The sequence below is a fragment of the Pongo pygmaeus genome, chromosome 17 (assembly GCF_028885625.2).
Source record: "Pongo pygmaeus isolate AG05252 chromosome 17, NHGRI_mPonPyg2-v2.0_pri, whole genome shotgun sequence".
NCBI classification, from domain to species: domain Eukaryota; kingdom Metazoa; phylum Chordata; class Mammalia; order Primates; family Hominidae; genus Pongo; species Pongo pygmaeus.
In genome coordinates, this window is record NC_072390.2 from 19,933,396 (window position 1) to 20,005,484 (window position 72,089).

Below are 72,089 nucleotides of genomic sequence, written 5' to 3' on the forward strand. Positions count from 1 at the left end.
ATTCTGATTTTTAAAGGGGTATTAGGGATCCAAATTTTAACGCAGAAAATTATCATTTTAAAATCTTGACGACTAATTTTAAAAATTAACAGCTGGTAGCAAACACTGACTAGTCCAAATAATGTATTCCGTAGCTGAGAGCTGGCCAGAGGCCCACTAGCTTATAATGGTTTGGGCTTGAAGAAAATTTGTAATATCATGGAGTTTCCAATGCTCTTCTTTCAGTATCCTTACCAGCATCATGATTAATAATAATGGCTACCCATCATTACATGCCACGCGTTATATTAAGATTTTTGAACATGCTATTTCAACAGCATTCATACTTCCCAATGCTTTTTGTTTGTTTTCATCCATGGGAAAGCTTAGGAGCTCAACCATCCACTTTCACTTGTCCAGTCTCTTTTATAATAATTTGTAACAAGAAATCTGTTTATCCTTTTGCTCAGGAAGTACAGTAAGGATAAAGTATATGGTCATGGATTAGAACATTTACCTGGTCTGTGAAGAGATTAAACATTGGTGTGAATTGTAATTGAGTTAATCTGCTTCCCATATTGATTCCAAGTCTGTAATTCAATAATAGGTTCTGGGCAAGTGAAACTTGAACCTTCTAAGCAATATGGGCATTGGGTATAAAACTCTCCTGCTTCTGTGTTAGTAAAGTGTCATCTCTCGATTACAACTTCTTTTATAGCTTTTCCATAACTCCTTCAAATGGCCTTCTAGATGGGCTATAAAGTAATCAGAGTAAATTAAAATTTGTACTTAGTACTAAAATGTAAATTAATTATATGCTTTCCCCCAAATCTAACCATTGGAAACATCTGGTATGGATATTTTAGTGCTTCATTCACTCTAATGGTGATAATTTTAGCAAGTTATTAAAACTACGTCTCACTTCCCCAACATAGTAGTCCAAAGGATGCAGTTAATGTTTCAGCATCTCTTACAAACTCATTAGAGAAACAACTGGTCCTCTTTGGTTCGTCATAAAGCAAAATAGAACAGAATGTTATCATCTGTCCACTGCCCACCAAACAATGAAACCACTGTCCTTACTGTGAAAAAAGTTTAAAGTTTTCAAGAATCAAGGGCATTAAGTACAAACAATTAATCTTTTCACTGCCAAGTTTTATACTTTTGCATATCAATTTCCCCTAGCTGTGATAGTTTCTTTTATAACATCTGCTGGAGAGGAGGGAAGCAATGTGATTGTATTTAAGTACAGCAATAGTTTTTTGATGATTAAGGCCAACAGAATTATGGGAATTTTGTGACATGTAAATGGTATACATTATATAAAAACTAAAAATGCTCATTACTTTTAAATAAGTCAGGAAAGATTTTTCTGATGTTCTGAATAATGTGCATTACAAGTGACAGATAATAATTCATGCAAAGAGGATCACATATTGCATTCAGAATGTTCATATTTCACTTTTACTACAAAGCTATTTCTATTCAGTTTTCTTTCTCTTACTACTTCACTATCTCTATTTAGTATTATGTAGCTAAAATGACTAATTTTTCTCCCCAGAATTATTCAGTGTTCTACTCAATTATCTTTCTGGTTTGGTTTCTTAGACAGGGGAGACTTAAATGTTAATCCCTGTAATCCTGAAGATGGGGAGACGTAGTCTAGACAGATCCAGATAGGTCTACATTCAAACCACTAAATGTTCCATTTTCATAAATTCTTTTCTCTGGACTTTATTGAACTTGCCATTTGTTTCAGTTTCATATAGTCATGGTCTAGTCAATGACATAAAAACCAGCATTTTAAAAAAGTGGACAAATACACAGAATTAGAAATTCAGTAGTCAACAAATAGCCCCAATCTCTTTTGACCACAGCAATACATTAAAAGGACTGAATCAAACTTTTCCCCTTTTACTCTCTTTCACAGGGCTCGATGCTGCCTGTCTGGTTTCTAGCTCTGACTGATGTAGAGGGTAATGCAAACACCATAAAGAAGCCATAGGGAAGTTCATATGAGGCTGAAAATAAAGTATCTAAATACACATGCTAACTATTCTCCAGTGACTCAATTTACTCAGAGAAAAGAATGTAATACTGTCACTGTGTCAAAAGTTCTACCCCCCCCCACCCATCACACACAAATCTATTTGCCCCTAAAGCTTTTATTTTTTCTTTTTTTTTTTGTTTGGAGGCACACGGACTTTCACTCATGTGGTTGCAAGTGCTCAGCCCTTGGAGACTCATGATGGCAATAGAAGATAAGACACATGCCTTCTGGCATCTTCAAGTTTAGAGGACAAACCAGGAGAGACACATGCAAAATGGTAGACCATTAGCAAATAACTAGATGGGGATGTACTTATTAAACCAAGCTTTAAGTGTTTGATGTCTCATTGCCTTGCACTTGCTAAGATTCTACCCTCACCTATTCTGAATGTATCATCCCTCTGGGGCTTTTTAAACATTTTATAGCAACTGTATATCTAAATCTAAACATACAAATCTCCTTAAATGACAACTTTCACTGGGATTTATAGAATTAGAATTTTGTCTGAGTTGTCCTTTTCTTTATCTGGAAAACTTCTAAATCGGTTGGTGACCCCTAGCAACTAAGACATATGTTGAATGAATTCTAACTCCCTTACAACTGCAAGAGCATAGGCTCTGCTTTGTAACCCAGAACTCTGGGTTGTTTTCAGACCACTTTCTAAAAGAAATGCACCCCATTACAAACTGTAAAAGCAGGTGGGGTGCAGTGGCTCATGCCTATAATCCCATCACTTTGGGAGGCCAAAGTGGGTAGATGATTTGAAGTGGGAGTTTGAGACCAGCCTGGCCAACATGGTGAAACCCTCTCTGTATTTTTTTTTTATTATTATACTTTAAGTTTTAGGGTACATGTGCACAATGTGCAGGTTAGTTACATATGTATACATGTGCCATGCTGGTGTGCTGCACCCATTAACTCGACATTTAGTATTAGGTATATCTCCTAATGCTATCCCTCCTCCCTCCTCCCACCCCACAACAGTCCCCAGAGTGTGATGTTCCCCTTCCTGTGTCCGTGTGTTCTCATTGTTCAATTTCCATCTATGAGTGAGAACATGCGGTGTTTGTTTTTTTGTCCTTGGGATAGTTTACTGAGAATGATGATTTCCAATTTCATCCATGTCCCTACAAAGGATATGAACTCATCATTTTTTATGGCTGCATAATTAACCAGGTGTGGTGTCACACACCTGTAATCCCAGGTATTTGGGATGCTGAGGCAGGAGAATCACTTGAATTCAGGAGGCAGAGGTTGTAGTGAGCCGAGATGGTGCCATTGCACTCCAGCCTGGGCAACAAGCTCAAAACTTCGTCTCAAAAAAAAAAAAAAAAAAAAAAAAAAAAAAAAAAAGAAAGCATAAGGAGTTGTTGAACTTTAATTTAGACCATTAGTTATTAAAATACATCTTTTCATTTTACATTCAGAGACTCAAAGTCAGTGAAGGAAGGTGACCTATGTAGTGGAAATAGCATTAGACTGAGAATCAGGGAACCAATGTTTAGTCATTAATAACAGTACAACCCAAGAAAGATACATTCAAGTCCTCAGTTTCTCATATGTAAGATGAAGGGTGTATGATTCATGCATTTGGAGCATGAAATGGGAAATCAAAACTTAATAAGGGTTAAATTATGGTGGCTAATCCTTTCTTACATATATAAGACATCTTATTGCAAATGGAAGTCCTTTAACAGTAAAATTTTATTTCCTTTTTTCTTAAATTATACTTAAAATATGTAAACAGAATATATATAATTAGTCTGTGTGGTGACTCCTAGAATAATTAAGGCAATGTTCTTGCCCTGTTTTGAAATTATTATATGTTAAATATATCTGCTGCTTACTACAAAATGGGCAAGAAGATCAAAGCCTTTTGTTTTTAGCATGAGTGTTAATCTATAGGCTTTTTTTCCTTAAAAACAGCTGTTAGTCTAATGGAGTCAGAATTGAGTTGCATATCTTTCAACACAGCAATCTACCAACACAATGCTTTTTAGTGCCTTTTTGTTTGAAGAAAAATGTATACCTACTTGTTAGAAATCTTGGCACCAACTCTTCCCTGTATGTAGAAGTTATAATAGCTTGACATTGAAAGAACCTAGCTTTGATGAAATATACCCATTATGTGTCACAGTTAAATTCTTGTTGGCAAAGGAAAAAGGCATAAAAAAGAAAAGTGTGATTTCATAAGAAGAACTCAAATTAAGCCTTTTAAAATTCCTTTGGTCTTACTACCTATGTTTCATCAACCGTTCAGTAACAGACATTCATTATACCTTTTTATGATTCATTGCTACACATTTTTTAAATTTTAAATGTGTGTCAATTTTATCCTCCTAACTTGCACATGGAATGCTTTAGACCATTACAATATTTTAAGAGAAAACATCACCTTGTATGTTTTGAAGATGTACTTCAAAATTTGTGCTTAAAATATACTATGACAAAAAATTAAAATGTCTGCCACTTCTGCAGCTTGTGAAAAGTTTAGTATAAACCTCAATATAAAAATAAATATATTTTATCTTGAAAGGGTAGAAAGATAATTTTCTGAGCAAAAATAAATATTTTTTATTTTGAAAATGAAGGAAACATTTTGTTAATTTTTTGGGTAACTACATGGTGGATCTGTTCAGGTTCTGGTGTAGCATTTCACTTCGACCTTACAGAGGCATAATGAGTAGAGTTAGGGGCTACAGTAAGCTTGTTGGAGATGATAGGTATTTAGTTTCTGCTTTAGGGCATGCAGATGGACTCCCCAGAGCCCTGCGACACTGAGTCTTGTTCTACCTGCAGGCATTAAAGCAGGTGTGTGCGGCTGATGGGGCTGCTCCAAATGGAACAAACCACAGGTGATGCTAATTAAGGAAGCTCAGGGACTCTAACGAAGCACACAGTTTATTGCTGATGGTAGCGTGCCAAAGGTTAGTGAAAAGCAGGATTGTCTGCTGGCCTGGGGAAGATAAGAACACAAAGGGCACGGAAAAGGATTTGAATATAGGCACTTATCAGTGTGCCTTTTAAACTACATAATGGTGCATACATTGCTGTGCTTTTAGCAGTAAAATTGGGAGTTCTTTTATGAATGTACTAATTTATTAACATCAATTTGTGTTACCATTTAAGTAGTTACACTCTCATTTTTATTTTGTCTTAAAAAAGGAGCATCAAGAAAACATTAGGCCAACCTCAAATAAGCTATGATTAAAATAAATACCAGATGTACCATGCCATTACAAATAGTTTTATACAGTGCAATTTCACTTCCACATTAAGAATAAAAAAATTTTAATTTTAACAGTATACGAATTACTTTTTCATCTTTCCCTAATGTACTTGCTATTTTAAAAAATATTTATTTAGAGAAGTGAACACTACATTCCACAGAACAACAGAATTGAATTTTTATTGGCATTACAATCACATGGCTAATTCTAATAATTATAAACCAGAATTAATTTATGTTAAATTTATTGGAGATTTAAAATTTTTATATATGCTACTTCATTATTAATTGTATTTTACTTTGAATAAATTAGATTAATCCACAAGAAAGATGATCTAAAGAACAATGAATGTGAAAAACAAGGAAGGCATATAGTGTGAACATTACAGATTTCAGCATGGTTTACCACAGAGCAGCTAGTTGATGATATGCCATGCGTAGATCACCTAAAGTACATGTGGTATAATTGATCATTCTGAATTTAATTAGTGTCGTGTTTGTTTTTGTTATCTATTGTGGCTCAACAGACTAACCCACCATTTGATGGCTTTAAACCAGAACCATTTCATTTGCTTAAGATTCTGCGGGTCAGGAGTTTAGGGGGTGGGTGTGCTTGCCTGAGCATTTCCTCCATTCCTTGTCGTATTTCCTTACTCATTTGGCTGCATTCAGCTGGGTTATGAGCTGGAGGACAAGTTCAGTTGGAACACAGGGCTGGCTGGTGAATGAATTCAGCCACCTCTATGATATCTCAGCTTGAATGGCTAGAACAGCTCAGGGCTAGGTGGGCCCCTTACTCTCTATGCCTCTCCAGTAGAAGATGGATGAGAACTCCAAAAAACTGAATTGCAAGCTGCAGATAAGACTTGGCCTCGGGGGTTACACGCTGTCATCTCTACTGCGTTCTACTGGTCAAAGCCAGTCACTAGTAAGCCCAGATTCAAGAGGAATGGGATAATACATTCCAAAGCTTGATGTTGGAGTGGAATGGGAGATATTATTGTAGCCATCTTTAGAAACACAATCTAAATAAGTTGAATATTTTTTGTTTGCTACCAGAAAATGCCATATATTTCCTAGAATTAGCATTAATAATTATATTAGACCTTACAAATATTAAATCTTGAAACACAGGAAATATCCTGGAATACTTCCTTATTAAATATATAAATTTGAAACCATACTAAAAAATATTTAATAGGAAGTCAGAGTCTACACCCCCATTGCCCTGAAGCAGTGCAGCAAGGGCTGTTTCAACAGGGAACACATGTTCACCATTACAAAGCCAAACCTCAGTGCGCCTGGCCTCTCAAAGAAGTCTAAACTAGAATGAATGAGAAAAACTGTTACGGGTAAGAATTTTCGCCCACAATTTAGGAATGGCTGTCACTTAGAAACAAACTACTGGCATCTTGCCAGGCCATATTGCGACCTTACCTCATTGCACTTGAGCGCAGTCATTTCAGGGACTTTCTGGGACAGTATCACTGAAATCACAGTGGCACCAATTTCCCAAAGGGCCTAAAATAAGTAACTTCAACACCCACAGGGTGAAACATATTTTTGTCTAAGATTATTATAAATAATTGAACTAAAACAGTAACACTAATAAAGTAACTAAAAGTGACTGTAAGAAGAGAATTTGATGTTTATTTATTTTAACATTCTCACTTCATTGGTTAAAACAGTGAAGCTTTGAGAAATGGAAGAACCCACCAGTTGTCAAGCCAAGATACTTGACCTGATTCCTTTCTACCATCATATTGACTCATGCGACTTGTCTGTGTCTCTACATCTGGGATTGGCAAACTGTGGCCTGTTTTGTAGAGTTGTCATCTTAGGATGTTTATTTCTCTCATTTTTCAATAGCTAAAAAAAGGGAAAAGAAGAAAAATATTTTGTGACATGTTTTGTGACATACAAAACTTAAATATTAATGTTTATGAATAAAGTTTTATGGGAACGTTGTCACACTAATTTATGTATTTCTTGTGGCTGCTTTCAGACTACAAAGGCAGAGTTGAGCAGTTTGACAGGGCTCCCTTTTGGTTCAGAAAGCCTAAAATATTTACTATCTGGTCATTTGGAGAAAAGTTTCCCTATCCCTGCTCCAGGCTCTTCTTTCTTTTGATCTATTAATCTATTTGTTCTCTCCTTCCCTGCCCTTTCTTTCTTTTCTCTCTTTTGCAATTTCTCTTTCTCTCTCTCTCCCTTTTTTCCTTTCTTCATTTCTTCCTTTTGTTTCTCTCAGGCTTTACCTTTTTTATGGTAACAAGCTGCTCCCCAACTTTTCCCCTGACTTTTGCATATGCTTTTGTCCTATGCAGTGTTCTTTACATCTATTATACCCAAATGAAGACTTTGTCTGTGATTTTTCAAAATGGCACTCAACCTCTGAAGCAGACATTTGTTGCCATATTATATATATATGGAGCAATGCAATCAGCAGTCTCTTCCACATTGGAAAATTCACCTGAATCAGAAACATGTTAGGCTATGTCATGTTAACCAAAACAGAACAGTACTCACTCTTGGGCTTTAAGAACGTGTATGGCACAGTTCTTCACCTTCCCCAGCTCTTTGCTGAATGTATCCCTTTCAGCAACATCTTTCTTCACTACTTTATTGAAAGGTGCACAGGCCCCATTCTCTTTCTCCTTCCTTGTTTAAATTTCCTCCACTGTGCATATATCTGAAACATGAAACTAATTTACTTATTTATTTTCTTTCTTCCCCGCTAGAATGTGAGAGCTTCACAAGGTTAGGTATTTGGATCCGTTTTGCTAAATGTTATGACCCATTGCCTGGAACCAAACAAGCCCTCAATCAGTGTTTCCTTAATGAATAAAATAATTAATCTTCAGCTTATATGCAAATATAACAGTCTTAATAAATTTAAAAAATACATTACTTACTTGACTTGTCAAAACTAATAATTTTTAAATTTTAGAATAAAGCCCTTTCTAAAACTGAAAAATAAAATTACAAGAGTTAAGCCCAAAAAGCCTCTATATCTTCTAACTACACTTACATTTCCATTTCCTCAAGTAAAATAAAATAATACTGTATTATTTTGCTATATATTAAAATACTTAATGTGTTCAGGTGACAAGACAATCAATGCTTTCACATTTGCTCACTCATTTTAAATGTCAAGAAATAGCAAGAGAGGCCAGGCACGGTGGCTCAAGCTTGAAATGTCAGCACTTTGGGAGGCTGAGACGGGCAGATAGCTTGGGCCCAGGTGTTCAAGACCAGCCTGGGCAACATGGAGAAACTCTGTCTCTATAAAAAATATGTGTATTAGCTAGGCATGGTAGCGCACGCCTGTAGTCCCAGCTATTCAGGAGGCTGAGGTGGGAAGATCACCGAAGCCCAGGGAGGTCGAGGCTGCAGTGAGCCATAATTGTGCTACTTACTGCACTCCAGCCTGGGCAACAGAGCAAGACCCTGTCAGAAAGAAAGAGAGAAAGAGAGAAAGGAAGGAAGGAAGGGAGGGAAGGAGGAAAGGAAGGAAGGAAGGAAGGAAAGGAAGGAAGGAAGGAAAGAAAGAAAGAGAAAGAAAGGAGAAAGAAAGAAAGAGAAAAGAAAAGAAAGTTAATGGATGAGAAGAGACTTGTATGATCTCAAACTTATAGAAAAACTAAAAGTACAGTGAAAATCAGTTTTTTTTTCTGATCTACGGCCCTAAAAATGTCTTTACAGCCAACATCAATTTCAGAGTCAGACATTGCATTTTGTTGTCTTACTTTGCTTCCTGGAACAACCTATCCATTTTTATTTAATTTCTTACCTTGATAACTTTGAAGTTTACAGACCAGTTATTTTGCACAATGTTCCTCTTTTGGATGTGTCTAATGTATTTTTTTCATTTTCAAAATCATGTTATGTGCAGAAATGTCATATAAATGATGTTATTTTCTTTTCATTGCGTTCCATCAGGTGTCACCTGATTTCAATTTTCCCCCTTGTTGCGAAAGATAAATTTTGTTCACTTGTTTAAGGTGACATCTGCCAGCTTCTCCATTGTAAAACTGCACATACATTTTTTCTGATAGGTAAGAGTTTGGGGAGGGGGTTACTGTGAAAGCTATGCAAATATCTCATATTCATATTCCTTATCAAAGTTTTTAATTAGCTCATTTATTTAATCTATCAGTATGGATTTGTAGATTACTAATATAGTCATTGGGCTATAATCTATTAGTAACATTATTTGTTTTGATACCTAATGTGTTGCGTATTTGTGCAGTGAGAGCCCTTCAGGTTGGCTTTTGTACAGTTTTGATGTTTCCATCATCCTTTGAGCATGTCATTGCCTTCTGGCATAATAGACTACAGCAGGCTCATCTTGAATGTTCCCTATCCAAACCCTGGTATAATTTCTATCATTTCCATTGGGTTATCACTGTTTCCAGTTTCTCTCAGCAGACAGATCTAGGTAACATGTGTGTAGGTGGATATATACAAAATCCATGTTACCGTGGCTTTTCTTTCCACATGAGACTCTGCGTGTCCAACAAATGTGTGTTACTCCATAATTTGGTAACTATTTGTTCTTTTAGAGCTCTCAGAAATGCGATTAGTCACTATCACTTGCTCTTTCAGTAAAAGAAGTGAGTGGCCAATTTCACCTTCAATTAACAAATTACTGCATGGTTTCATTTGCCATGCTTGAGCCCATGTATTTTTAAACATTATTTGTACTGCATTCAAAACATCTAGAGGAATGTCAGGGACAATTTTTAGACCATAAATTAATGAATGTGAGGCAGCATATATCTTCTTGTAGAAAAGAAACTGAAAATTTAGAAATAAAAATAACAGCATATATACACATATATATTCTATATATTCTATATATATGTATATATATGTGTATATATAGTCTATATATGTGTGTGTGTTTGTATGTGTGTGTATATATATATGTATATATGCAGAATTGCAGAGTGGAGTATCAATGTCAACGCCTATAAAGCTCATTGGCTTCTGCAAGGGCTCTCATTTCATGGACCATTTATTGCAGTGTCTCCACTAAGTCAGCAGATTTTAAGAAATGAATATCAGTGCCCCATTTTCTTTTCTTTTTTATTTTTAAATATAGGTATACATGACCATTAGATAGATGATAGATAGATAGATAGATAGATAGATAGATAGATAGAAAAAGATGATCGCTAGGTTTTTAAAAATATTTTTTCCTGATAAATTTAACCCACAATTACAGTATTTCATTTTCAGTGAAAATCCCACCTCACCTGTACAATTGAAACAACTTATTTTATATTTAATATAGAAAGAAAGAATAATTGTTTTGCGGTTCCTCTTTGTTCTCATCCCTGTGTCCACCATGACCAAACCTAATTTCTAGCCTACAGGGTAGCCCATCTCAGTTATAAGATTTAGATTCTCTCATTCCAGTAACTTCTATAACGAAAGTGAGGGCATGATGCTATAAATGGTTAATTGTGCAAGGTAATGCTTGGACATTGCTGCCTTACAGTTTAAAGAGCAGCTTTGCTCATTTGCCATGTGATGAAATTTCCTTCATATGAGAAAAATGGGATTTGATCCACTGTTCCAGGAAAGTATGTGACGGCATGTCTTGGGATTGTCCATTCATTTCTCAAAGGGAAATTTTAAACATTACAGCAAAGGAGAGACGAAAGCACGAGATATTCTTCAAAGTCTTCATATTTAGCTCTATTTAACAAGAATTAGGGAACATTAAGACTTTGGCTGAAAGTATTCAAAAGCATTAAATTATTTTTTAAAAACGTATTTTTATCTTACATTTTATAAAATTACCAGCAATTCACTTTTTAACCGCAAAGGGTAGAAGAGTCTTTAGAATTTGCCTGATGAAGTCATGTTTGTTTGTTTGTTTGTTTGTTTTGAGACTGAGTCTCACTCTGTCACCCAGGCTGGAGTGCCCGGCGCCATCTCGGCTCACTGCAAGCTCTGCCTCCCGGGTTCATGCCATTCTCCTGCCTCAGCCTCCCAAGTAGCTGGGACCACAGGCGCCTGCCACGACACCCGGCTAATTTTTTGTATTTTTAGTAGAGACGACATTTCACTATGTTAGCCGGGATGGTCTTGATCTCGTGACCTCGTGATCCTCCCGCTCGGCCTCCCAAAGTGCTGGGATTACAGGCGTGAGCCACCGAGCCTGGCCAGAATCCATTTTTCCTCCCACACCAAAGCACCTGCCCTATGGGTGAAGCAGCCTGGAGCCCGGCTGCATAAGCTTGCACAGCAGGAGGGTCGAGGTGCCACTGCCTGGGTCCAGCTGAGAGGCTGCCAGGGAGGCCCGGGTCTGGCTCCCTGGTGCTGGTAGTGTCCTGTTCCCAAGATCTGCACATGGGGGTGCCTTTCTGCATCTCCCCATCAGTGGTAGGTGCTCCTCCAAGCCCCCTCTTGCCGGCCTGGAGACAGTGGCATGCACCTCCACGCTATTGCATGCCAGTGAAGTGGAGCCCCCTGGGCCAAAAGCTCCACAGATGTTGACCCTGGCTTGACACCAGGCAGGGGGCACCGGGGCAGGAGCTGGCCGCCCAGCCCTGATTCTGTGGACCCGAGTGGCCCGTCGCTGATGGCCGCGTGCTCTGAGTGCCGACCAAGGAGGAGCAGGTGTAATGAAGGTGGGCGTCTTGTGCTCCGCGATTTTGAGGCCATTTGCATCCAGCTCCGCCGACCGGAGCTCCGAGCTGCAGCGCGACCACCCGCAACAGCACCACCACGAGTGTCTTGGGAGCTTTCTTCAGAGGAGGCTGTCAGCATCCTCAAGTTCCAGGCGTTCTAGCCCCAGTCCTGCTTCAAGAGGCTTTTTCCCACTGGAGGCCTCTCCTCAATGGCCCGAAGTCTTGGCCAACTCCCATGAAGTTTGCCGGGAACGCAAGGCTGTCACTGACATTTGTGGTGCCAAGACTTGCGCAGGCGGGTTGCACACATCGGCCACTGTCTGTGCCACGTGCAATGACACCGTGCACGCTGCCCTCCACCCGCGCCTGCCCGCCGCACGCGCATAACGGCTTGGCTTGCCTGTAACCGCTAGGCTTGGCTTGGCGTTCCTCGCTTGGCTTGGCGTTAGTCGCTTTGCCTGGTGTTTCTCGCTTGGATTGGCGTTTCTTCCCTCGCATTCTTTTACTGGACTTGACCTTTTCTCTGCTGGGTTTGGCATTCCCTTGGGTGGTCTGGGTGTTTCCTTGCGGGGGGGGGGGGGGGCTTGGCCTTTCCTGGGGTGGGAGTGGGGTCGCCCCGGGTGGGCGTGGGCTTTCCCCAGCTGGGTGTGGGTTTTTCCTGGGTGGGGTGGGCTGGGCTCCCCTGCTGGGGTTGGCAGGTTTTGGCTGGGATTGACCTTTCTCTTCAAACAGGTTGGAAACCCAGAGTTTCCTGCTAGTTGGTAAGACCGGTTGGTAGACGCGATCTGCTCGCTACTACCGGCCTCCCCTGGCTGTTAAAAGCAGATGGCGGCTGAGGTTTGTTCAAGGTCGGCTGCCTCCACTGTGAAGAAGCCATTTGGTCTCAGAAGCAAAATGGGCAAGTGTTGCCACCACTGCTTCCCCTGCTGCAGGGGGAGTGGCAAGAGCAACGTGGGCGCTTGGGGAGACTACGACGGCTCTGCTGTGAAGACACTCAGGAGCAAGATAGGCAAGTGGTGCCGCCGCTGCTTCCCCTGCTGCGGGGGGAGCGGCAAGAGCAACGTGGGCGCTTGGGGAGACTACGACGACAGCGCCTTCATGGAGCCGAGGTACCACGTCCGTCGAAAAGATCTGGACAAGCTCCACAGAGCTGCCTGGTGGGGTAAAGTCCCCAGAAAGGATCTCATCGTCATGCTCAGGGACACTGACGTGAACAAGAGGGACAAGCAAAAGAGGTAACCGGGCCTGGCTGGGAGGAGGTGGGACGTGGGGGGATGATGGGGACATGCCCTCATGGCGCGGGGAGGGAGGAGCCTGGCTTTCTTGCCTCCGCAGGTGCCACACCACCCTGGATGTGGAAACCTCAGAGAGGTCAGGGCACAGGCCCTTTATGAACAGCAACACAAAAACAAAACTTTAGCTGATTTCCAATCCAATTATAATTTCCCTTATAGAAAACTAATCGACTGTTTTAAAGTGATTAAGTCGAAGCAGCAGATTATTTTTAATGTACACATTTTAAAACAATGTTCTATACATTATAGAATGGCGTATATTGAGAACTAAGTCCTATAATATATCAACTTCTGGGATAAATAGTCTTCAAATAAAATCCAGTATGGATTTTATATCAATGTACCCTATGTAAATATGTTCTTTACTGAGGAACCTTAGAAGGAAACTGAAATGGGAATGCAGTTCATGTCCTTGAATAGGAAGATTCATTTTTCTTAAGATGTGAGCTTTTTCTGTGTTTATCACTTTTATGTAAGCCAAATAAAAATAGCAAAGTTTTACCGATTGCACATGCTGTATTTTATTATTGTGATAAATTAATTTTTTAACCAAATGGAAAAAGACTTGCTTTTCCAGATATCAAAATGTGCATGTGCTATTTCCACAAATTGTTTACTAATAGCTGAAAAGACATCAATTAATAGAACAGAATAGGAAATCCAGAAATACCCAAATATATGTAAGAATTTAGCACTTGAAAATGGTGATGTTTCATATTGGTAAAACAAGATGAATTATTCATAAATGAAATGCATGCTGTTTGGAGAAAACTAGCCAGATTTTTATGTCACAAAAATAAGTTCCTGGAGTATATATTAAAATTTTTAAATATACAAAGGAAGAAAAGTACCAAAGGAAACACAAATGCCTATTTATATGCGCAGATATATATATATATGTATATATATATATTTTTTTTTGAGACAGAGTCTCACTCTGTTGCCCAGGCGGGAGTGCAGTGGCGGGATCTCGGCTCACTGCAACCTCTGTCGCCTCCTAGGTTCAAGCAATTCTCTGCCTTAGCCTACCAATAGCTGGGATTACAAGTGCCTGCCACCAGGCCCAGCTAATTTTTTTGTACTTTTAGTAGAGATGGGGTTTCACCATCTTGGCTAGACTGGTCTTGAACTCCCGTCTTCGTGATCCACCCACCTCAGCCTCCCAAAGTGCTGGGTTTATGGGCGTGAGCCACTGCACCCGGTCTATATATGCAGATATAATAAAATAAGCTCAATTTAAAATTGGGCAAAGTACTTTTTTGCATATCTACCAGTGACCTATGCACATAGGAAAACAGAGTGTTCCTGGTAAGAGAAGGAATTTAAGTTAGAAGAGGAATGAAATAGTGTTTTCTATTTAAGTTAGAAGAGGAATAATAGGCCGGCTGCCCGTGGCTAATGCCTGTAATCCCAGCACTTTGGGAGGCCAAGGCAGGTGGATCACTAGGTCAGGAGTTTGAGACCAGCCTGGCCAGTGATGAAACCCTTTCTCTACTAAAAATACAAAAAAATTAGCTGGGCATGGTGACACACACCTGTAATCCCAGCTACTCAGTAGGCTGAGATAAGAGAATTACTTGAACCAGGGAGGTGGAGGTTGCAGTGAGCCGAGATCGTGACACTACACTCCAGCCTGGGCATTGGAGTGAGACTCCACCTCAAAAAAAAAAAAAAAAAAAAGGAATGAAATACTGTTTTCTATCCACAAAGTTTGTGAGGATGAAGAACAGTGGTACTTATATAGTTGTCTAAAGTTTAAGTTGCTGCAACTTTTTAAATAGACACTTTGGTGGTAAGAACCACATTTTTAAAAATATATATCATCAATTCCATTACACTGAAATATCTTTACGAAATAGATACATCTGTTTTTCTTACTATTGCCTAAAATAGCAGTGTATTGAGAAGAACTCATCTACAGATTTTATGAACAAATTTTAGTGCATCCATAGGATGGAATAACATGTAACCATTGAGGGTGTCAGTAAATACAGAGATATTTTGACATGCAAAGATGTACTTTGGTATATCAAGTGAGAAAAAAATCAGTTTGTTATACATATAGACAAACAGAATCTGCTCGTGTTAGCTGAAAATATGTAGAAAATATAATCAAACTTATTTCTGGGGATTTGTAAGTGAAGTTTTTCCCTTTCTCTTATCTGTGATTTCTGCAATGAACATCTGAAATGTTTTAGTTAAGATTCATTAGTAGTGAAATAATCCTTGGAAAGAGAAGGAATATGCTACTTGCATAGATACAAATAATTTCTCACATTCTATTATTTATTTTTATTTCTGTGGTTGGCTATCTTCTTTGAACTTTTACCCTCTTCATAAGTAGAGGGATTCTGTTTACCTGTTCCTGTAGATTTTATTGTATATACATTTTATTATATAATTATCTTTTCATTATATATAGATTAACATGTGTAAAAAGTATGGATTAATCATTTTAGTTTAGTTATATACTTATGAAAATTTAAAAAGAAAATATAAACGATTATTACTATTGTAAATGTATTGCCCTACTCTACAGAAGTTTTGTTTAAAAATATTGAGCTCCTAAGCTGTATTTTTCCATTCTTTCAATCCATTTAGTCATCAGACATAAGCCAGACACCTATTATGTGGCAGGCATATTCTACTATCTCTCAGGATCCTTCCATCTTTGAAAACTTCATGTTTACCTGCTGGGCTTGAGCAAGCTGAGAGATTTAAAATTGGGGCATTAGGACTTAATCTCAATTGAAGCTTTTCCTCCCTCATTTCAAACAAAACCATTTCTGAAGGTAGAAAAGTAAAAGATAACATTTAACTGCCCTTTTGGAAATTTATAATTCTTGGATATAGACTGTTTCAGTTCTTTTAAGAACTAAAATGTGGTACATAAACAGCATGGAATACTATGCAGCCATTAAAAAAAGAATGAGAGCATGTCCTTTGCAGGGACATGGATGGTGTTGAAGGCCATTATCCTTAGCAAACTAACATAAGAACAGAAAACCAAATACCACATGTTCTCACTTATAGGTGGGAGCTAAATGATGAGAACACACAGATACCTAGACGGAAGCAACACACAATGGGGCCTCTCAGAGGGTGGAGGGTGGGAGGAGGGAAAGAAGCAGGAAGTAGAAGGAATGGAGACTGGGCTTAACAACTGGGTGATTAAATAATCTGTACAACCAACCCCTTTGGCAGATGTTTACCTATGTAACAAACCTGCACATCCTGCATGTTTCCCTGAATGTAAAAGTTGAAAAAAGCTCCACGAATAGTTTCATAAATCCAGTTTCAAAAGAGAAAATTTACAACAGTCTTAACTCCTAATATGAATGATTGCAAATATCTATGTACAGACATTGCATAAATCGAAGCATTGAAAAAAATGAGCTCATGCTATTAATTTGAATTCCAAGTTTTCTTTGGCTTAAAGCTTTTTGGAAACCAAAGTAATAATTAGTTTATTTTAGAAATTTGTTTTTGTTTTCACCTCAGCTCTCTTATTCCATAGTTCTTTTAAGAACTAAAATTTATCTAAATGCTGGTCATCTGACTGGAACCGCCCCAGACTTGTTATATTATAACATATTCTACTTAATGTAAGGCACCAGGCATTGTATGATGCCCCATTATTTTATGTCTCAATAAGAGAATTATTTAAATGCCACCAATTATAGTAAATCATGAATTGTAAGTGATATTTCAGTGGAGACAACATGGAGACAAGGATCATCTTACAATCACTAAAATACAATGTTACCTGTAATCTTTAAAACATACCTGCAAGTGTAGGTATAATTGTATCATCTCACTTAATTGAAATGTTGTCTTTAGTGGTATTAATAAAAATTATAATATCTAACAATTATTGAGCTGTTATTTGTGTTAGGAACTATTCTATATCTTTTGTGTAGAGTCTCATTTAAGCATTACAGTGGTTTCCTGTGAGAAAGCTACTATTTTCATTCCCATTTTATTGATGAGGAAATTGAGACCCAAAAAGGCTAAGCAACAGCTAGGAAGTGACAGAGCTTCAAGTAGGATTCCAGCCCAGGTTGAATGTCATCCAAGGGCTATGCCCTTTCTATTCAAATAGGCTGCTCTTTCATTAATACAGTGAGCAATGAGAGGTAATAAATGGTGTGCTTTTTTCATGGGAAAATTAAATGTCTTTTTGAAGGCAGAGTAATAGCAGGCTATTCAGTGTTTGCAATTACATGAATCATTGATGTGGCTGTAGCTAGTGCACTACAATTTCCTAAAAAGTCTTCTCACTCTCATAGGACTGCTCTACATCTGGCCTCTGCCAATGGGAATTCAGAAGTAGTAAAACTCCTGCTGGACAGACAATGTCAACTTCATGTCCTTGACAACAAACAGAGGACACCCCTGATAAAGGTATGCAGTAGTCAACTATATCAGCGTGAGGTGGGTTTGATTTCAATACATAGCATGAAAATGAGTTTTCTCATTTAAATATAACTAGTTGGTGAAAGCTGTGGAATGTTTATTTTGAATTCCTAGGATTTATAATTTCTTTTTGGTCTAATACTGACAGGCTGTACAATGCCAAGAAGATGAATGTGCGTTAATGTTGCTGGAACATGGCACTGATCCAAATATTCCAGATGAGTATGGAAATACCGCTCTACACTATGCTATCTACAATGAAGATAAATTAATGGCCAAAGCACTGCTCTTATACGGTGCTGATATTGAATCAAAAAACAAGGTATAGATCTAGCAATTTTATTTTCAAAATACTGAAATGCATTCGTTTTAACATTGACCTGTGTAAGGGCCAGTTTTCCGTATTTGGAAGCTCAAGCATAACCTGAATGAAAATATTTTGAAATGACTTAATTATCTAAGACTTTATTTTAAATATTGTTAGTTTCGAAGTAGCATTACAGGGTACAGTTTTTTTTTTAATGCACTTGTGGTAAATACATTTTTTGAAAACACTGAATTTGTAAAAGGTAATACTATTTTTCAATTTTTCCCTCCTAGGTTTTTTCCCCTAATGAATATAAAATGGCAAAATTTGCCCTGAAATAGGGTTTACATGAAAACTCAAGAAAACTTAGACCTGTTTCAGTGAATAGAAATCCTGATGCTTTGGCAAGTTCCTAAAATACAGTAACAGATATAAGGTGATGCACCTCTCAGTGGCAAGGCTTAAGATATTTCTGATTGCTCATGAGGCAGAAATGGAAAGGGAAAAAGAGAGCAACCAGAAATATCAAAGCCAATTTGGAAATTATGTAATAGAGGGAAAAGACCATGAAGAGGTTTTGTGTGTCTGTGTGTGTGTGTGTGTTGTTGTTGTTGTTGTTCATTCATTTGTTTCCTTTGTATGGTGAGCAAGATTCTCTTCAATTTTAGAGAATGACAGTTTTTAGTTTGGGAGAGGGAGTTAGTGAGTTGTAAACTGCCTAGAGATCAATTTTAGGAGACCTCTGAGGAATCAGATTGGCAGTGAATAGGTGGTAATGTAATGGGAAACCCTTGAGCAGAAGGACTAACAAGTAATTATCTGACTTAATATCCTATTCTGGTAGAAATGGCCAATTAGAGTGTCAAATTTGCTTTCAAATCTAGAGTGTCTGGATGGGAAGGTGGGAGATAAGGAGCTTATAAGTAAAAAGATCAAGTTGGATTTTGAGTTCACTAGACCCTGTTCTACTCTTACCAGGGAAAATTATGTGGTGTTTTCAGCAAATGGGTCTCTCTCCTACTCTTTCCTCTTTTTTGCCAAATCTTCAAATGAGAAAGGGAATTGGTCATGTGGGTGAGAAATGAGACTGAAGTAATTGTCTATTGCACTATAGCTTCAGCTAGAATTGTGCATCCCAGTAACCTGAGGAAAATTTTTAAATAATCAACAGGTCTAGGCTTTCCTCTGAAGATTTTGGTAGAGTAAGTCTAATAAAGCCTGAATATGTATGTTTAAAAATATTTCCTTGAAGTCAGGCATGGTGGTGCATGACTGTAGTCCCAGCTGCTAGGGAGGCTGAAGTGGGAGGATTGCTTGAGCTCAGGAGTTCTAGTCTAGCCTGGTTAACATAATGAGACCCTATCTTTAAAACAACAACAACAAATTTCTCAAAATCTGGATACACTCCTGCTTAAGAACCACTGAATACAAAAGTATAATAAGTAAATTTTTATATCTCAGAAACTTATGATATCACTAGAGGAGTTGGAGTTTGATATGTAACTCCTTTAAATCTTTTCTTTCCAATAACGTTAATCTGACTTTTTTTTTGAGATGAGGTCTCACTCTGTTTCCCAGGCTGGAGTGCAGTAGTGTGATCACAGCTCACTGCAGCCTTGACCGGCCCAAGCTCAGATGGTCCTCCAACCTCAGTTTTTGTATTTTTTTTTTTTTTTTTTTTTTAAGTAGAGATGAAGTTTTTGCCATGTTTCTCAGGCTGGTCTTGAACTCCTGGGCTCAAGCAATTCACCCACCTCAGCCTCCCAAAATGCTAGGATTACAGGTGTGAACCACCATTCCTGGCCTAGACTGACTTTTATCTCTGTGGTTGAGACATTAAAATGAATATTATTGGCACTATCTATCAGCTTACAAAATAGTACCTTTTCCTTCCTACCATCAGTTATTCACTGCCATTCAGAATGTCTTTAGAAATTTGCAGTGAGTAGTCTTTCAATAAGTAGAGGATGGTCCTCTCAGGACTTTGTGTCTCTTTGTTATCACTCAAGTGCTTAGGTCAGTAAGTCATTGTTAAGAGCAGAGTTTTCTCAATTAGAATTCTAGCAAATTCTAAACCTGTTTTGTCAATCAAAGCTGTATTATGGACTATCCAGTGTGTCTTTTAAGTATGTAGAGCTTTGGCATAATCAGCATGGCAGTTTTAAACACTTAAAACCATGGAGTTATTAAGAATACAGATAGGAATTCTGTTAATTTTGTTTCAGTAGTCCTATGAACTGATTATCTATTTAGTTAACAATCTGGGAAAATTAAATACAAGTAAATTTTAAATAAATAAATGTTGGAAAAAATTTTGAAATGGGAAGTATGAGTCTTAATAGCAATTTTTGTTGCACATTGGAGGTTGAACTTTTGGTAAAACATGTGAAACTAAAGAAATATTTTACATGCAAATTCTTGCTTTATACACAACAATTTGTCTTAGGTTTGAGGATATAGAGACAAAAGATACAGCCCCTGCCCTCAAGAAGCTCTTTGTTTAGATGGGAAAATATTATCATCCAATAATACCATGCCAAATGCTAGGTTAGAAGCAAAGAGTCTTAGAACCAGTAAACATTTAAAGTGAGTTTTTGAGATAGTCAGAGTTAATGTGGTGAGGCAGAGAAGGGGTGTTTCCAAGGGAAGGAGCAGCATGTGGGAAAGCACAGAAGAGTGAGAAGGAAGCGACTAAATTTATTTACTTTCTATGTGTGTAAGTCCATAGGATCTTATATAAAGTTTCCACTTCAGTTGAGGAATATGTACTTTTTTGAATTACATACATTTTTGCTTTATATTGTTTTACAGCATGGCCTCACACCACTGTTACTTGGCGTACATGAACAAAAACAGCATGTGGTGAAATTTTTAATCAAGAAAAAAGCTAATTTAAATGCACTTGATAGATATGGAAGGTATAGTTATTTCTTTTAATCTGTGTGTTGTTCTAGATTGATAGCAGTCACTCAAGTCATAAATATTAAATTAATAAGATTAATGTATACTTACTGGGACATAGTCATCAGTATCAATACAAATCAGTTAGGTAGAAAAACAATTATTTGGACTGGGCAACATAAAAAACAGTTTTAGTAGAATTCATCTTCTCTTATTATATTAACTGATGTTGTTTGTTATGTGATGTTTTTGGTTGCAGGATCTTATGTTAGCTAAAGGGATTTCATATTAATTTTATGAAGTGTGAACTTTACCTTTTAGTTTGTGACTCAGTATTGAACTTCTTAACCCTTTCTAGTAGTTTTTAACCTCTGTGTCTTATATGATTTTCCACTAAATATTCTGTATTATACATAAATAGGAGTTGAAAATCCTTTTGTCTTTTCAATGACTCGGCTTTAAGTTGCTTTCTTTGAAGAATATTAATGTTAGCTTATCCCTACATGACAAATAATTGCTATTCCCACATACTGTGGGTTCAACAGCTTTTTTCCTTTTTATTTCCAGTGTATTTTGATATTTTTATTTTTAATTGGTATGGAGAGAGAGAGTGAAGATAGTTTTAAGTGGATACACTTTTCCTTTAATGAAGGCAAGCCATAGGTGGGTGATAAAGAGAAAAGATCTAGGCTTTGGATTCACACAAAACTGGGTTTAATTCCTAACTTTCTTACTTGCTAGGTGTGTGACCTTGGGAATGTTATTTACCACCAAATATGTTGTCATATGTGAAAACTAGGAGAATATATCCTTCAAAGTTGGCTGTGCATAAGTAAGATATAGATGGCATTTAATTCTGTGCCTAGCACATGCTTACTGGCATCATTAACTGAAACTCCTATGACTACTATTCTTACCATTATTATTAATATTACTACTTTCAGCATGCAGAGAGCTCCTATTTATTTGACACCCTAGCTGATTTTCTATTACAGCATATCAGTCTAGGGAAGCTGTGATGAAATCTTCACTTAAATCTTTGTCCACTTCAGATAAGTGGCCCTAGCATTGTTTCTTGTCCATCAAAGGACTTTAAATTAGTAGCTTCTGCTATGCAATACCCCACTGAGATAAGAGGTTTCCTGTTTGTCCCTTCCTTTTAACCTTGGTGGTATTTTACAAAGATGAACACTTGAGTACCCAAGATACTTATGTCTTTTAGTGCATGTAAATGTTTAATTCTGCATGGACAGGCAAGATGTTAAATTGGTAAAGTATATCAAATTAGCTTTTAAAGTAACTTTATTACAGTTCCTAAGGGAGAAACTATCTCTATCATTTTAGAACTGCCCTCATACTTGCTGTATGTGGTGGATCAGCAAGTATAGTCAGCCTTCTACTTGAGCAAAATATTGATGTATCTTCTCAAGATCTATCTGGACAGATGGCCAGACAGTATGCTGTTTCTAGTCATCATAATGTGTAAGTGTTTACATTAAAAGGCTAGCTAATGCTAAATTCAGGTTTAAAATAATTATAGCGATTGCATTTTATGTATCAGGTGAGATGTCATAGTTTGGTTCAGGTAGTTTTAGAGTAGCAGTGAGTTAGTCCCCTGCATTAGCCAGAAATCAGACAAAAGCAAGACAAGTTAGAAGTACCAATGGGTGCAGGATTCTTTATCTCAGGACTTTTAAGACCTTTATCCTTAGAGATCCCAACATTGTTCATTTCATCCAAGTATAACACCTATGCATGGGATAAAAAATAGTGTCACATCTTTGATTTTTCTGATTAGTTATTTGGGTCTTGAAATGTCGTTTAGCAGAAAGTCTTGTACTGTCTTCTGGGGACCATCTCCTACATACTCCTTGAATTTTTCAAGAACTGAAGGGGTTCACTAAATCCAAAGAAGACAATCCCTTTTATCAAGTCAGAAGGAGAAAAAAGGACATTCCAATCATTCTGTTGTTTCCGTTGCTTCTGTTGCTGCATTGTTGCCACTCAAACTGGGCCTGCTGCCTGGTAATTGTTGGTTGACCTTTGACACCAAGATGCCCTTACTGATTCAGATCCCTCAAGTCTTCATGATGATTCATACAGTGACATTGAAATTACAACGGTTTTTAGTTCCCATACCTATGCTTTTATGCCATTGTTCCCAAAGCACCAGCACCCAGCTCTGGCCACTGGGCATCCTGACTTTATCTGCACACAAAGTGAGCAAACTGACCCTTCTCCCCATATTCAGAACCTAATGTGGAACCCTCATCTTAGCCAAGAATTAGCTGAGACCTTCATGGTAAGAGATCCTTTGAGGCCATTGTTGGTCTTTTCTCTAGCCGATATTAATTGGGCTTGTTCTAAAGGATCAGAGAAAGAGATCAGTGTTTGTTTCTTTTTCTTTGCTACCAGATCTGTACTGTGAGGCAACTTTATGTCCTATATAGAACCTTAGGCAGTAGAAAGTCCCATAGGAACCTTCCCGCAGCAGTGGCTCCCAGTTGTCCTTGGCCCCTTGAGTGATCTGATTTACATGATAATGAAAATCATCCAAGCTACTTCCATCTCTAGCTCAAGATTTTAAAATATTTTCAAACTCTAACTCACAGGAAGCCATTGAAGAGAATTCTCAGAATCTCAAGTAGGTTAGTTGGACTTAACAGAGCCAAGCCTTGTCCATGTGTAAAAGGAGGGCTTTGTGCTTGCTTCAGTGGCACATATCCTAAAATTGGTACAATACAGAGAAAATTAGCATGGCTTCTGCATAAGGAGGAGCACCAATTTTTGAAGCATTCCATATTTTGTGCAGTCACTGGAAGGTCATTTGACTATCTGCTGACTAGCTCTAAGGAAACAGTGTAAATCAAAGCAAAATGGGTGCCACCAAAATATTGAAATTGTGATTTATGCTGCAAAAATAGTCATGTAAGATGGTCTATGAGGTGACTTAGGGCTGAATAACATGTTCGGTGCAAGATATATTGTTAGTATGTTTGTCAAAAATTAGAGAATGTCAACTTGCAACTTCTTCATGGAAACTAAAAAAAATAAAAGTAGAGTTTTGGTCTCCCATGTCAGCTGGAATTGAACATCAATATAAAGCATTATCCTAACAAACATCTGCTGGCTGAGAGTTTGAGTCTGTAGAGAAAGATCATTGGTCCAAGCCAGGTCTTAACATCCATTGGTTTTTCTGCCCTTGGTGTGATTGTTCAACTCCATAGTAGTGGACAATCATATTATCTACTTTAATGAGATATTTATGAATAAATTTAGTTACAAACTATGACATAGTTGAGATGCCCTGAATTATAAGCCATAAGGAGTAGGACAACTAAGAAGAAAAATTAGTACTTAATAACATTTTCTGAAAACTACAACATTTGCATATTAGAACCTATGAACAAAATACACATTGGGTTTTATTTAGGACTCCAAGATAATTTTAGTCATAAAGTTTAGGAACAGACTATTCCATTATTTTACTATTTCTCTGAGCATTTAAAAAATGTTATCTTGTTAAATCTTTATAACAACCTAGTGAAATAAGGCAGCAAAGTCCTCACTTTGTTGAAGAAGATGTTAAGCCTAAGAGAAGCAAGTTGTCCAAGAACAAAAAGCTGTTCATTATGGAGCTACAACTTATGCAGAGTTGGGACGCTTTCTGTTATGTCATGCTAATGCAAGTTAATTTACTGGGTCACAGTGCCCTCAATTTATGAGCATTTCACCTTACATTTTTTTCTTCTTTAACTAGAAGCTGAAAGAGAAGTTTGTAGAATGTACCCGTAAGTTGATGGGATAATACTGTTAAGTTCTGATACTATGATATTGTTTGAAATACTCTAAGAATTTTACATTTTGTAAATATTTTTTGTATCAGTATTAAAATAGTAATTTGATTTATTATATTTTTATACATAGAATTTGCCAATTACTTTCTGACTACAAAGAAAAACAGATGCTAGAAATCTCTTCTGAAAACAGCAATCCAGGTAAGACTTGTGACAGTGAATTACTTTAGGTCAGTTGTCCCCAACCTTTTTGGCACCAGGGACTGGTTTTGTGGAAGACAATCTTTCCATGGGCTGGGGGAAGGTGGGGATGGTTTCAGGATTATTCAATTATGTTTCATTTATTGTGCTACTGTATTTATATTATTATTACATTGTAATATATAATGAAATAATTATACAACTTACCATAAAGTAGAATCCGTGGAAGCACTGAGCTTATTTTTCTGCAACTAGACGGTCTCATCTTGGGGCCAAGTGAAACAGTGACAGATCATCAGGCATTAGATTCTCATACGAAGCACACAACCTAGATCCCTGGATGGGCAGTTCACAACAGGGTTCATGCTCCAATGAGTATCTAATGTTATCACTGATCTGACTGGAGGCAGAGTTCACGTGGTAATAGGAGCCATGGGTTTGGCTGTAAGTACAGGTGAACCTTCCCTGGCTTGCCTGCTGCTCACCTCCTCCTATGTGGTGTGGTTTATAATAGTCCATGGACCGGTACCAGTCTGTGGCATGGGAGTTGTGGACCCCTGCTCTGGGAGGTCCTACCATAGATGAAAAAGTAAAAGTAAGGAATTTTTGATCACAAAAGAACACTGAAGCACAAGTCATGTTACATATGCTTGTCCCAACAAGGTCTCACTATTACTGACTTCATTCCTCCTCATTTGAAGTTAGAAAGACATACAGTTACTTTGTTGGAACAAGATGTGTTCTTCCACCTGCTGGTTAATTGTCATGATAACAGTACTTTTGTTAGAACAAGATGCTTGGCTACCATTTGCCAAAAGATTGTCATAATAAATATACAAATTGCCCAACTCTAGGCTCAGCAGATTATAATAAAAGAAGAAAAATGTTTCACACTAACAAAAATGCTAGTATGCTGCCTGGTCGTGGACACCTAATACATTGTATAATCCAAACTGCATGAGGACAACTTTAATTTAGCCATCTATTTATCAAAGAGCTTCTGTAAGTTAGGTTTTATAAGTTGCAGGAGAAAAAGATGGAATAAATGTGGTTTTCATCTTTAAGGTGCTCATAAAAGAGCTGTCTCTATAACAGAGACATAAAAGAGCTGTGCTTTTTCAACAGAATTTACAAAGAAAACATTTCTATTTATGTTTTCACTTGTCCACTTAACAAATAACTAACAAATGTCTTTTAGATACTAAGCATTTTTCTAATGCTGCAGAACACAAACAATTAAAAATAAAGACAGGAGCTTGTTATTATCATTATCATTTTTATTATTTTGCTACTTTATTCAGTGCTTACTGTGTGCTAGATGCCCACTGGAAGCTTATAATTATAATTTATTATATATTGATTATGCACCAGACATGTGATAAGGAATGAAAGTTTTGAAAAAAAGTAGGTATGATTTAAGGTAAGCATGCAGGGTGAGAAGAATTTTTCTAGGTAAAGAAGCAGAAGAATAAAGTTCGGCAGAAGGAACATGCAACGAGGTTGTGTGTTTGCCAGAAGGAACATCTAATGAAATTGCCTGTTTGGCAGGAAGAGCAACAACTGCAAAAGACAAGATGCTTGAGTGAACTTCTGAGCAGTTCACTTTTGCTAGTACCAAAAGTGTGAGACACGAGAGGTTGGGAATGAGGTGAATACTTAGCTAAGGCAAGTTTATGATGGACTTTTTAATACTATAGAAATGAGTAGGTCTTATCCTGTGGGCCATGGGAAATTAACCAGGTAGAATGCTTTGGACTGCAAATACTAGATGAACAGTGGCTAAAAGAGTAGGAACCAGAGTTGTTTTGTTTGTTCAGTGATACCCTAAGGATCCCACTTGTCCCTCTTTCAGCTGTGCCATTGGCAGTGTTTTATTCATGTCTCCTTTCATGGTTGGCTAATCCGCAGCAGCTCCAAACATCTTGTTCTCACAACACATCTCAAGGGCTGCTTTTCTTCACATGTGTCTTTTAAACAGGGAGAAAACTTAGAAGCATGCAAGGGGCTTCCCGTAACATTTCATTCACTGGGTCACACCACACGCTCATTCCCAAAGCAGGCACTGGGAAGGCAAATATATGACTAGCTTAGAATAAACATTTATCTTTCTGAGGCTGAGGAGGGAGATTGGGGTAATAAATATCCCAATAGACTTGTGTTTCTTCTGCAAGAAAGAATAAGGAATGGCTATTGGTAGGGAGCCAACAATGTGTGCCGCAGGGGCTCATTGCAGAAATTTGAGCAGGGGAGTCACAAGATTAAACTTGAGAATTAAGGCATATTCTGGTTATGGTGTAAAATGGGTTAACAAGTTTTTTCTGTAAAGGAGAAGGTGGGAAATATTTTAGACTATGTGGTCTCTGTCATAGCTACTTAACCCTGCTGTCGTCTGCTGTTGTAGTGTGAAAGCCACCATAATGATATGTAAGCAAACAGGCATGACTGAGCTCCTATAAAACTTGATTTACAAAGGCATAAGGCAGATTGGATTTGGCCTGTGGCCTGTAGTTTGCTGGGATTGATGGAAGGTAACCATGTAAAGAAACCAGGAGACAAAGGAAGCTTTTGCAGTGGTCAGCTACAGTTTCCATGTCACACATCCTTGCACTAGTATCAATGTATTATAAGGTTTTCACCCATCCATGGTGAAATAAATAAAGTTAGGAATCTCAGTTACTCATTTTAATATATTGGCCATTTTTTTTTTGGTGTTAGGCTTTTTTCATTTGTTTTGCTTAATTTTCTTTCATTTAAGAAATAACATTAATAGTTGGCACTTTTTTAAAAATAAAAGCCATTTCATAAATGTTTATGTTCCCAGTGGCAGTGGAAATATAAAGCAGAGGCGGAAGAGAGGTGTAGTCAGTATGATTTAGCAATAATTGATTGAGAAAGGCTTGGGGGACAGAGAGAAATGTCAGATAATTTACAGGTTTCCACGTTGTACACTAGTATTTAACCTGGACATGAGGAAGGACTAGGAATTTTTGTGGTGAATACAGAAGGGCAAAGAGCAGCAGGTCAATGGGAATGACTAATTTTTTTCTATGCACGTTTAATGGAATATTTATGTAGGATATTTTGAGTAGGTAACTGGATAACCAGCATTTATAACTTGCATCCTACTAGTTTGACTCCATAATAAGACTTGTCAAAGATCCAAGAATCTGAAAGTTGATGATAAATGTCCATGTGTATCACCATCAATGATAGAAAGTCAGCATCCACAGAACACAGAATTGGGACAGATTAACCTAATAGATAAAGATTAATATCAGAGGTGTGTTCCTCTTAGGGAATGATAGTCTGCATGACCTCTGTGAGTCACAGCTGCCAGAAAAGAAAGAGAACAAGGAGCATATTAAAGAGGCACAGCAAATTCAGTCCTAGAGTTCCCTGCTTGACATCATGTCATAATTCTGACTTCTAAAATATCATTTTCTGCAAAATGTGCTTTGTTTTTCCCCCTCTTGCAGCCTGCAACCAAACAGAATCCCTTTAGCAGGGCATTTCTGTGTTCTTCATTTAAACAAAGCAACATATAAATAACAAAAAGAAGTAAGAGAAAGAGTGTTTTTTTGTATAGGCTAGTATTTAACATAAACTTGAGAGTGAGTACCAGGATTATACTTAGAATTTATGAACTTGGTAGGAAGACTAGATAGAAATCTAAAGATTGCTGACTCAAACACAATGTGGCTTCTTTGCTTTATTGTCACAGCTCTGAATTCACAACTATTAGTTATATTCATATGCGCTATAACTTTACAAAGCACCTTCCCAAACCAAATATTAAGTGATGTATTATAATGTCTATGACTTATTATAGAATTGACTTTCGAAGTATTCATGAGAATTATTATGAATTTGCTACATAGTATCATCTCAGCTGTGTCCACATGAGCTATCTGTCACCTTGTCTTAATGAATCATGGCTCACTAGGAATATTGGTTTTTGGCATTAAAATGATCTACATCTAAATGCAGATAGAACCAGGGACCACGCTTGAACATTAATGTCCAAGCTTCTTAATATTACACATAAGGATTTCATAACCTGACTTCTGCCCCACTCTTCATCTTTAGCCCTTTTGTCCCTGTGCGCCCTTTCTCTGGTGTTACTGAGCTGCTGGTAATGCCCTACTCACTTATCCTTCTATTGTAGGCAAATACTTTCACTCTTTCAGGCCTTGCTCATGCTCTTGCCGCTGCGTGGCATGCTGTCACCCTTTCCTGCCCTCTACCCCTTTTAATCTGGCTAGCCACAATACTTAAGTCTCTGCTTGGGCAGGTGTTCTAGAAAAGCCATCCCTGACATGCTTTATTTTCACTCTTTTTAAACCCTAACACCTAGCATGTATGTAGCAGGACTCAATAAGAAATTTCTGAGTAAAATAAAGACTGTTTTTACAAAGATGGTGTTCAAGACTGTCCTCTGCAGTCTTGGAGCAGAGGGGACAGACATGTGCAGCAATAAAGTACAGTTCAGGTGGTAAAGGTGCAGTAGAAAAATCAGTGAAGTACTAAGGCAGCCTCAAGGAATTGGGTACCTGTTTATCTGGGGAAAGACATGCAGAATCAAGGAAGACTTCACATAGCTTTGTTTTAAAAGATGAAAATAAGGCTGAGTGTGGTGGCTCCCACCTGTATTCCCAGGATTTTGGCAGGCTGGGGCGGGCGGATCACAAGGTGAAAAGATCAGGACCATCTTGTCCAATGCTGAAACCCCATCTCTACTAAAAATACAAAAATTAGCTGGGCATGATGGTGTGTGCCTGTAATCCCAGCTTCTCAGGAGACTGAGACAGGAGAATCACTTAAACCAGGGAGTTGGAGGTTGCAGTCAGCTGAGTTTGTACCACTGCACTCCAGGCTGATGACAGAGCAAGACCCCAGCTCAAAAAGAAAAGAAAAATGAAAATAAATTTGTCAGAATAGTGGAGGGAAACATTTTAGATATTAGGAAGGCATTGTACACTAATGTGTCAGTAATAATTTTGGAAACCATTTATAAGGTACTATTGTTGCAGAAAACAGGAGGCAGGAGAGACCCAGTGGGTGAAACAGGAGGATTTTATTTAGATGTGCACCAGCTCAGCGGATTTGCATCCAAAGCCTGAGCCTTGAACAAAGACAGGGCTTGACTTACATGGGGAAGCTTACAAAAGCAGAACAAAGGCAGTTAATCATATAGTGACAGTTTTGCAATCTCAGCATAGCTTGTTACCTTGCAGCTACATTGAAGGAAAACAGGAACTTGCAAAATATATGCATTTGTAAAAATAGCTACGAGTAAATGCTGAGGGAAATGGGAGATAGTAAAGGAATTTGTTTTCTTAACCTTGCTCTGGGATGTCTGGAGCCCATATCTGTGGGCTCTGGCTTCTCAGAGAGGGTCACCACGACCTTTCCTGGGCCCTGCCTGTTGTTATCCTTAAAGTCAGAGTTGCTAAGTGCAGGAAAACTTGTTTCTGTTTAAAACTGAATTTCCTTTTCTTTACATTTACTGCTTCACTATTAGGAAGTGGAGAACAACATACTGTGTTACCTTATAAGTTTCTACTGTATTTTAAAGTTGTGTTTCTCGTGATTTTGTTCATTTATGTTGGGTGGATGAATTTGTGAGTGAATCACATCAGGTGTCTCCCCAAGTGATTTGTTGAAGTTTTGGAGAATTATTTCCTAAGTAACAATTTCATGAAAGACTAAACACTCAATTTATGAAATAAAATAAAATGTTGTCTTAAATCTATTTTTATAAAGGCACTAGTTTTTAACAGTTCTAAGTGGTTCATTTTAACTTAATATATGGATTTCTCAACAGAACAAGACTTAAAACTGACATCAGAGGAAGAGTCACAAAGGCTTAAAGGCAGTGAAAATAGCCAGCCAGAGGCATGGAAAATTTTAAATTTAAATTTTTGATTTAATGTTTTCTTTGATTTAATAATATTAGTCCAAATGAAATTACCTTTCAGACTAGGTTTTGAGAATCAATAGATTCTTTTTTTTCAGAATTTTTTAATAGATTCTTAAAATTTATTTTAATAAATTCAGCAATCTCATTAACAGAAGAATCAATGAATTCTAATTTACATTCGATATTTAACTTAAAAACATAACTACTATAAAATGTAAAATACTCTTATTTTACGTTATTTTATTTAAAATATTCTTATCTGTCTTTTTGATTAGCTTATAACTAATCTTTCCTTTTGGAATAGAGGAAAAACAAATTCCAGAACTTTGTTTGTTCTTTTATTTTTACAACACCCTAACATGATAAGGAAAGTAACATCAATTATTGGATTATATTATTAAGCAATAGAATTATGAACAATGTAACACTGACGGTCCCTGAGCTAGATTCATGGTTAAAGGGTAATCATGGCTAGTGGTTGAAAATCTACAGTTTTATATTGTCAGTCACTGATACCAAGGCTAAAGATATATTCTGCCTTGTGGTCTCTCAGTAACCTCAGCGTTTCTGTTCAGGGAGGGAACCAGGTCATAAAAGCAACCCAACTCCCTCTTAAAAGAATCATATCTTGCAGAACGGGATCTTTGGTGTTAGTGCACAAACACAATAACATTCTAACTTATTTTGGTTGCAGAAAATCAGTACATATTATTAAAAATTTTTATCCACTGTAATTAGTACACATTAGAATATATTAGAATTGGACTTAAGCAGATAATCTAGATACATAACACTATCATATTACAGCATTAATTTCAATTAAAATTTAAGAATTTGCATTTCTTTCTATTTGGTGTGGATTTTGGCTCCTAATAACTTAAAGTGTCCAGTTAATAATCTTTTAAAAAAGCACTTCAGTGCACTGTAGGGGCTCACTACTTAGGGTTTCATGAGGTAAACTCTTTTCAAGTGAGGAAGCCTGTGGAATGCTACAAATCATCTGCTAATTCATTTTTGGTAGATTTAACACATAACAAATTAACTTCAGTCTAAACAAATGGTGAAAAAGTTAAGTTTGCTGGTTCAGGTTTTTCTTCTCCCTTTGGCTAAGGTTAATTATTTTTCACATGTTAGTCAGAAGCCAGTGATGTGGCAGTAGCTAAATGTAGATTAAAAAGTTAATTCTTAATTTTAATTATTTACTTAATTATTTTAACAGTTAAATTTTAATTTTAATTATTTTCTAATTTTTCATTGTCCATATTTGATTACTTAAGAATATAATTATTTTAAAAACATGCGTTCCAAAAGAGGAGACTTCCTGGAAATACAACAAGCAAATTAACCTTCTATTTTTCATCTGCAGAAAATGTCTCAAGAACCAGAAATAAATAAGGATTGTGATAGAGAAGTATACCTTTATATTCAAATGATTCTGTTGAATTAGATTTTTACGTTATGTTGTTTAACAAAGCGTAGTAAGTTTAGGCATACATGATCCTATCATGTAAGTTGCATACATCATCAGCGAAAAATTTAATACTTAACTCGGAAAGAATTCCATACGTTGAGTTTTAAAGAGATACAAACTGGAGATATTCTTTCATTATTATGGAATAATCCTGAATGGTGCCGTAAAATGCTAGGTAATGCCACTTTAGGAGCTTTGGATCAATAATTTTATCTTTCTTGGTTTTAGTCTGATTATCAATAGATAATGTGGCTAAAGAAGATAACTTCTTATTCTGTTTATCTTCAAGCTAGAAAATTGTATAGCTATTGAATGTGAAACTTGGGGAGCATCTCATTTTCTGGAATTCCATGCTTGCACCTCAGTAGTTTCACTCTGCTCCTTGTGTTGTGGCAAACTTTGGTTCCCAGGTTTCAGTGAGCATCATCATGTTTTTGATATCCCAGGAACCAAATGAAAAAAGAACGATCAAAGGCAGTGGGGGAGAAGAATATCTTAGTGCAGAAAGGGAAAATCTTCCTTTCTATTCCTGAGGCCCCATCATGTCTCATCCTCTAAATCTGACTGTTTAATGTAAAATCTCGGTGGTAAAGACAGAAGAAGACTCATTTTGCATCTTTGTCTTTTTATTTGTGTGTTCCCATGAGTCAAATGGTGTAAGTACACATAAGATGCTGAAGAGTGGTTGGGAATAAAAGCACAAAATGAAGGAGGGACCTTTTTGAATTTTGGAAAATTCTGTTTTATTTACTCAAACAGAAATCAAGCAAACTTTACAAAAATTTCAATGATATACTAATGACAGGATAATTACATCTTAAAATTATATAGTAGTTCTGTATATATGATCAAATTTAAGTGTGAAATATTTCAATGACTAAAATAATGACAAACTGAGTCAATTGATAAAATCAATTAAAAAGGTTCTTTTTATTCAATAAAGTGATAACCATCCTTAATATCAAACTTCCACTCAAGGTTGAAGAAGAAATGGAAGTAATCATGTGGGATTCCCAGAAAACCTGACTAATGGTGCCACTGCTGGCAATGGTGATGATGGATTAATTCCACAAAGGAAGAACAGAACACCTGAAAATCAGCAATTTCCTGACCCTGAGAATGTAGACTATCACAGGTAAGCCTATGGCAACATTTAACAGGAGATGACTATGTGCTGTCAAACTAATCCTAATTTGGGCTAATATTCATGAGGAACAAATTTTATACTTTTGCTAGGATATTCAGCCTTGCCTGGCAATCAGAAAAATGAAAATCAGCAAACAATGAGTTACCATTTTTCCAGTCATTAATTTATTTGAAAAATAACCAGTATTGGCAAATGTGAGGGAAAAGGCATTTTCTTTTCTTTTTAGTGAACTTTTATTTTAGCTTCAGGGGTACATGTGCAGGTTTGTTATATAGGTAAACTGTATCATGGAAGTTTGGGCTACAGATTATTTCATCAGTCACATAATAAGCAAAATACTCAAAAGGTAGTTTTTTGGTCGTCTCCCTCCTGCCACGCTCCACCCTTAAGTAGACCTTGGTGTCTGTTATTCTCCTTTTTGTGTCCATGAGTTCTCATTGTTTAGTTCCCGCTAATAAGTAAGAATATGTGGCATTTGATTTTCTGTTCCTGCATTAGTTTGCTTAGCATAATGGCCTCCAGCTCCTTCTGTGTTGCTGCAAAGAAATGGTCTCATTGAAAAAGACATTTCATACACTGTTGGTAAACACATTTTGAACATTAATTTAGTAGCATATTCACACACATATATATAACATAGTAAGGATATATAATATATGTATGTTAAGGATATTTGTATAGATGTGTTACATATATACTTATGTATAAGGACATTTATTACAGCATTATTATATCAAAAAATGGATCCTTATCAATAGGAAATCATCATTATCAAAAGTAAATCCTTACCAATAGGAAGTATCTCAATTTTCATACCCAGAAAATAATGTAGTATGCAACCATTTTTTACATATGAAGTTAGATCTAGAGTATACTGATTATTTCACAATTAAAATGTATTTAAAGCATTTAGCTTGATAACACATCTTAAGATAATTTTGTTAGAATTCTTGTAATATCTACTGTGTTGCAAATGGAAGCTACATGCTACATTGACACTGTACCTTGTTAGCCACAAGATTGCTAGTTATTAAATTTTTCTTGTCAGTGCCTGAGTGCTGAAATATTGGACCCTGAATCTGAATATTGCCAGGGGATTGTACATGGGGATCTACATTTAATATAAACATTTCAGTATATTGGGTAAAACTGTTATTAAAATATATCAAAGGATCTTTCATCTACTAAACCAGGAGTTGGCCAGCTTTTTCTGCAAAGAGCCAGTTAGTAAATATTTTAGGCTTTGTGGACTATATATATTTATTTTTTTTTTGAGACAGGGTCTCTGTCGCCCAGGCTGGAGTGCAGTTGTGTGATCACAGCTCACTGCAGCCTCAACTTTCTGGGCTCTAGTGATCCTCCCACCTCAGCCTGTCTACTAGCTGGGACCACAAGTGTGCGACAGTCACACCCAGCTAATTGACACTATAGACTGTAAAGTGAATAAGCATGGCTGTGTTCCAAGATTCTTTACTTATGAAAACAGGCAGTGGGCTGGATTTGGCCCACAGGTGCTAATTTGCTGACCCTTGTGCTAAAAGGAAGGTGCTGCTAATGCAGTAACTCTTATTTGTGAAAGTGCCCTGCATGTGTGACATTATCTTCCTTTGAGAAAAGGATATATTTCAGTATTCACCTCACCATGTTTTTCCACAGTGACTTCATATAATTTTTTAAATTTCATTTATAAAATAAGATTATTTTCTGCATTTCTCCCACTTTATTGCTGTTAATAGAACTCAATATTTTACTGTGATCACTTACTTTGCATATTTGATAAGTATCAACTATCCTAGAATTGGCTGATTTTTATCAAGTAAGAAATACTCTCCTTAAAACTTTTAGTATTTCTTGGTCTTTATGTATAAGCATGAACAAAATGATAATCAGCTTATGTAATCTACAAATGTTCAAGGTGACTTTTAGTTCTATAGTTTTAAGAATTTAACACCTCAGTCTGGCACTTTTAATGCCATATGTGTATAATTTTTATAACCTTTAAAATACATAATTGTTATATAAAATTTGAAAACTACACCTGTTATATAAAATGTGAAACTATTTGTCTATTATTTTTCTGAGACTGTGGAAGAAAATTACAATATTCTCAGTCATGACTCCTAAGTATGATGTCCTTAAAAGAACTAACTACACTCATGAACTCAAATTTTCTTTTCATTCACTCTTGATCTCATGCCAGTAAATCTTCAATTTCAGCACTCTTCCAACGTTGTTTTTCCTCAAGATTATCACTAATTTTTTTCTGTAATAAATCTAGGCATTTTTCTTCCACCTCATTTTATTTAATCTGTCAGCAATATTTGAGCCAATGGTGGACATCTCCTCCCTAATGGCATCTTCACTTGGCTTTCAGGACCTCACTCCCTCAGGCTTTTCCTCCTGCCTTTCTAGTCCGTTCTTCATGGTCTGTTTTGCTTGCTGCTCCTCATCTTTCTCCTTTTGGACATTGTTGTTTCCCAGGGCTCAGTCCTCAATCTTCTTTCTTGTGAACTTTTCTTTTTCTTTTTTTGAGACAGAGTTTCGCTCTGTCACCCAAGCTGGAGTTCAGTGGTCTGATCTCGGCTCACTACAACCTCCACCTCCTGGGTTCAAGCGATTCTCCTGCCTCAGCCTCCTGAGTAGCTGGCATTACAGGTGCACACCACCATGCCTGGCTAATATTTGTATTTTTAGTAGAGACAGCATTTCCCCATTTTGACCAGCCTGGTCTCAAACTCCTGACCTCAGGTGATCTCTCTGCTTTTGCCTCACAAAGTGTTGGGATTACAGGTGTGAACCACTGCACCCGGCCCCTTGTGACTTTTTCTGCTGTGTATATGCTAGTGATTTCCAAATATATGTCTCCAGCTCAGATCTGTCTCCTTAATTTCAGATTTCTATATCAGCCTGCCTACTTGACGTCTCTATTTGGTTAGCTATTGGGTGTCACACACTTGTCAGATCCGAAATTGGGCTACTGATGGCCTTCCTGAAATCTACACCTCATGTAGTCTTTCCTACTTTGGTTAAGGGCCACTCTTCCAGTTGCTCTGCCAAAAATCTCGGTGTCATTCTTGACTCATCTCTCTCTGTCTCTCTCTGACACCTCACAACTAATCTCTCTAAATCTTGTCAGGTCTACCTGAAGAATACGTCCAGAATCCAATCATATCTTGTACATCTGAGCCACCCTCCTCTGTAGTCTAGATGAGTGTCATAGACTGAGAATTGATAGTCCTGGCTTTTAAAAACTTCAATTTTCATCAATTCTTAACTCAGTGGATGTATTTAAATCATAAGTCAAATTGTGTCATTCCCCTGCCCCAGCTCTTCTTATTGTCTCCCATTTCACTCTGAGTGCATGTCAAAGTTCCTCCTAATTATCTCCTTTGCTCTGCTTCAGCCACACTGAATTCTTGCTGTCACTTATCTACCCCTAGTGCTTAAAGACTCCAGGCACACCTCTGTACTTGGCAGTTCCCTGTGTCTGTAATGCTTTTTCCCCAGATATCCTCCTAGCTTAGTCTTTCCATTCCTCCAGTTCTTCATTTAAAACCCCCTTTCTAAGAAAAAGAAGAAAAAGGGTAAAAAGAAACACATTAAGGAACAACCACTTTCTGAGGAAGAACCATGTACTACCCAGACGCGTCATGCTTAAGATTCAACTGGGAGACTACCAGGGATGATCTCTAACGTAATCAAGGGAAGGTTCAATGAAACAAAGTGGTTTATCATCTCTAACTTCAAACCCATTTGTATCTTGACATCAATGCTGTTAACCTTATGTCATCATTTCTTAGAGTCTTTGATTTACAAATAAAAGGTTTTTTGTATTTAAAAAAATTCCCTTTCTCTTCAGTGACTTTTCTGACCATTCCATCTTTCCCACCACCCTCCCCATCAAACACATAAACATTGCATTTTCCTGCTTTAGTTTTTCTCCTTTAACTTACTGTATATTTTGCCTTATCTGTCTGTTGTTATTGTGTGTTTTTCTCACTCTCATGAATAGGGTTTTTATTTTTCACTACTATATCCTCACTGCCTAGAAAAAGGCCTAGCATATTGGACGTAGCTACCTAATAAATACTTATTAAATGAGTGAATGGAGCTTATCCTGGGTATACTGTTTGATTGATTCTCACTTTAAAAATGTTTGACATGGTTCACTCTAACACTTTTGCCTGGTAATTATATGCATTTTTAAAATTGTTTTGGCTCTTTATAATAAGCTACATTGTTTATATTAATTTTTTTTGTTTTGGGAGAAAAGCCCAATATTGTGGTTATTCACTATTTATTCTTTTACTAGTAATCATAATTGTAATTATGGTAAACTGAGTCAGAGGAATTGCAAACTTTACTGGTATTTTATTTTATTTTATTTTATTTATTTTTTTGAGATGGAGTCTCGCTCTATCGCCAAGGCTGGAGTGCAGTGGTGCGATCTCAGTTCACTGCAACCTCTGCCTCGTGGGTTCATCCATTTCTCCTGCCTCAGCCTCCTGAGGAGCTGGCCCTTGCATAAGGTGGCCACACACATTTTGGAAGCATTCCATATTTCGTGCAGTCACTGGAAGGTCATTTGACTGTTCGCTGACTAGCTCTAAGGAAACTGTGAATCAAAGCAAAATGGGTGCCACCAAAATATTGAAATTGTGATTTGCACTACAAAAATAGTCATGTAAGGTGGTCTGTGAGATGACACCAGAGCCAAATAATGTGTGGGGTGTTGTGTGCAAAATATATTGTTAGTATGTATGTTAAAAATTAGAGACTGTCAATTTGCAACTTCCTCATGGAACCTAAAAAAAATAAAAGTAGGGTTTTGGTCTCCCATGTCAGCTAGAGATGAACATGGATATAAAGCATCATCGTAACAAACGTCTGGCTCAGAGTTTGAGTCTGTAGAGAAGGATCATTGGTCCAAGTCAGGTTTTAACATCCATTGGTTTTTCTGCCCTTGGTGTGATTTGTCAACTCCGAAATAGTGGACAATCCCATTATCTACTTTAATGAGATATTTATGAGAAAATTTAGTTACAAACTATGAAATAGTTGAGATGCCCTGAATTATAAGCCATAAAGAGTAGAACAACTAAGAAGCAAAATTAGTACTTAATAACATTTTCTGAAAACTACAACATTTGCATATTAGAACCTATGAATAAAATACACATTGGGTTTTATTTGGGATTCCCAGACAATTTTAGTCATAAAGTTTAGGAACAGATTATTGCATTGCTTCACTATTTCTCTGAGCATTTTTAAAAATGTTATCTTGTTAAATCATTATAACAACCTAGTGAAATAAGGCAACAAAGTCCTCACTTTGTAGAAGAAGACATTGAGCCTAAGAGAAGCAACTTGTTCAAGAGCAAATAGCTGTTCATTATGAAGCTACAACTTATGCAGAGTTGGGACACCTTCTATTACAACAGGCTAATGCAAGTTAATTTACTGGTCAAAGTGCCCTCGATTTATGAGTATTTCACCTTACTTTTTTTCTTCTTTAAATAGAAGCTTCATGATAAGTTTGTAGAATGTATACCTAAGTGGATGGGATAATACTGTTAAGTTCTGATATTCTGATATTGTTTGAAATACTCTAAGAATTTTACATTTGGTAAGCTTGTAGATCAGTATTTTAAAACAGTAATTTTATTTATTATATTTTTAGACAGAATTTGCCAATTACTTTCTGACTGCAAAGAAAAGCAGATGCCAAAATACTCTTCTGAAAACAGCAACCCAGGTAAGACTTGTGATAGTGAATTACTTTAGGTCAGTTGCCCACTACCTTTTTGGCACCAGGAGCCAGTTTTGTGGAAGACAATGTTTTCGTGGACTGCAGGAAGGTAGGGATGGTTTCAGGATTCTTCAGTCACATTACATTTATTGTGTTACTTTATATTATTATTACATTGTAATATGTAATGAAATAATTATGCAACTTACCATAATGTAGAATCAGTGGAAGCTCGGAGCTTGTTTCCCTGCAACTAGATGGTCCCATACGGGGGCAAAGGGAGACAGTGACAGATAATCAGGCATTAGATTCTCGTAAGAAGCACACAACCTAGATCCCTCAGATAGGCAGTTCACAACAGGGTTCATGCTCCAATGAGTATCTAATGCTATCACTGATCTGATGGGAGGCAGAGCTCAGGAGGTAATATGAGCCATGGGGAGTGGCTATAAATACAGATGAATCTTCTCCGGTTTGCCTGCTGCTCACCTCCTCCTGTGTGGTGTGGTTCCTAACAGGCCATGGACTGGTACCAGTCTGTGGCCTAGGAGTTGTGGACCCCTGCTCTGGGTGGTCCTACCACAGATAAAAAAGTAAAAGTAAGGAAGTTTTGATCACAAAAGAATAGTGATGCACAGGTCATGTTACATATGCTTGTCCCAACAAGGTCTCACTATTACTGACTTCATTCCTCCTCATTTGAAGTTGAAAGAGATACATTTACTATGTTGGAACAAGATGTATTCTTCTACCTGCTGATTAATTGTCTTGACAACAGTAATTTTGTTAGAACAAGATGCTTTGCTACCATTTGCCAAAAGATTGTCATAATAGATGTATAATTTGCCAAACTCTAGGGTCAGCAGATTATAATAAAAGTATAAAAATGTTTCACAGTAGCAAAAATACTAATATGCTACCTGGATGTGGACACCTAATACATGGTACAATCCAAACTGTATGAGGACACCTTTAACTTAGCCATCTATTTATCAAAGAGCTTCTGTAAGTTAGGTTTTTAAGTTACAGGAGACAAAGATGGAATAGATGTAGTTTTGATCTTTAAAGTGCTCATAACAGAAGAACTGTCTCTATTTCATTTCTGTGCTTTTTCAACAGAATTTTCAAAGAAAATATTTCTATTTATGTTTTCACTTGTCCACTTAACAAATAACTATCAAATGTCTTTTAGATACTAAGCATTTTTCTAATGCTACAGAACACAAATGAAAATGCAGACAGAAGCTTGTTATTATTATTGTCATTTTTATTATTTTGCTACTTTATTCAGTGCTTACTGTGTGCTAGATGCCCACCGGAAGCTTATAATTATGATTTATTGTATGTTATATTGATTATGTGCCAGACGTATGTGATGAGGAATGAAAGCTTTAAAAAGAAAGGAGGTAGGATTTAAGGTAAGCATAGAGAGTGAGAAGAATTTTTCAAGGTAAAGAAGCAGAAGAATAATGTTTGGCAGAAGGAACATGTAACAAGATTGTGTATTTGCCAGGAGAAACATCTAAAGAGATTGCCTGTTTGGGAGGAAGAGCAGCAGGTGCAGAAGACAATATGCTTGAGTGAACATGGCAGGGTTTCTGAGCAGTTCACTTTTGCTAGTACCAAAAGTGTGAAATATGAGAGGTTGGGAATGAGGTGAATACTTAACTAAGGCAAGTTTATGATAGACTTTTTAATACTGTAGAAATGAGTAGGTCTTATCCTGTGGGCCATGGGAAATTTACCAGGTAGAATGCTTTGGACTGCAAGTACTAGATGAGCAATGGCTAAAACAGTAGGAACCAGAGTTGGTTTTTTTTTTGTTCAGTGACATCCCGGGGATCCCTCTTGTCCCTCTTTCAGTTGTGCTGTTGGCAGTGTTTTATTCACATCTCCTTTCATGGTGGGCTAATCCGTAGCAGCTCCAAACATCTTGTTCTCACAACACAGCATCGCAAGGGCAGCTTTTCTTCACATGTGTCTTTTAAACAGGGAGAAAACTTAGAAGCATGCAGGGGGCTTCCTGTAACATTTCATTAGCTGGGTCACACCACATGCTCATTCCCAAAGCAGGCACTGGGAAGGCAAATACATGATTAGCTTAGAATAAACATTTGTCTTTCTGAGGCTGAGGAGGGAAATTGGGATAATAACTATCCCAACAGACTTGTGTTTCTTTTGCAAGAAAGAATAAGGAATGGCTATTGGTAGGGAGCCAACAATGTGTGCTGCAGGGGCTCATTGGAGAAATTTGAGCAGGGGAGTCACAAGATTTGAGAATTAAAGCATTGTGGTTATGGTGCAAAATGGTTTAGCAAGCTCTTTCTGTAAAGGAGTAGGTGGGAAATATTTTAGACCATGTGGTCTCTGTCATATCTACTTAACCCTGCTGTCGTCTGCTGTTGTAGTGTGAAAGCCACCATGATGATATGTGAGCAAACAGGCATGACTGAGCTCCTACAAAACTTTATTTACAAAACCACAAGGCAGATTGGATTTGGCCTGTGGCCTATAGTTTGCTGGGATTGATGGAAGGTAACCATGTAAAGAAACCAGGAGACAAAGGAAGCTTTTGCAGTAGTCAGCTGTAGTTTCCATGTCACACATGCTTGCACTAGTATCATTTACATTAGGTATATCTCCTAATGCTATCCCTCCCCACTCCCTCCACCCCATGACAAGCCCCAGTGTGTGATGTTCCCCTTCCTGTGTCCAAGTGTTCTCATTGTTCAGTTCCTACCTATGAGTGAGAACATACGATGTTTGTTTTTTTGTCCTTGACATAGTTTTCTGAGAATGTTGGTTTCCAGCTTCATCCATGTCCCTACAAAGGACATGAACTCATCCTTTTTAATGGCTGCATAGTATTCCATGGTGTATATGTGCCACATTTTCTTAATCCAGTCTATCATCGATGGACATTTTGGTTGGTTCCAAGTCTTTGCTATTGTGAATAGTGCCACAATAAACATATGTGTGCATGTGTCTTTATAGCAGCATGATTTATAACCCTTTGGGTATATACCCAGTAATGGGATGGCTGGGTCAAATGGTATTTCTAGTTCTAGATCCCTGAGGAATCGCCACACTGACTTCCACAATGGTTGAACTAGTTTACAATCCCACCAACAGTGTAAAAGTGTTCCTATTTCTCCATATCCTCTCCAGCACCTGTTGTTTCCTGACTTTTTAATGATCACCATTCTAACTAGTGTGAGATGGTATCTCATTGTGGTTTTGATTTGCATTTCTCTGATGGCCAGTGATGGTGAGCATTTTTTCATGTGTCTTTTGGCTGCATAAATGTCTTCTTTTGAGAAGTGTCTGTTCATATCCTTTGCCCACATTTTGATGGGGTTGTTTGTTTTTTTCCTGTAAATTTGTTTGAGTTCTTTGTAGATTCTGGATATTAGCCCTTTGTCAGATGAGTAGATTGCAAAAATTTTCTCCCAGTTTGTAGGTTGCCTGTTCACTCTGATGGTAGTTTCTTTTGCCATGCAGAAGCTCTTTAGTTTAATTAGGTTTCAATTTTGGCTTTTGTTGCCATTGCTTTTGGTGTTTTAGACATGAAGTCCTTTCCCATGCCTATGTTCTGAATGGTATTGCCTAGGTTTTCTTCTAGGGTTTTTATGGTTTTAGGTCTGACATGAAAGTCTTTAATCCATCATGAATTAATTTTTGTATACGGTGTAAGGAAGGGATCCAGTTTCCACCTTCTACATAAGGCTAGCTAGTTTTCCCAGCACCATTTATTAAATAGGGATTCCTTTCCCCATTTCTTGTTTTTGTCAGATTTGTCAAAGATCAGATGGTTGTAGATGTGTGATATTATTTCTGAGGGCTCTGTTCTGTTCCATTGGTCTATATCTCTGTTTCGGTACCAGTACCATGCTCTTTTAGTTACTGTAGCCTTGTAGTATAGTTTGAAGTCAGATAGCATGATGCCTCCAGCTTTGTTCTTTTGGCTTAGGATTGTCTTGGTGATGTGGGCTCTTTTTTGGTTCCATATGAACTTTAAAGTAGTTTTTTCCAATTCTGTGAAGAAAGTCATTGGTAGCTTAATGGGGATGGCATTGAATCTATAAATTACCTTGGGCAGTATGGCCATTTTCACAATATTGATTCTACCTATCCATGAGCATGGAATGTTCTTCCATTTGTTTGTGTCCTCTTTTATTTCGTTGAGCAGTTGTTTGTAGTTCTCCTTGAAGAGAGAACTTCCCTTGTAAGTTCACATCCCTTGTAAGTTGGATTCCTAGGTATTTTATTCTCTTTGAAGCAATTGTGAATGGGAGTTCATTCATGATTTGGCTCTCTGTTTGTTATTGGTGTATAAGAATGCTTGTGATTTTTGCACACTGATTTTGAGTTTGAGTCAACTTTAACCAGAAATTTTCGTTCAAATGTTGCCTTCCATTAACTATGTTCAAAATGAAACTTTTTAATATTCCAGAATTGTAAACTTAATTTTAAAGTTTTTGTTATGATGAATTGGTTAATAATAGCTCTCAGGAAGATTATTTTTTGATACATCGTCTTAATCAGAAGAGTTCTCTGTATAATTTACTTCTTAAAAATATTTGTTTTGTTTTTCTTTTTGGTATTCTTAGAAGCTTTTGCTCAAGTCCTAACATAATCTCCAGTAGGAGATTTTAGTCTCTTTGTCAGTTCATGTATGTATACGGTAGTGATATTCTCTCTTTTTAAATTCCTTTTCTTTTCTTGTTCACTTTCTTCTCTGAACAATAATACTGATATTCTTATACATTTTTACCTCATTAAAAAATAGTTACAATTTTCTGCTGGCAAATCCATGTTTTTATATGTTTTGACTAAATACTAGGTTAAAAGTGAAGAAAATTTATCAGATTATTTTTGAACAAAATCATAACTAATAAAAATTGCTATTTTTGAATTATAAATAATGACATTTGGATATTTTAAAAGTAAGGATATCCCACCCCCAATATTTTGACTTTGTGTTTCCATGTAAATCTCATGTCAAATTGTAATTCCCAGGTGTTGAGAGAAAGATCAGGTAGGAGGTGATTTGATCATGGGGTACATTTTCTCCATGCTGTTCTTGTGATAGTGACTGAGTTCTCACAAGAGCTGATGGCTTCATAAGGGGCTCTTTCCCCTTCACTTCTCTCTCTCCTGCCGCCTTATGGAGAAGGTGCCTGCTTCCCCTTTTCCTTCTGCCATGATTGTTAAGTTTCCTGAGGCCTCCCCAGCCATATGTAACTGTGAATCAATTAAGCCTCTTTCCTTTATGAATTACCCAGTCTTAGGTATGTATGTGTATGAATTACCCAGTCTCAGGTATGTACGTATGTATATGTGTGTGTGTATATACATATATATGTGAGATATATATATATGTGATATGTATATATATATTTACACACACATACATACATACATACATACATACATACATTTTCTTTATTCCACTCATCAGTTGATGGACACTGGTTGATTCGATATCTTTGCATATTGTGAATTGTGCTGTAGTAAACATATGTATGTGAGTGTCTTTTTGAGAGTACAATTTCTTTTATTTTGGATAGATATCCAGAAATGAGAATGCTGGATAAAATGATAGGATCTACTTTTAGTTCTTTGAGAACTCTCCATACTGTTTTCCATAGATTTGTAGGAATTTTTATTCCCACCAGCAGCAGTGTATAACTGTTCTCTTTTCACCACATCCACACCAACATCTTTTTTGATTTTTAATAGTGGCCATTCTGGCTGCAGTGAGGTGATATCTCACTGTCATTTTATTGTACATTTCCCTGATGATTAGTGATATTTAGCATGTTTTTATATGCTTGTTCACCATTTGTACATCTTCTTTAGAGAAATGTCTATGTATGTACTTTGGCCGCTTTTTAATGGAATTGTTTGTATGTTTCCTGTTGATTTGTTTGTGTTTCTTGTAGGTTATAGATATTAGTCCTTTGTTAGATTCATAATTTGCAATTTTTTCCCCATTGTATAGGTTGTTGGTTTATTCTGATGGTTATTTCCTTTGCTGTGCTGAAGCTTTTTAGTTTAATTAGGTCTTATTTATTTATTTTCATTTTTGTTGCATTTGTTTTTAGGGTCTTCATCATAAATTCTTTGCCTAGGCCAAAGTTTTCAGGTCTTAGGTTTAGGCCTTTAATCCATCTTGAATTAATTTTTGTATATTGTGAGAGATAGAGATCCAGTTTCATTCTTTAACACGTGGCTATCTTTTTTTCCCAGCACCATTTTTGAATAAAGTGTACTTTCTCCAGTGTATGTTTTTGTATCCTTGCTCAGAGTTCACTTGATTGTAGTGGCCTTATTTCTGAGTTGTCTATTCTGTTCCATTGATCTATGTATCTACTTTGATACCAGTACCACACTGTTTTTGTTACTATGGCTTTAGAGTATAATTTGAAGTCAGGTAATGTGATGCCAACATATTTGTTCCTTTTGCTTGATATGTCTGCTGCTATTCAGGCTCTTTTGTGGTCCTACATAACTGTCAGCATTTTAAAATAATTCTGCGAAGAATGGCATTGGTACTTTGGTAGGAATTGTATCAAATGTGTAGACTGCTTTAGGCACTATGGTCATTTTCACAATATCAGTTCTTTCAGTCCATGAACATAAGATGTATTTTCTTTTGTTTGTGTCATCTATTATTTTCTTTAGTGGTGTTTTCCAGTTATCTTTAACACCCATCTTTTTCATTAAGTATATTCCTAGGTATTTCACACTTTTTTGCAGCCATTGTAAAAGGGATTGTGTTCTTGACATGACTCTCAGCTTGGTCGTAGTTGGTGTATAGTGGTGCTACTGATTGGTATTCATTTATTTTGTAATCCGTGAGACTTTGCTGAATTCATTTATCAAATCTAGGAGTCTTTAGGGTTTTCTAGGTATAAGATCATATCATTGGTGAAGAGATAGTTTAACTTCCTCTTTTCCAGTTTGGATGCCCTTTATTTCTCTTGCCCTGTTGCTCTGCCTAGGACTTCCCAGTTTTATTCTTAATATGCATGAAATAAAAGTAAAATAGAAAGTGATTAATGATTAGTTTATTTCACTTCTCTCTCTCATACACAGATAAAATTAATTCAAAGTTCTACGTTAAAAGCATAATATTAGACCCTGTCTTGTTCTAAAAGGAATTTCTAAGTAGTTTATAAAATACATAAGAATCAAGAATATAAGGGGAAAGTGTTTCCAAAAAATAAACATAAAAAGTGTGTGTTAACACATGGGTTCCCAATCCCCAGGCCATGGACCAGTACCAGTCCCTGGCCTGTTAGGACCTGGGCCACACAGCAGGAGGTTAGTGGCAGGTGAGCAAGCAAAGCTTCATCTGTTTGCAACCACTCTGCATCACTCACATTACTGCCTGAGCTCCTCCTCCTGTCAGATCAGCAGTAGCATTAGATTGTCATAGGAGTGTGACTCGAACCCTGTTGTAAGCTGCTCATGCAGGGGATTTAGGTTGTTCACTCCTTATGAGAATCTAATGCTTTATGATCTGTCACCATCTCCCATCACCCCCAGATGGGACCATCTAGTTGCAGGAAAACAAACTCAGGACTCCCACTGATTCTACATTTTGGTGAGTTATATAATTATTTCACAATATATACATTAATAATAGAAATAAAGTGCACAATGAATGTAATGTGCTTGAATCATCCCAGAACCATCCCCCACCTCAGGTTCCTGGAAAAATTATCTTCCACAAAACCAGTCCCTGGTGCCAACATGGTTGGGGAGAGCTGGGTTAACAAATGTGAGACCCCTTTGCCTTGTGTTGGATTAATGTGCAGATAGACATTGTGTGAATGCATCTGATGGCACCATCTGTCCCTCTAGATCATTTTAGGGACACCTCCAGTATTTCATGAAAATTAAAATTTCTTCTAGTGATGAACAAAATGATATTCAGAAGGAACTTTCCAAAGAACAGAACACTGGAATACTACAAGGTGAGATTCTGACAAAATCTGAACAAAAGCAGTAGAAGTGGCTGAAAAGAAAATGAATTCTGAGGTATTTTCTTTAGTCATTTTCAAATGTTTTTATATGTGCATATATTTTTAAAAAACTATGTATTTTAGAACTATAAAGGATTTTTAAGTGATATATCTATGTATATATTCTATATATCCTCGGTCATATATCTATATATGTACATATAGCATAAAGCCATGTTCTTAATTCAACTCTATTTGCCTGCAACAGTTGAGTAGTGACCTGCACAATGGCCTCAATCCAAAGGAGAAGCATTTGATATTTTTCATAAGAATTGATGATCTTTCCATATCAAAAATAAGTTTTGCTGCTAAAAACAAGTTTTCTAGTTTTTGGACATTAGCTTATTTTTTAAAAATATTAATAGAGAAGTCAACTGATTATTTTCACTGATAGGAAAGTAGGAAATTTATAGCTGGTTCAGAGGCCACACTGTGGATGTCATTATCCTTACTTTTGTGGAGAGGAACAGTTTGCTCCAAGTAGTTTCTCATTTCAATGCAAAGAGCTTTGAAAACAATGACATGCCATGATACACATTTAGTGATAATTTATTGATAAGTATTTTGTTCCTGGAGAAATGGTTCAGTATATTTCCCCTATTTCACACTTATTACTGTTTCAAACGTTATAAAGAGGAAAGAAAAGTTATTGCAATGGCAAATAATCTCATGATTTCTAAGAAAATTTCTCCAAGTTGTATCTTATTTACCATTTGTATTTTGAAATAAAAGGCTTCTTTTGTATTTATATATTTATACCACAGAAGTAACTGTGGTTTTGTGGAGGATCACTAGCAGTAGCATCAGCAGACCTGGGGAAAATCCTGCATCTTTTATATATTTTCTGACCTCTCCTTTTAAGAATCCTGATCTTAAATGAATTCAGTATTGCACGTAGAAGTGCAATGCTTAGATACAGATGTTTACAGTGTAGAAGGGTATGATGCTTAGATTTAACAGTTATAAATAAACGTAATTTTTATAACTGAGTATAAAAATATTAGAAACATAGAATATCAGTAAAACATTCTTCAGAAAAAGGAACTGAAAGAACTTTGAGAAATTGCTTCTGTCCAAATATATGCATAGCTAAGGCTTTTATGATGGTGTGGTTGATAGGTTAGACATAAGACTGTAAAACCAATCTTAAAAATATAATCAAATGTATTAATCTTCTATTTTATGCCTCTGGTTTTTTGTAACTCACAGAAAGGCTTTTTTAATTCTGAGATTCTAAAAAATCCTCTAGTGATTTATTTTTCATGGTCTTTAAATAAATATTTAAACCTTTGGAAATTTACACTCTATTAGGTTTGAAGTTTTGTCCAATATTTTTCCAGTTAAATATCCACTATGGGGATTGTTTCGTTATACCAATATACATGTTATTTTTTAATTTCAGAAGAAATCATGATATGTCATTCAACTGAGTGTTAACTAAAAGTTCCCTTTGCTTACTCAGCTTTCTCTTAGTCGTAAGAAAGAAAAAGATCTCTTGCTTGAAAATAGTATGTTGCAGGAAGAAATTGCCATGCTAAGACTGGAACAAGACATAATGAAATATCAGAACCAGCTAAGAGAAAAGAAATATTTGGAGGAAATTGAAAGTGTGAAAAAAAAAAGAATGATAATCTTTTAAAGGCTGTACAACTGAATGAGCTCACCATGGGTGATGATACCTCCGTGCTCGTCATTGACAATGGATCCGGCATGTGCAAGGCCGGCTTTGCAGGAGACAATGCCCCCCGGGCTGTCTTCCCTTCCATCGTGGGGCGCCCCAGGTACCAGGGCATGATGGGGGGCATGGGTCAAAGGACTCCTATGTGGGCATCGAGGCCCAGAGCAGGAGAGGCATCCTGACCCTGAAGTACCCCATGGAGCACAGCATCATCACCAACTGGGAAAACATGGAGAAGATCTGGCACCACTCCTTCTACAATGAGCTCCGTGTGGCTCCTGAGGAGCACCCAATGCTGCTGACTGAGGCCCCCCTGAACCCCAAGGCCAACCATGAGAAGATGACCCAGATCATGTTTGAGACCTTCAACACCCCAGCCATGTACGTGGCCATCCAGGCTGTGCTGTCCCTGTATACCCCTGGCCGTACCACTGGCATCATGACGGACTCTGGTGATGGGGTCACCCACACTGTGCCCACCTATGACGGAAATGCTTTCCCCTATGCTATCCTGCACCTAGAACTGGCTGGCCGGGACCTGACTGACTACCTCGTGAAGATCCTCACCGAGCGTGGCTATAGGTTCACCACCACGGCTGAGCGGGAAATCGTGTGTGACATCAAGGAGAAGCCGTGCTATGTTGCCCTGGACTTCGAGTGGTAGATGGCCATGGCGGCTTCCAGCTCCTCCCTAGAGAAGAGCTATGAGCTTCCCGATGGCCAGGTCATCACCATTGGCAACTAGTGGTTCCGCTGCCCCGAGGCGCTCTTCCAGCCTTCCTTCCTGGGCATGGAATCCTGTGGCGTCCACGAAACTACCTTCAACTCCATCATGAAGTGTGACATGGACATCCACAAAGACCTGTACGCCAACACAGTGCTGTCTGGTGGCACCACCATGTACCCTGGCATCGCTGACAGGATGCAGAAAGAGATCACTGCCCTGGTGCCCAGCACAATGAAGATCAAGATCATTGCTCCTCTGGAGCGCAAGTACTCCGTGTGGGTCGGTGGCTCCATCCTGGCCTTGCTGTCCACCTTCCAGCAGATGTGGATCAGCAAGCAGGGGTATGATGAGTCAGGCCCCTCCATTGTCCACTGCAAATGCTTCTAGGTGGACTGTGACTTAGTTGCGTTACACCCTTGCTTGACAAAACCAAACTTCGCAGAAAACAAGATGAGATTGGTGTGGCTTTATTTGTTTTATTGTTTCATTTTTTGTTTTGTTTTTTATTGGCTTGACTTAAGATTTAAAAACAGGAATGATGAAGGTGACAGCAGGTGGTTGGAGCGAGCATCCCCCAAAGTTCTACAATGTCGCCAAGGACTTTGATTGCACATTGTTCTTCTTTTCAATAGTCATTCCAAATATTGTGAGATGTATTGTTTCAGGAAGCCCCTTGCCCTCCTAAAAGCCATCCTACTTCTCTCTAAGGAGAATGGCCCAGTCCTCTCCTGAGTTCACACGGGGGAGGTGATAGCATTGCTTTTGTGTAAATTATGTAATGCAAAATTTTTTAAATCTTTGCCTTAATACTTTTAAATTGTTTTATTTTGAATGATTAGCCTTCATGGCCCCCCTTTTTTGTACCCCAACTTGGGGTGTATGAAGGCTTTTAGTCTCCCTGAGAGTGGCTGGAGGCAGCCAGGGCTTACCTGTACTCTGACTTGAGAAGAATTGGATAAGAGTGCACACCTTAAAAAAAATTGAATGACGAAGCATTAACAAAAACAGTGTTTCAGTACAGTGGACAGCTTAGCATTTTGACAATTGGGAATAAAATGCTCAGTTCTGAACTGTACAATGTAAGACACAAAAAGGAAACACTGGAAATGGAAATTCAATTATGTCATTGTAGACTGGCTACTGCTCTACATGATTGTGACCAAAGTCAGAGAGCTGAAAGAGACTTCTTTCCAGAGAACAAGACATGAACAGGTTTATTTACAGAAAACAATGAATTCTCATATATCTAACCTAAAAGATTACAGATTCTTTCTGAACAAGTCTAATGTAGACAGTAAAATCAACAGGCTAAAAATTAAGCTCCATCAAACAAGATAAACTCTGAAAGAATAGCTGGGGCAGGCCGCCATCTTTCCCATTCAGGCAACTCAGTCATTCCAGCCTGAAGGCTTTGGAGAGTACAAACCGACCAGGGACAGAAGAGATCCCACAGCACAGCATAGCTGCTTTACCAAATCATGGCCAGACTGATTCTGTAAGCAGGCCCCTGACCCTGTTCCACCTCACTGGACAGGACCTTGCAACTGGGGCCTCCAGCTACCACCACAAGCATTCCTTGGCCAATGGAAATTTGAAGTGTTCCTGGGACAGAGCTCCCAGAGAGAGGGGCAGGCCACCACCTTTGCTATTTGGGTGACTAGCCATTCTGGCCTGTGGGCTTTGGAGAGCCCAAAGTGACAAGGAGTGGAAGAGGAACCTCAGCCCAGCACAGCCACACTACAAAAACGTGGCCAGGCTCTTGTTTAAGTCAGTCCCCAACCACATTTCTAATCAGCAGGTGAAGCCTTTCAACCAGAGTATCCAGCTACCTTCACTGCTGTTCTCTGGCTGACAGAGGTTTCAGGTTTCCCTGAGTCAGAGCTCCCAGGGGGAGGACCAGACTGTCATCTCTCCTGTTAGGGCAACTCAGCCACTTCAGCCTTAGGGCTTCAGAGAGTCTGAGGCGACCAGGGGTGGAAGTGAACCCCAAGCACAGCACAACTGCTCTAGGAAAATGTGGCCAGACTTTTTTTTTAAGCAAGTCCCTGTTCTTCTTCCTCCTGACTAGATAAGACTTCTCAACTTGCCTCCAGTCACATCTTATAGGTGTGTTCATATTGGCAACAAGTTCGTACCTCAGTGGTACAGAGCTCCCAGAGGAAGGGGCAGGCTATCATCTTCCCTGGAAAATACAAGGCAATTAGGGACTGGAGGGGATCCCCAGCATACCACAGCAACCCTACAGAAAAGTGGCCAGACAGTCTACTTGATGGGCAGGTCCTCCTGGCCTGGGTCTCCAGCCAGTCCACCATCAGAGCTATCAAGCGAGTAGCAACTCAGCAATTCCCTGGACAGAGCTTCCAGGAGCAAATGAAATTCTCTCTGCCACTGCCTCTGCAGTGGAACTGCCCTTGCTACCCTCAGAATATCAAGGGAGCAAAGACCCTAAGTGCCTTATCAACACCTCCAATAAGCTGCAGTTGACCCAATGAACAAGCCAGTCCATCTCCCATGGGTACCATACACCCCCCACTGCTCATCACCAGAGAGGGAACTGCGGCTTGGGCTCACAGCACAGACCCTCCATCCTGGGCTGATTACCCTAAGTGATTGCTAACTCACATCTCTCTGGGATGAAGCACCCAGGAGACAAGCAGAGTGGTGGAGCAGCAATTCAGGTGATGTGGAGCCCAGAGGGCAGGGACAGCTATCTCTCTAGGCTCCACTTGCCCTTGTGAGACACATTATCCCAGCACTTTAGGAATGCTAAGGTCAGACCAGCCCCATCTCATGTGCAAGATTGCCCAGCAGAGATCAGGTCTGAGAGTTCCCCTCTTAAAAAAGGGGATTTGCTTAAAAAAGAAGTCTGGCCATGTTTGTGTAAAGCAGCTAAGCTGTGCTGAGGGATCACTTTTGAGAGAGTTCTCTGAGATCTGATCTCTGCTGGGCAGTCTTGCACATGAGATTGGGCTGGTCTGATCTCAGCACTCCTTAGTCTGTTTGCCTCTCCCAGGACCCCAGCCTGGCCACACCTGCTTACAGGGCACTCTCAGATGCCCACACCGTAGCTTCCATGCTAGTGGACCATACCTGATCAGTGGACAGCTGCAGCAAGGTGGCCCCCACAGCCACGCACCAGCCTGCACATTACCTCTCCATACTGCAACCCTTTGTGTGGAAACTTCCTACATTACTTTGCTGTGTGTGTTTACACAGGTGGGTTTTGCTGTACTTGCCCTGACAGCACACGGGAGTGCAGCACACACCCCAACCCACACCAACTGCCATTGAAGACAGAGCCTTGGTGGGCACAGAACCAAGAACCCCACCCCTGCCAGCTCCTCACCCTTGAGCTAATGCTGTGCAGAGAAAAAGGGACCTTCTTATACCCTGAGTGACCACTGTTGCTTTGAGGGGCACAGAGAAGGCACCATGGCCTGCACTGGCCAGCAGCCCACCCTGAACCAACACTACCTCCAGTGCAACAGCACACACAGCAGGGAACCCCTGGCTCACACCCCAGCTGTCTTGCCTCCAGCACTAGGTGAAAGCCCGCAGGGAGGCAGGGACTTTTGCATCTGCTGGCATTCTGCCACAGTTGCCATACTTTGGTCCCCTCAGTGCAGTGGACTCCAAACCTCGAGGAGCCAGAGAACAAAGATGGGACCCAACACAAGTTCCCCAGAGTTAAAGCACACGGTCTAGGAATAGGGAGATGCACATTGGCCCCCCTAAAATCCTCCAAAAACAAAGCCAGTTGGTTGAATCCACCTTATACCACAATCAAACCCTCAATATCATCAAATACAATAAAAGAAAAATACCCTGTCCAAAGGTCAGCAACCTCAAAGACTGAAGGTGGATAAGCCAATAAAGATGGGAAAGAATCTGTGCAAGAACACTGAAAACTCAAAAAGTCAGCATGCCTTCTTTCATCCAAATGACTGCATCAACTCTCCAGCAAGTGTTCAGAACTGGGCTGAGGCTGAAATGTCTGGAATGATACAAGCAGGGTTCAGGATATGCATAGGAACAAAGTTCACTGCGTGAAAGAAGTATGTTGTCATGCAATACAAGTGAGCTAAAAATCATTGTAAAACATTGCAGGAGCTAACAGACAAAATAGCAAGTATAAAGAAGACATAACCGACCTAATAGAGCTGAAAAGCACACTACAAGAATTTTCATAATGCAGTCACATGGTGATTGTGTGTGATTGCATTATGAAAATTATTGTAGTGTGTGGGCACCTGAGATTGCCCTGTAAGCAGGTGTGGCCAGGCTGGGGTCCTGGGAGAGGCAAGCAGACTAAGGAGAGCTGAGGTCAGACCAGCTCCATCTCGTGTGCAAGACCACCTAGCAGAATAGACAAAGCAGAGGAAAGAATCCCAGAGCTTGAAAATTGGCTTTCTGAAATAAAACAGGCAGACAGGAATGGGGGAAAAAAGAATGAAAAGGAATGAACAAAACATCCAAGAAATATAGGATTATATAAATGACCAAATCTATGACTGATTAATGTACCTGAAAGAGATGAGGAGAATGGAACCAACTTGGAAAACATACTTCAGAGTATCATTCATGAGAATGTCTCCTACCTAGCCAGACAGGCCAACATTCAAATTCAGGAAATCCAGAGAACCTCAGTAAGATATGCCATGAGAAGATCATCCCCAAGACACGTAATCATCAGATTCTCCAAGGTCAAAATGAAAGAAACAATATTAAAGGCAGCTAGGGAGAAAGGCAAGGTCACCTACAAAGGGAATTCCATCAGACTTAGCAGACCTCTCAGCTGAAGCCCTGCAAGCCAGAAAAGATATTCAACTTCTTAAAGAAAGGAAATTTCAACCCAGAATTTCATGTCCAGCAAAATTAAGCATCCTAAGTGAAGGAGAAATAAGATCCTTTTCAGACAAGCAGATGCTGAGAGAATTCATTATCACCAGATCTACCTTACAAGAGCTCCTGAAGGAAGCACTAAATATGGAAAGAAAAGACCATCACCAGCCACTACAAAAACACACCAAAGTACACAGACCAGTGATTTTAAAAACCAACCACATACACAAGTCTGCAAAATAACCAGCAAAGAGCATGATGACAGGATTCAATCCACACATACCATTACTAACCTTAAATGGAAATGAGCTAAATGCTCCAATTGAAAGACACAGTGGGGCAAGCTGGATAGAGAACCAAGACCCATTTGAGTATGCCATCTTCAAGAAACCCATCTCACATGCAGTGCCATACATAGGCTCAAAATAAAGGAATGGAGAAAAATCTTTCAAGCAAATGGAAGACAGAAAAAGGCAGGTGTTGCACTCCTAGTTTCGACAAAACATACTACACCAATAAAGATAAAAAAAGACAGAGAGGGACATTACAAAGGTCGTCCTGACCTTTGATAAATCTCATTATTGCTTGATACCAACCTGGGCTATCTTTATTGCCCAAACCAGCAGGATAATTTGCTGAGGTTGTGGAGTTTCTTCCCTGAAGAGAGTCCCTGATCTCCCAAAATTTGGTTGAGATCTAAGGTTGATTTTGCTGTACAACTCCTTTTCTGAAGTTTTACTCATTTCCAATAAGGAAGGCAAGTTTTCCTGCTTCCATGATGATGGAGAGCAGGCACCTCCTTTCCTGAGTTTCAGCTTGCTTCTGACAGGGAAGGTGAGTGTAAGTTTTGTCCAGCTTCTAAGATGGCAGAGAACGATCACCAGCCTGAGCCTTATTTCCAGGTAAGTAGCTGAATTAGAGTTTTGTCTTAGAATTTTTCCTTAATGACTAAAATTTAAGATTACTCACCAGCTGCTTTTAATTTCTCCTTACCATTGGAACACTCAGTAATCATATGAATTGTGCATTTGTTTGTTTTGCTTAACTCTTTTTGTTTCTTTATGTTTGGGGTTTTATTGTTGTTGTTTCACTTTTCTCCCATCTCTTCCTGACTTGTTCAAATCCAAAGGAATGTTCCAAATTGTGGGGAGCAAGGCATCTGAATTGGCTAAAACTCCTATGGCTGCAAAACAAACAAACAAATAAACAAAAACAAAAAAAATTCCAGTTAGCAGAAAGTATTTTTTAAAACTTTTTTTTTACATAAATGGTCTCATCTACATAATAAGGCCATCTTTTGTGAACCAAGGCCAAACTGAAGAACTGAAGGAGCAGTGGTGACAACCCAATGTTAAGATTCTGACCTGTTCACTACAGAAACCTGAGTTTGGTTCCTATGTCTAGTTCTTTCTGTTTGATATTTGTGTTACTTTTAAAATGTCAGCCATTTGTCCCAGCTGTGATGTGGTAGTAAAAGATTCAAAAGGATTTTCTTTACAAGTTCTATGATTAAAAGCTTAATTAAAAGCAAATTTCTTTTTTTTAAAATTATACTTTAAGTTCTGGGGTGCATGTGCAGAACATGCCGGTTTGTTACATAGGTATACACATGCCATGGTGGCTTGCTGCACCCATCAACCCATGATCTACATTAGGTATTTGTCCTAATGCCATCCCTCTCCTAGCCCCCCACCCTGACAGGCCCTGGTGTGTGATGTTCCCCTTCCTGTGTCCATGTGTTCTCATTGTTCAACTCCCACTTATGAGTGAGAACATGTGGTGTTTCATTTTCTGTTCTTGTGTTAGTTTGCTGAAAATGATGGTTTCCAGCTTCATTCATGTCCCTGCAAAAGACATGAATTCATTCTTTTTTATGGCTGCATAGTATTCCATGGTGTATATATGCCACATTTTCTTTAACTAGTCTATCATTGATGGGCATTTGGGGTGGTTCCAACTCTTTGCTGTTGTGAACAGTGCTGCAATAAACATATGTGTGCATGCGTCTTTATATTAAAATGATTTATAATTTTTTGGGTATATACCCAGTAATGGGATTGCTGAGTCAAATGATATTTCTAGTTGTAGATCCTTGAGGAATTGTCACACTGTCTTCCACAATGGTTAAACTAATTTATACTCCCACGAAAAGTGTAAAAGTGTTCCTATTTCTCCACATCCTGTCCAGCATCTGTTGTTTCCTGATTTTTTAATGATGGCCATTCTAAGTGGCATGAGATTTTATCTCATTGTGGTTTTGATTTCCATTTCTCTAATGACTAGTGATGATGTGCTTTGCTTCACATGTCCATTGGCTGTATAAATGTCTTCTCTGGGAAGTGTCTGTTCATATCCTTTGCCTACTTTTTGATGGGGTTGTTAGTTTTTTCCTGTAAATTTGTTCTTTGTAGATTCTGCATATTAGCTTTTTGTCAGGTGGATAGATTGTAACAATTTTCTCCCATTCTGTGGGTTGCCTGTTCACTCTGATGATAATTTCTTTTGTGCTGCAGATATTCTTTAGTTTAGTTAGATCCCATTGGTCAATTTTGGCTTTGTTGCCATTGCTTTTGGTGTTCTAGTGATGAAGTCTTTGCCCATGCCTATGTCCTGAGTGGTATTGCCTAACACAAGGACATTTCTGTGCCTGAATGCCATATCTCCCAGAACCAGTGCTATCTCCATCAAGCTACCATTGACTTTCTTCACACAATTAGAAAAACTACTTCAAATTTCATATGGAACCTAAAAAGAGCCCACATAGCCAAGATAATCCTAAGCAAAAACATCAAAGCTAGAGGCATCACAGTACCTGACTTCAAATTATTCCACAAGGCTACAGTAACCAAAACAGCATGGTGCTGGTACCAAACCAGATATATAGACCAATGGAACAGAACAGAGGCCTCAGAAATGACACCACACATCTAAAGCCATCTGATCTTTGACAAACCTGACAAAAACAAGCAATGGGTAAAGGATTCCCTATTTAATAAATGGTGTTGGGAAAACTGGCTAGCCATATGCAGAAAACTGAAACTGGGCCACACCCATACACCTTAAACAAAAATTAAGTTAAGATGGATGAAAGAGTTAAATGTAAGACCTAAAACCATAAAAAACCTAGAAGAAAACCTAGGCTACCAACCTCAGGGGAAATGTACCTGTAGTGAAATGCATGGTACAAACACGCATTCCCTGCTTCCTTGAGTAGGTAAGGTTTGTGGCTAGTCCAACTACTCCAGGCACACTCTTGCAAATGCAGCTGGTTGCTTTTTGAGCCAGTTTGGCCTTGCCCGGCATACACAAGCCTCACTGCAACAACTGTGCTAAATATGGAGCCACACAGAGGAAATGAGCAGCAAGCTTGGGAGCAGGGTATGCATTGCCTTTGGGGCTCCAGTCCATGCCTCAGGGCTCGTATGGCACTGCAGGATTCTTGGTTGCCAAGAGGCAGACCATAGACCCAGCTTGAGGAGGACTTCACGTTCAAGTGCAGAAAGCAGCCAGGATTACCACCTAGGGGACTTGGCCTTCTGTGGCCCTGGCCAGACTTAAAATTTGGCCCAAGGCAGGACAAGCTCACTCAGAGCAGCGTGTCAGTAGCTGGGGCCTGTGCATGCCAGGCAAGGCCAAGCTGGCTCAAAGAGCAACCAGCCACCACTGCAAGTGTGCTCCTAGAGGAGGTGGAGCAGCCAGCAATCTCAGCTACACAAGGAAGCGAGGATGGCCAGGTTCCCACAGCCTGAGTGGCTGCCGCCTGACAGCTGATTGAGCAGAGGCCTGAGGAAAAGCAGATGGCACTGGAGACCTACTTCTAGGGTAGAAGAACTGATGTGCCATGTCCGGCAGCGAGTGAGATTTGTGGCTGGTCCACCGGCTCTTGGCACACCCTTACAGAGCTGGCTGGTTGCTCTTTGAGCCAGCTTGGCCTTTCCTGGCATGCATAAGCCCCAGGTACTGACACGCTGCTCCAAGTGAGCTTGTCCTGCTTTGGGCCAAATTCTAAGTGGCTTAGAATTTGCCCAGCAAGCACAAGCCTCAGTGTAACAGTGGTGCAACAAATGGAACCACATAGAGGAAATGAGCAGCAGGCTCAGGAGCAGGGTGTGCGCTGCCTTTGTGGCTCCAGTCCATGCCTCAGGGCTCGTATGACACTGCAGGTTTCTTGGTTGCCTAGATGCAGACCACAGGCCATCTTGAGGAGGATTTTATGTTCAAGTGCAGAAAGCAGCCAGGTTTACCACCCAGGGTACTCAGGCTTCTGTGGCCCTGGCCAGACTTAGAATTTGACCCAAGTCAGGACAAGCTCATGTGGAGCAGTGTGTCAGTACCTGGGGCCTGCACATGCCATGCAAGGCCAAGCTGACTCAAAGAGGAACCAGCCTCCCTGCAAGGATGTTCCTGGAACAGGTGGAGCAGCCACCACCTCAACCAATCAAGGAAGCAGGGATGGTCAAGTTCCCACAGCCCAAGTGGCTGCCACCTGACAGCTGATGGAGCAGAGGCCTGAGGAAAAGCATATGGCACTGGGGCCCTACCCATAGGGTCAAAGAACTGATGTACCCTGACCGGCAGTGAGTGACATTGGTGACTGGCCTACCTGCTCCTGGCACACTCTTGCAGAGTTGGCTGATGGCTTTTTGAGCCAGCTTGCCCTTGCTTGGAATGCACAGGCCTCAGTGCAATAACTGTGCTACATATGGAGCCACATAGAGGAAAGGAGCAGCAGGCTCAGGAGCAGGGCATGCACTGCCTTTGGGGCTCCAGTCCATGCCTCAGGGCTCATATGGCACTGCAGGCTTCTTGGTTGCCAAGAGGCAGACCACAGGCGGTCTTGAGGAGGACTGTATGTTCAAGTGCAGAAAGCATCCAGGATTAGCCCCCAGGGTACTCAGCCTTCTGTGGCCCTGGCCAGACTTAGAATTTGGCCCAAGGTAGGACAAGCTCACTCGGAGCAGCATGTCAATACCTGGGACCTGTGCATGCCAGGCAAGGCCAAGCTGGCTGAAAGAGCAGCCAGCCACCTCTACAAGGGTGTGCCTGGAGAAGATGGAACAGCCACCAGCCTGAGCTACTCAAGGAAGCAGGGATGACCAGGTTCCCACAGCCTCAGTGGTTGCCACCTGATGGCTGATGGAGCAGAGACCTGAGGAAAAGTAGATGGCACTGGGGCCCTACCTTTGGGTAGAAGAACCGATGTAGCCTGACCAGCAGTGAGTGAGGTTGGTGGCTGGTCCACCTGCTCCTGGCACACCCTTACAGAGGTGGCTGGTTGCTCTTTGAGCCAGCTTGGCCTTGCCTGGCATGCACAAGCCTCACTGCAACAACTGTGCTACAAATTGAACCACACAGAGGAAATGAGCAGCAGGCTTGGGAGCAGGGTCTGCATGGCCTTTTGGGCTCCAGTCTGTGCCTCAGGGCTCATATGGCACTGAGGACTTCTTGGTTGTCAAGAGGCAGACGACAGGCCGCCTTGACTAGGACTTTATATTGAAGTGCAGAAAGCAGCCAGGATATCCACCCAGGGGACTTGGCTTCTGTGGCACTGGAAACAGAATTTGGCCTAAAGCAGGACAAGCTCACTCAGAGCAGCGTGTCAGTAGATGGGGCCTGTGCATGCCAGGCAAGTCCAAGCTGGCTCAAAGAGCAACCAGCCACCTCTGCAAGGGTGTGCCTGGAGAAGGTGGACCAGCCAGCATCTCAACCAATCAAGGAAGCAGGGATGGCCAAGTACCCACAACATGAGTGGCTGCCACCTGACGGCTGATGGAGCAGAGGCCTGAGGAAAAGCAGATGGCACTGGGGTCAGACCTTTAGGGTCACAGAACTGATGTACCCTGACCAGCAGTGAGTGAGGTTGGTGACTGGACCACTGGATCCTGGCACACCCTTGCAAAGGTGGCTGGTTGCTTTTTGAGCCAGCTTGTCCTTGCCTGGCATGCACAAGCCTCACTGCAACAACTGTGCTACAAATGGAGCCACACAGAGGACCCGAGCAGGAGGCTCAGGAGTGGGGTGTGAGCTGCCTTTTGGGCTCCAGTCCATGCCTCAGGGCTCATATGGCACTGTAGGCTTCTTGGTTGCCAAGAGGCAGAGCACAGGCCGTCTTGAGGAGGACTTTATGTTCAAGTGCAGAAAGCAGCCAGGATTGCCATCCAGGGGACTCGGCCTTCTGTGGCCCTGGCCAGATTTAGAATTTGGCCCCAGACAGGACAAGCTCACTCAGAGCACAGTGTGGGTAGCTGGTATCTGTGCATGCCAGGCAAGGCCAAGCTGGCTCAAAGAGCAACCAGCCAACTCAGCAAGGGTGCACCTGGAGCAGGTGGACCAGCCAGCAACCTCAGCTACTCAAGGAAGCCAGGATGGCCAGGTTTCCACAGCCTGAGTGGCTGCCTCCTGATGGCTGATGGAGCAGAGGCCTGAGGAAAAGCCGATGGCATGTTTAACTCTTTAATCCATCTTAAGTTAATTTTTTTATAAAGCAGATGGCACCAGTCCATGCCTCAGGGCTCATATGGCACTGCAGACCACAGAAGGCCAAGTCCACTGGGTGGTAATCCTGCCTGCTTTCTGCACTTGAACATAAAGTCCTCCTCACGATGGCCTGTGGTCTGCCTCTCAGCCCTACCTTTAGGATACAAGAACTGATGTACCATGTCTGGCAGTGAGTGAGGTTGGTGGCTGGTCCACCGGCTCCTGGCCCAGCCTTGCAGAGGTGGCTGGTTTCTCTTTGAGCCACCTTGGCCTTGCCTGGGATGCACAAGCCTCAGTGCAACTACAGTGCTACCAATGGAGCCACGTACAGGAAATGAGCAACAGGCTCAGGAGCAGGGTGTGAGCTGCCTTTGGGGCTCCAGTCCATGCCTCAGGGCTCATTATGGCACTGCGGGCTTCTTGGTTGCCAGGATGCAGACCACAGGCCATCTTGAGGAGGAATTTATGTTCAAGTGCAGAAAGCAGCCAGGATTACCATCCAGAGGACTCAGCCTTCTGTGGTCCTGTCCAGACTTAGAATTTGGCCTAAGGCAGGACAAGCTCACTCAGAGCAGAGTGTCAGTACCTGGGGCTTATGCATGCCAGGCAAGGCCAAGCTGGCTCAGAGCAACCAGCCACCTCTGCAAGGGTGTGCCTGTAGCAGGCAGACAAGCCACCAACCTAAGCTAGTCAAGGAAGCAGGGATGGCCTGGTTCCCACAGCCTGAGTGGTTGCCACCTGAAGGCTGATGGAGCAGAGGCCTGAGGAAAAGCAGATGGCACTGGGGCCCTACGTCTAGGGTAGAATAACTGATGTACCCCGACCAGCAGTGAATCAGGTTGGTGGCTCATCCACTGGCTCCTGGCACACCCTTGCAGAGGTGGCTGGTTGCTCTTTGAGCCAGCTTGGCCTTGCCTGGCATGCACAAGCCTCAGTACAACAACCGTGCTACAAATGGAGCAACATAGAGGAAATAAGCAGCAGGCTCAGGAGCAGGGTGTGCACTGCCTTTGGGGCTCCAGTCCATGCCTCAGGGCTCCTATGTCACTGCAGGCTTCTTGGTTGCCAAGAGGCAGACCACAGGCCGTCTTGAGGAGGACTTTATGTTCAAGTGCACAAAGCAGCCAGGATTGCCATCCAGGGCACTCGGCCTTCTGTGGCCCTGGCCAGATTTAGAATTTGGGCCAAGGCAGGACAAGCTCACTCAGAGAAATGTGCCGGTACCTGGGGCCTGTGCATGCCAGGCAAGGCCAAGCTGGCTCAAAGAGCAAGCAGCAACCTGTGCAAGGGTGTGCCTGGAGCAGGTGAGGAGCCACCAACCTCACCCACTCAAGGAAGCAGGGATGACCAGGTTCCAACAGCCTGAGTGGCTGCTTCCTGATGGTTGATGGAGCAGAGGCCTGAGGTAAAGCAGATGGCACTGGGGCCCTACCTCTAGGGCAGGAGAACTGATGTACCCTGACTGGCAGTGAGTGAGGTTGGTGACTGGCCCACCTGCTCCTGGCACACCCTTGCAGAGGTGGTTGGTTGCTCTTTGAGCCAGCTTGGCCTTGCTTGGCATGCACAAGCCTCAGTGCAACAACAGTGCTACAAATGGAGCCACGCAGATGAAAGGAGCAGCAGGATCAAGAGCAGGGTATGCACTGCCTTTGGGGAGCCAGTCCATTCCTCAGGGGTCGCATGGCACTGCAGGCTTCTTGGTTGCCAAGAGGCAGACCACAGGCCATCTGGAGGAATGCTTTATGTTCAAGTTCAGAAAGCAGCCAGGATTACCACCCAGGGCACTGGGACTTCTGTGGCCCTAGCCTGACAGAATTTAGCCCAATGCAGGACAAGCTCACTCAGAGCAGTGTGTCAGTAGGTGTGGCCTGTGCATGTGAGGCAAGGCCAAGCTGGCTCAAAGAGCAACCAGCCACCTCTGCAAGGGTGTGCCTGGAGCAGGTGGACCACCCACCAACCTCACCCACTGAAGGAAGCAGGGATGGCCAGGTTTCCACAGCCTGAGTGGCTGCCTCCTGATGGCTGATGGAGCAGAGGCCTGAGGAAAAGCAGATGGCATGTTTAACTCTTTAATCCATCTTAAATTAATTTTTGTATAAAGCATATGGCACCAGTCCATGCCTCATGGCTCGTATGGCACTGTGGGCCACAGAAGGCTGAGTCCCCCTGGGTGGTAATCCTGGCTGCTTTCTGCACTTGAACATAAAGTCCTCCTCATGATGGCCTGTGGTCTGCCTCTCAGCCCTACCTTTAGGGTAGAAGAGCTGATGTACCATGTCCGGCAGTGAGTGAGGTTGGTGGTTGGTCCACCTGCTCCTGGCACACCCTTGCAGAGGTGGCTGGTTGCTCTTTGAGCCAGCTTGGCCTTGCCTGGCATGCACAAGCTTCACTGCAACAACTGTGCTACAAATGGAGCCATATAGAGGAAACGATCAGCAGGCTCAGGAGCAGGGTGTGGAATGTGTTTGGAGCTCCAGTCCATGCCTCAGGGCTTGTGTGGCACTACAGGCTTCTTGGTTGCCAAGATGCAGACCACAGGTCATCTTGAGGAGGACTTTATGTTCAAGTGCGGAAAGCAACCAGGATTACCACCTAGAGGACTTGGCCTTCTATGGCCCTGGCCAGACTTAGAATTTGGCCAAAGGCAGGACAAGCTCACGTGGAGCAGTGTGTCAGTACCTGGGGCCTGTGCATGACAGGCAAGGCCAAACTGGCTCAAAGAGCAACCAGCCACTTCTGCAAGGGTGTGCCTGGAGCAGGTAGAGCAGCCAGCAACCTCACCCAGTCAAGGAAGCAGGGATGACCAAGTTCCAACAGCCTGAGTTGCTGCCTCCTCATGGCCGATGGAGCAGATGGCACTAGGGCCTTACCTCTAGGATAGTAGAACTGATGTACCCAGACTGGCAGTGAGTGAGGTTGGTGACCGGTCCACCAGCACCTGGCACACCCTTGCAGAGGTGGCTGGTTGCTCTTTGAGCCAACTTGGCCTTGCCCATCTTGCAGAAGCCTCAGTGCAACAACTGTGCTACAAACGGAGCCACATAGAGGAAATGAGCAGCAGGCTCAGGAGCAGGGTGTGCGCTGCCTTTGGGGCTCCAGTCCATGCCTTGGTGCTCGTATGGCACTGCGGGCTTCTTGGTTGCCAAGAGGCAGACCACAGGCCGTCATGAGTAGGACTCAGCCTTTGTGGCCTTGGCCAGACTTAGAATTTGGCCAAAGTCAGGACAAGCTCACTTGGAGCAGCATGTCAGTACCTGGGGCCTGTGCATGCCACGCAAGGCCAAGCTGGCTCAAAGAGCCACCAGAGCATCCAATCTGGTGGATGAGCCAACCACATGGTCGGCTTCTGTGTGTGGGCACATTGCCACATCTTCCATCACTTTCTGATGTATCCCACCAGCACTGAAGAGACAGCCTCAAGAGAGTGCAAGAGGAAGGCTGAGAAGGATGAGATGGTGAGTGCTGGCTTCTTTCTGACCCTCAGCCCACCCCCAGTGGTGACCATCAACCTTTAGGGGTGGGAGAGCAAGACTGATGGCTTCAAATGCTTCCTCAACAAGATGGACACAGGACACTCAGCTTAACCTCATAGCCAATGAGTTGACATGCAAGCAGATGACAGTGACAGGCTTTTAGAAAGAGCATCAGAAGGTGGCCAGTTTTTCTTCAGGCTCAGCCAGGCCTTGGAGCTTGACTAGGCCATCCACTTCACCAGAGATGCCTTCAAGAACATCAGTGAGCTCTGCCAATCAGTCCAGGCAGGACCTGGACCCAGCCATGGACCTGTTAGTGCTGTCTCAGAGACACCAGACCAACATCCTGGACATCATCTTCTTACACAAAGAAGCTCTTACCAAAGTCACGGAGAGCAGCCAACATGTGGCAGAAGGGAAGACAGAGGTGCAGAGGCTGATGATGTCATTATCACAGGAACAGGATTTCTTTGGCCACTTTGGCTGAGATTCACCACTTCCATCCAATTCAAGTGAGAGACTTGAAATCACAGATGGGGCATTTCTTGCAAGAAGAGATACTATTTTTTCAAAAAGTCACCTAAAATTTGATAGTGTTGAATGACTAGCTATTCGATTGTGGACTTTTTCCAGTTCAAGAGTAGTTTCTACAGCAGAATAATAGGAGTATCAAAGAGCTAGTGCCAGCTATCGGTGGTAGTACAAGGATGATTTTGTGCTCAACTGAAACCCAGCTGAATATAGAATTGTGTAGGAAAGTGTTAATATGGTGATAGAATAGAAACAGTAGCAAATGAACTAAATCATACTATGAATGCCTACACTACCATTGTAACTTTTTGAAGAATGATGATACCACTTACTTCATTGCCTTTTGAAGTAGGAATAGTTTAGTGGATATGCTATAGACCTCAAACCCTATAAATAGTCTCATAGAAGCTGGCTGGATAAAGCCTGCTGTGGGTGTCTTTATACTCAAAGATTGATGATGCAATTCAAATATGTGTCCCCACCGAATCTCACGTTGAGTTATACTTCCTTATGTTGAAGGTGGATCCTGGTATAAGGTGATTGAATCATGAAGGCAAATTTCTCATGAATGGTTCAGCACCATCCCCTTGGTACTGTTCTCACAATCATGAGTGACTTCTCATGAGATCCGGCCACTGAAAACTCTATATCACTTCCTATTCTCCATGATTTCCTCTTGCCATGTGAGACAATTCACTCTTTCTTTGCCTTGTGCAATGATTGAAAGATTTCTGAGGCCCCCCAGAAGCAGAAGCACTGTGCTTCCTGTCCACCCTGCAGAACCATGAGCAAATTAAACCTCTTTTTCAAAATAAATCATACCAAAAATGGCAAATGAGGATTGGAGCATTGCTGTGAAGATACCTGAGAATGTGGAAGCAGCTTTGGAACCAGGTAATGGGCAGAGGTTGGAAGAGTTTGGAGGGCTCAAAAGAAGACAGATGAGAACATTTTTGGACCATCTCAGAGACTGGTTAAATGGTTGTGACAAGAATGCTGACAGAAACATGGACAGTGAAGGCCAGGCTGAGGAGGCCTCAGATAAAAATAAGAAGCTTTCTGGAAAATGTCTTCCTTTTGGATATGGAAACCTTCCACAATGCCTGTACCATCACTGTACCTTAGAAGCAGTGAACTTGCTTTTTATTTCAGAGACTCACAGGCAAAAGAGAATGTAGCCATGACCCAGTTGAGACTTTGGACTTTGTAACTTTGAGTTAATGTTGAAATGAGTTAAGACTTTGGGAGAGTGCTGGCAAGGCATGACTGTATTTTGCAATGTGAGAAGGACATGAGATTTGTGGGGTCAGGGACAGAATAATATGGTTTTTCTCTATGCCTCTTCCAAAACTCATGTGAAATTACAGTCCCTAATATTAGAGTCGGGGCCTAGGTGGAAAAAGATTTAATCATAAAGGGGTGGAAGTGGATCCTTCACAACAAATGGTAAAGCACCAAGCCCTTAATGCCATCCTCCTGATAGTTAGTGAGTTCTCATGAGATCTAGTAGTTTAAAAGGCCATGGAACCTCTTTCCTCACTCTGTCTTGCTCCTACTCCTGCCATAGGAGATATCTCATTGCTCCTTGGCCTACTGGTATATTTAGCAGCTCCTTGACTCCTTCTAGAAACAGAAGACACTACGCTTCCTTCACAGCCTGCAGAACCCTGAGTCAATTAAACCTCTTTTATTGACGATAATACATAACATTAGAACTGCAGAGTGGAGCTGTGAAATGTCTTCAAGGCCTTTTTCCCTTTGTCTTGGATATTAGCACAGGGCTTCTTTGTATGCAAATTTCTGAAGTCTTCTTGAATTTTACCACTTAAATGGGGTGTTGTGTTATTGCCACATAGCCAGGCTGCTCTAGGGATACCTGTAAAAGTAGAAGCAGGTTCAGAAGTGGGTAGCAAACAAAGATTGGGAGGGTTTAGAGGTATTAGAGAATGACAGAAAGATGAGGGCCTGGTGGGTGTGATTTAATCATGGATGGGAGGGGGGTGTGGGTGGAAGGAAGAAGGGATGGGTAGGGTGGGGAGGAGTAGGCTGGCTGTAGGGTGGTGGGAGGGTGTGTAGTGAGAGTGGGGAGTAGCCTGCTGCAGAGGCAGAGCCTCATGGAAAACCCCTACTAGGGCAGTGCATCTGTGGCTTTGCAGGTTTGAGCCCCCATGGCTGCTCTCATGGACTGGGCAAGTGTTGAGTGCCTGGAGCTTTTCCACACTGAGGGTGCAAACTGTTGGTGAGTCTAAATCTGTGGTCTGGAGGGTGGTGGCCCCCTGCATGGGGACTCAAAGCCCATATTTTCCTTCTGCACTGCTCTAGCAGAGGTTTCCCAAGAGGCTCTGCCTCTGAAGCATGCCTCTTCCTGGAAACAGCATGAGGTGGTGGTGCAGGGTGGAAGCCTTCACCAATGGTTAAGCATTGTCTTCTTGATGCTGACCTTGTGATAGTGAGTTCCCATGAGATCTGGTTGTATAACAGGATGTAGGCACCTCTTTCTCTGTTTTGCTCCTTCTCCTGCCATATGAAACATCTCCTTGCCCCTTGGCCTTCTGGTATGATTGGGAGGTGCCTGAGTCCTCCCAGAAGCAGAAGCCAGTATGCTTCCTTTACAGCCTGCAGAACTGTGAGTCAATTAAACCTCTTTTCTTTATGATCATACAGAAAGTTAGTGCTGTGAATTGGAGCTATGGAATGCCTTCAAGGCCTTTTCTCCATTGTCTTGGCAACCAGCACTCAGCTTCTTTTCATGCAATATCTGAAGCCTTCATGAATTTTCCCCCTGAAAATGGACTTTTCTTCTTTTACCACATTGCCAGGCTGTGACAAAGAAAGCTGAGAATGTAGAAGCAGGTTCAGAAGTGGGTAAAAGACAGAGGTCGGGAGAGTTAGGAAAGCTTAGAAGACAGCAAGGTGAGGAGGAAAAGTTTGGACCACTGTAGAGAATTGTTAAATACTTGTGATCAGAAGGCTGACAGAAGGATGGACAGTGAAGGCCAGACTTAAAAGGTCTCAGATGAAAATGAGGAATTTCCTGTGAACAAGACCCAAGGCTACATTTGATGGGCCTAACAGACAATGTGGCTGCACAGTGACCCTGCCCTCGAGATATGTGAAACTATGAACTTGGGAGTGATGACTTAGGATGTGTCTGGTGGAATGAACATCTAGGCAGCATAGCACAAGAGGTGTCCTCTCTGTGTTGGACAGCCTGTGTTCTTATGTGTGACCTAAGAAATGACCTCAAGTTGGAATTTCTATTTAAAAGAGAAGCAGAGCTCAAAAGTTTGGAAAATTTGCAGCCTGGCCAAGTGGTCAAAAAGAAAAGCTGATTTTCAGGGGGAAAATCCAAGAAGGCCTAAGGTATTTGCATAAAAAGGAGCTTAGTGCAAGTAGCCAAGACAAAGGGTAAAAGGCCTTGAAAGCATTTCAGAGACCTTTGTGGCAGCCCTTGCTGTCACAGGCCCTGGCAGAGAAGAATGTTTTCCTGGGTCAGCTCCATGGCCCCGCTGCTGTGTGCATCCTCAGGACACTGCTGCCTGCATCCCTGCAGCTCCAGCTCCAGCCGTGGCTGAAAGATGCACAGGTACAGCTTGGGTCACTGCTTCAGAGGTGGCTCCAAGCCTTGATGGCTTCCACATAGTGTTAAGCCAGCAGGATCACAGAGCAAGAAGCTAGAGGCTTGGGGAGCCTCAGTCTAGACTCCAGAGGATGTACAGAAAAGCCTGGGTGTCCAGGCAGGAGCCTTTCCAAGAGGCAGAGCCTCATGGAAAACCTCTACTAGGGCAGCAAATAAGGGACATATAGGGTTGAAGCCCCCCCACACAGGAAGGCTCCAAACCCCAGATTCACAGATCCACCAACAGCTTGCACCCTCAGTGTGGAAAAGCTACAGGCACTCAACAACAGCTCAGCCCGTGACAGGCAGCCACGGGTGCTGAATGCTGCAAAGCCACAGGTGCAGATTTCCCCAAGGCCTTGGGAGACCAGCCCTCACAGCCCTGTGCTGTGGATGTAGGATAGGGATTCAAAAAGGGTGATTTTGGAGCTGTCAGATTGAATGACTGGCCTGCTGGGTTTTGGACGTTTATGTATCCTGTGAGTCCCACCTGTGTTTTGTTTTTCTTTCTGGCAACTTTTTTTTCTATTGGTTAGGAATGCTTACCCATTGCCTGTACAATCATTGTGCCTTGGAAGTAGTTAACTTGCTTTATAATTCAGAAACTCAGGGGCAGATAGGACTGTAGCCTTGTCTCAGATGAGACTTTGGGCTTTGGATATTTGAGTAAATGCTGGAATTATTTAACATTTGGGGGACTGCGGGGAAGGTATCATTGTATTTTGCAATGTGAGAAAGATAGGAGATTTGGGGGACCAGGGGCAGAATAATGTGATTTTGCTCTGTGTCCCTACCAAAACTCATGTGGAATTGTAATGGGAAAAGTGAAAGACGGGGACTGGTGGAAGGTGATTTAATCATGGTGGAGAATGGAGGTTGGAAGGTGGGTGGGGTTGGGGAGGATTCGCGGGGATGACGGTGGGGTTGGGGGTAAAAGGCAGAGGTGGGGGGCAGATCCTTCACAAATGGTTAAACACCATCTTTTTAATACTGTCCTTCTGACAGTGAGTTCGCTTCATGATTTAGGAGCTTTGAGATTGAATGAATACTGGCCTGCTGGGTTTTGGATGTGCATTGGGCCTGTGGTCCCATTTGTGTTATTTTTCTGGGAAATGTCTTCTCTTTGGATTGAGAAAGCTTACCCAATGCCTATACCATTATTGTACCTTGAAAGAAAAGAACTCCATTTTAAATTCAGGGACTCATAAGTAGAAGAGACTATAGCCTTGTATCAGATAAGACTTTGAACTGTTTACTTTTGAGTTAATGATGGAATGAGTTAAGGCTTTTGGAAACATTTGAAGAGGCATGACTGTATTTTATTCTGTGAGAAGGACATGAGATTCAGGTGGGGGTCAAGGTCAGAATAATATGGTTTGACGGTGTTTACCTAGAAAAACTCATGTGGAATTGTAATCCTGAATTTTGGAGGTGGAGTCTGGTGGGAGGTGATTTAATCATGGATAGGAGGTGGGTGGTGTTGAAAGGAAAAAATTTGGGTAGGGTGGTGAGGAGTAAGCTGGCTGTAGGGTTGTGGGAGGGTGGGGGTAGTAGGAAGGGGTAGTATCTGCTGCAGAGGCAGAGGCTTGTGGACACCTCTACCAGGGCAGTGCACCTGTGGCTTTGCAGGATGTAGCTCCCATGGCTGCTCTCATGGGCTGGGCTGGTGTTGAGTGCCAGTAGCTTTTCCATACTGAAGGTGCGAGCTGTTGGTGGGTCTATGAATCTGGGGTCTGGAGGATGGTGGCCTCCTGCATAGGGGTTCCAAGCTCATATTTTCCTTCTGCCATAGTACAGGTTTCCTATGAGGCTCTGCCTCTGCATCGGGCTTCTGCCTGGAAAGAGTAAGGGGTGGAGTTGGGTTGGGGGATGGATACTTCACCAATGATTAAACACCATCTTCTTGATGCTGATCTCATGATAGTGAGTTCTCATGAACTTCCTCATAGTGTTAAGCCACTGGTTGGATGCAGCATGAGACTAGAGGCTTGAGAACCTCTGTATAGATTTTGGAAGATATATGGAAATGTCTGGGTGTCCAGGCAAAAGCCTTCCAGAAAGGCAGAACCTTATAAGAAACCTCTACTAGGGCAGTGCAGAAGGAAAATATGGGGTTGGAACCCCCATACTGGAGGCCACCATCATGCAGATCCCAGATTAATAGACCCCCCCAACAGCTTGTACTATCAGTGGGGAAAAGCTAAAGGCACTCAACACCAGCCCAGCCCATGAAGGCAGCTGTGGGGCATAAACCCTGCAAAGCCACAGGTGCAGAGCTGCCCAAGGCCTTGGGAGCCCAGCCCTCACATCCCTGTGCCTTGGATGTGGGACAAGGTTTCAAAAAGGGTGATTTTGGAGCTGTAGGGTTGAATAACTGGCCTTCTGGGTTTGGAGTTTCATGGGTCTTGTAAGTTCTTTCTGCGTTTTTTTCTTTCTGGCAAAATTCTTCCTTTTGGCTGGGAATGCTTACCCATTACCTGTACAAGCATTGTACCTTGGAAGTAGTGAACTTGCTTTATATTACAGAGGCTCATGAGCCTAAGGGTCTGTAGCATTGTGTCAGATGAGACTTTAAGCTTTGAACATTTGTATAAATGCAGAAATGATATAAGACTTTGGGGGACTGTAGGGAAGGCATCACTGTATTTTACAATGTGAGGACATGAGATTTGTGGAGCCAGGGACAGAATAATAAAATTTAGCTCTGTGTCCCTACCAAAACTCATGTGAAATTGTAATGGGGAATGTTAAAGGTGGGGCCTGGTGGAAGGTGATTTAATCATGGTGGAGAGTGGGGATTGGAAGGTGGGGGATAGGGAGAATGGGGGGATTGTGTTGGGGTTGAGGGGTGACAAGTGATGGTGGCGGGTGGATCCTTCACAAATGATTAAACACAATTTCCTCATTTCTGTCCTTGTGAGAGTGAGTTCTGTTCATGATTTTGGAGCTGTGAGACTGAATGCTTTCTGGCCTCCTGGGTTTTGGACTTGCATTGGGCCTCTGGTCCCATCTGTGTTATTTTGCTGGGAAACTTCTTCCCTCCGGATTGAGAAAGCTTACCCAATGGCTGTACCATCATTGTATCTTGAACGAAAAGAATGTCCTTTTAAGTTCAGGGACTCACAGGCAAAAGGGACTGTAGGCTTGTCTCAGATGAGACATTGAACTTTTTACATTTGAGTTAATGCTGGAATGAGTTAAGACTTTGGCAACTTTTGGCAACTTTTGAAAAGGTATGATTGTGTTTTGCTCTGTGAGAAGGACATGAGATTAGGAGGGGTCAGGATCAGAATAATATGGTTTGGCTGTGTTTCCCTACAAAAACTCATGTGAATTGTAATACTGAATGTTGGAGGTGAGGGCTGGTGGTAGGTGATTTAATCATGGATGGGAGGGGGTTGGGGTTGGAAGGAAAAAAAGTGGGTAGTGTCAGGAGGAGTGGGTTGTCAGTAGGGTGGTGGGAGGGTGGGGGGTAGTAGGAAGGGGCAGTAGCATGCTGCAGAGGCAGAGGCTCATGGGAAACCTCTACCAGGGCAGTGCACCTGTGGCTTTGCAGGCTTTAGCCCCCATGGCTGCTCTCATGGGCTGGGCTGGTATTGCCTG

The 72,089-nt window shown here is 40.6% G+C and overlaps 1 non-coding gene and 1 pseudogene across 1 annotated transcript; both read left to right on the top strand.

Annotated features, from left to right (window-relative positions):
- Nucleotides 1-12,333: 12,333 nt before the first annotated feature.
- LOC129018742 (POTE ankyrin domain family member B-like) lies at nucleotides 12,334-49,975 on the top strand (annotated as a pseudogene).
- Nucleotides 23,523-23,628, top strand: LOC134738502 (U6 spliceosomal RNA). Its single transcript, XR_010124224.1, has one exon. It is a non-coding gene; the product is annotated as a U6 spliceosomal RNA (small nuclear RNA).
- Nucleotides 49,976-72,089: the final 22,114 nt, after the last annotated feature.